The 72,089-nt window shown below is 44.0% G+C and overlaps 1 protein-coding gene across 2 annotated transcripts; it reads right to left on the reverse strand.

The window, feature by feature from the left end:
- Positions 1-1,281: 1,281 nt before the first annotated feature.
- On the reverse strand, positions 1,282-44,137 carry BAK1 (BCL2 antagonist/killer 1). Of its 2 annotated transcripts, none has more exons than XM_048498502.1 (6): positions 43,996-44,137; positions 25,831-25,941; positions 11,126-11,261; positions 10,878-11,021; positions 7,949-8,129; positions 1,282-7,406 (listed from the first exon to the last, which is right to left on the reverse strand). In XM_048498502.1, the coding sequence occupies exons 2-6, from the start codon at positions 25,901-25,903 to the stop codon at positions 7,302-7,304; spliced, it is 639 nt and encodes a 212-aa protein (XP_048354459.1). In that variant the 5' UTR covers positions 25,904-25,941; positions 43,996-44,137; the 3' UTR covers positions 1,282-7,301. The 2 variants fall into 2 exon arrangements, with proteins under 2 accessions (XP_048354459.1, XP_048354460.1); XM_048498503.1 differs by lacking the exon at positions 43,996-44,137 and adding an exon at positions 26,686-26,822.
- Between the last annotated feature and the right edge of the window lie 27,952 nt (positions 44,138-72,089).

The raw sequence follows: 72,089 nt of genomic DNA on the forward strand, positions 1-72,089 counted from the left end.
TCACCTGCCACATTGGCTACAAAGCAAAAGACCACACAGCCCTTCATAAAGCTTGCTGCGTATGAAGGACAAAGAGGTCTTCCAAAAGAACAGCTCAGCATTTCCAATAACATCCAGATGTATCTGTTGATGGGCAGCTGACCAGATGCCACCCTGGATTTATTGGCCAGTGATGAAATAGCTGAAACAGAATTGGATGGAGTTAAATCCATTGAAGACAGAGGCTGGGCAGACTTAGGAAAGGAATGCTGGCTCCTAGCTCTAGACGGTGTGCAATTAATACATATGCCGACTGTCAGGAATCCAGGTGTGATCCTGGATGCCTCCCTCTCCATGGAGGCACAAGTCACAAACATTGTCAAGCTGGCTTTCCCCCATCTTCACCAGGCTAGGCAACTGGCACCCTCCCTGTCTCGCCCCAACATAGCCACAGTGATGCATGCAACTGTCATGTCCAGATTAGACTACTGTAACTTTCTTTACACAGGTCTATCCTTGAGACTACTCTGGAAGCTTCGGCTGGTCCAGAATGCAACTGCTCAGATCCTTACCAGGATATCGTAGAGAGCACATATCCAACCAGTGCTGTCAACTGCACTAGCTCCAGGTGGAATACCGAATCAGGTTCAAGGTTTTGGAATTAATCTTTAAAACCCTAAACAGTCTGGGACCTTCATATCTGTGAGACTGCCTCTCTCAGAACAATCCACAAAGAACGTTATGCTCAGGAAGTAATAACTTCCTGTTGGTCCCTGACTTGAAAAGTGTCTGGCAGTCCTCAACCAGAGCCAGAGCCTTTTTGTCTCTGCCCCCAGCCTGGTGGGAACAATCTCCCAAGGGAGACCCAGGCCCTGCGAGACATGCTTCAATTCCGCAGAACCTGTAAGATAGCAGTTCCGGCAGGACTGTGGTGGAGGGCAACATGTCAGCTGGCTTCCCTACTCCTCCCTTTTCTCTGTCCCTTTTCCTGCACTTTTCTTTCTGTTCCTTTTTTGTTATTATTTTCATGGCCTTTCTCTTTTCCTCTAATGATTTGTTCCCGCCCTCTGATGGCTTCTACTACTTATTGGTTTTGGGGTGACAAGAATGGTAATTTGTGGCACGGTGTGATTTTATTATAGTTTTAAATTGACTGTTGTGAGCTGCTCTGAGCCTGTTTTGAAGGAGGAGGACAGGATATTAAACTAATAAAAATAAAGGATCTTTTACATTAGAAAACGTCATTTCCTCTCACATATTTTTAGAGCAAAACCTTGGAAAAATCTGCTCATTCAGAACCAGTGTTGCATATATTTTTTTTATTTGGAAATATATATTACAACTGCTACTATTCAACATTTATTTATTGCCACGTGTGCTAGGCACCATACCATTTAAGTACACAAAAGATGCCACTCTCCAGTAAGACAACCCAGTGCATTCCCCAGGGATATACTGTGCAACAAATACTTAAAGACTCCTCCTTTGTCAATATAAAAAGGCTAATTTCACATCCCCAAGGGCAGTAGCACCACGATGCCCCCCTCAGTGGAGGGGTCATTTCCTTTCTTCTCTGATGGAGGTAGAACAGCAAGTGACTGGATTTTCCCCTGATGCGTAATTAAGGCTTGTTCTTGTACATCAAACTATCCACGTTTACTTGAAGGGCTCCCCCCTCGTTTTGAGATCAGAAAGAAAAAATAATTGTTAGACGTGCATAGTCTGTTAAATATTGTAGACAAGTCACATTTTAAATACAAAATCAGTGTTCAACAAAAAGCTCCCTTCTTCCAATCAGTGTCTTTCAAGAACCAATTGTCTGGCATTCCATCCATTATTTAGCCGTCATTCCTGTGACTGGGGCTGCTGCTCAGTGGCAGAGCATCTGCTTTCCATGCAGATGGTCCTAGGTTCAATTGCTGGCATCTCCAATTAAAAAGGTCAGTTCATAGGAAACATGAAAAACCTTGGAATGCCAGTCAGAAGGTACAACCTTGATATATCATGGAGCTGGCTTAGTACAAGGCAGTTTCATGCATAGTTACTCCTGTGACACAGCCCCATCCAAAGGGAGGTAGTGGGCTACCACACCGATGCAGCACCATCACGCTGCTTCCATAGAGGCTTCTCAGTGGCACGGGGAGGCTTGCAATTTGCAAAGATCTCCCTGCTGCCAAAACACCTCAATGGGCCACAGTGGACATACGCCACCCAAAAGGGTGGCTTAAGTCCAAACTGTGGCCTACCAGTATAACACTAGTAAAGACCAGGAGGAAGCTGACTAAAGTTGGCTGATCCCCTGGCCATACCCCAGCTACATGCGCAGCAGCAGGGTCCTGTGGGGCTGGTGCAGCATTCAGTGCCATGTTCCAGCATGGGAGGGTGGGAGTGCCAGCGATGTCTGCATGCCAGCAGGATCACCCCGATGCCGGGGCAAGTGCCCCGGGAGGGTGAATCTGCCAGTGTGGTGGCAAGCCTCTCCTTTTGAATGGGGCTCTCTGCCAAAAATTAATTATTATTAATGAAAATATTTATAACCCAACCAAAGAAAGCAACTTAAGGAGTGCAGCCCAGAAGTGTCTCCAGGAGATGTTTATTCTGGGTGGAGATTCACATGATTGACAGCAGTTCTGGAATTAGGCTAATAAGATAATATAAAGTCCCTGCCTAGTTTGGAGCTATACTGGGGATATCTAGGTTAGGGCTATACTGTGTATTTAAATATTTCTATGCTGAAATTATACCTAAAATCTGTTGTTTTTTGGCTCTGGGATATCTAGCAAAAGGAATTCCAAAAATTCTGAATAATTGGAATTGCACGGTGGGGCGGGTGGCTTTCAACCTGGGTATAACTGGCACTTGGACTACAAAGAGTCCTGCCAACAGTGGCAGTAGACCTGGTCTCTGGCTATATGGATATAAGTAGTTTATACAAATATAATACAAAGTAAGAGAAAGTGACTTGTAGCTACATTATGGTTTCAAGTACACATGTAAAAACCAAACAGAGGCTTCCTTCCAAAAGACTTTTCTGTACCTCAAGGAGATCTGATTTCTGGGCTCTCTCAGTGGCTCATTCGTCTGGGATAAGATCTGCCCCGGAAGTGTCTCCAGGAAAATTTGCAAAGCTGAAGAGAAGCAACATCTCTCGTGGTTCAGAGGGCAGGGATTCAAGGCTCCCTCACAGGAGTGGTGGAATCTGGGTCACCTTGACTAGTGTGCTGATTAATGCCCGTAAAGTAGAAGATGGAGGAATTAAATTCAAAGCTAGACAGGGACAATTCAAATGACTAGTCCTCAGCATTTGTTTCCTTCCTTTGGTGATGTTTACATGGTAACAGGATAAATAGAATCCCTCAAACCATCATCTTATGAGCCAACATGGAGGCCTGTGGCCCATGACTTGGTACCCTCCAAGCATTAAAATATTATTGTTAGGTACTTGGGCAATCCAAATTCTATACCCTCCCTAGAAGCTGAATGCTGTAATATGCATATATTACATACAAAATAAGCAGATCTGCATGACTTATTTTGCCTAATTCATTCATAAGGAAGGGCTCAGAACTATACAGGGTATTTAATCCCCCTCTGGAGGTCTTAGTTCCTTTTGTGGCATCTTTCAAATAGGCATTGCTCACAAAAATATTTGCAGTCATAAGGACTAGACAGAATCTTGTTATTTTAAAATATGAAAGTTAGGATTCTCAGGAAGTTGCCTTCTATGTCCAGTATTAGTAAGTTGTTTCTGCAGAATCACTGCCCACCCTGCCCACCTGTATTTACTGCAGTGTTGGAGACACTTCTGGAACAGTAAATGCTGCTGTGGTGCCAAAAGATCTAAAACATAAAGTATGTTAAGATTTTAAAATACTGTATTTAAAGTCCATTCTAATCCATGGATCTGTAGACAGAATCCATTTCCTCCTGCAATAGGACTCAAAGCAGCAACCCTGGAAGGAACATGCAAGCTTGCAAGCTGCAATAATTCTCTATCAGGTCAAAACAAAAATGTCTAAGGGTCTACAAAAACTTTTTTGGAGCAATTCCAATTTCCAACTTTTTCTATCATGATTACTATTAGTGATTTCCCCTGAAAAAGAGCCATTTGCTGACAATGCACTACATCAATAAATCTTTGTGTGCCTTCAGGAATTTTGTTATTTCTTGTTCCAGTGCAGAACTGTTATCTGGTTAGAAACAGACTTTCTATTAACTAGCATCCACAGTGGCTGTCAGTCTTGGCAAACTGAGTGGGTCAGCTGGTGTTACAACAGACCTGCCTGTCAGACTTGCTTCTTCTGTTAAGCTACTGGGGAACAGCAAAATTCTTCCCAGCTAAGCAAAGAAATACAAACGTACTTTCTCAGCCGCCCCTTGAAACCTGCTGCAGACTCCTCCCAGGGAACAAACACCCCCCTCAAGCATTCAGTAGCAGTTCCACCTCTCTTTCAGACAATACCACAGTAGCTAGTACCCAATAGCAGACATTTTCAAACTGTGTTTATAGAACCCTGACCAAACAAGATTGGTTGTTCACACCAGAGTGCCACAGAAAATCTTTAAATGGCACAAAGTTTTAAACAGAGTTTAGAAAATTAGAGGTGGGTAATGGCAAACGACACTCCTGCAATTTTCCTGTTTTGCACTCTCCTCTACACAATAGGACGGGAAGCTTCTGCTTCCCTCTGAAGCAAATCTGAGAATGCTGAGGTAGAAGGCAATTTGGGAATAGGAAAAGTCAAGGATCTGGAGTCCCAAGTGTCTTTAATCCCAAGGATCTGGAGAGGAATCCTTGCAGGAATTTTTTGAGAGAAAGAAGCCAAAAGAGCAGTTCCAAGTCCCACTACAACAAGAAGTGGGTCTTGAAGAAAGCGCTCCTGATCAGAACCTGCTACTTTGGGATTTCCTTTGAATTCTTGCTACAGACTGCAATATATTACTTGTGAAATAATATATACTTGTGAAAATATTACTGTAGATAACTGTTTTTAATGATTATTAGTGGATAGTCACAGATGTGCCTACAGATGTATTTTCTGGTGTCCATCTGGTTCTTCCTCAAAGTAAAGAGTCAATCATGGCTTTCCTCCATGTCAGTGAAGTAGAAGGCATTTTAGAAGATCCCAAGAGGCAACCTTTTTGTATCAGCAGGGAGCACCCATGCGGACAAAATCTGTCTTTGTCACAGAACAATGCTTTGCATGGAACCTCCTAACATACTGTGGAACCTCCCTAGTAATTGGACTCAGTTCCTATGGCAACCATTTTATGGTTCTCTACCTGTTTTCAAAATTTCAAAAGTAGTTCATTTTATCAAGGTTGGAAATCCCTGGGGTAATCTCTCAATGAGGGATGTGAACTAAGTGAGACACACAGTCCATTCTAATCCATGGATCTGTAGACAGAATTCATTTGAAAGGCTTTTCTTAAAAAGCTTTTCTCTCTGCAGTAATAGTTGGAACTTGATTGGGTTTATCTCTTGAGTAAATTTCCACAGGACTGGGCTAAAAGTCTGGGAATGAAAAGACCTTAATATAGGATTTGTACCTCCAAATATTGATAGCTAAATTTAAAATTTGAGCAAAACAAAAATATTGCTGGAGGCAGAAGAAAATCCAGTTAGAGGAACATTTAAAATGTAAACTTTGAGAATGGAGAGAAGAAACCTGTGCTACTTCCAAATCTCCAACTTAAGAGCTTTTGGTAAATAAGAGAGCCATGAAAAAGCTTCTAATGAGCTCTCAGTACTAACATGTTTATGGCTATGTAAAGCAAAGAAAAAGAATCCACTAAACGTGCATGCGTCCCCTGCTTGCAACTGCACGCACAGATGTTCGTTGGAAATCTTGGTTTCACTGAAGTGAACTAATGTTTTACCTAAGATTTCAACACAGCAATATCTAGTAACAGAAAAAGCAGAATGAGAAAAGATGTGGAATAAAGCTAGCTTTTAAAAAACAAAATGACTCCAAACACAAAACTGTTTGGAGTTAGACTCTGCACATGACTGCCTCCTGTTGCTCAGGATGCTGCATTTCAACAAAAATGGTTGATGAAACAACAAAGAAGAGTTCCAATTAAGCGTGGTACAGTTAACTGAGCAACTCTAAACCCCTGTTTTCAGTGGAAGTGGTAAGAGCCTGCCCATTCTTAGACTTGTTTACTCAGAAATTACTCTTACTGATAGACTATGAGTGCATAGAAATGCCATCTTAAATGTGTGTGTTGGCTGAATCATGTACATCTTGTCTGGGGAAACAGTGACATCCTAATTAAGGAATTCATAGGGAACAGTTTTTCCACATCATCTGTATAAAGCAAATCTAAGACAATCAATAGCTGATTGTCAAAAGGGCATGGAACTACAACTGCATATTTAGAAAACAGCAGCCAACCTCCCATTCTTTGCCATGCTGCTGATTATCTTGAAAAGGCACAGACAATGCTGCTGTTGTGTAGGAAACAGAGTGGCATCCTCCAGATTAAAATGGAACAGAAATAAGGCTCTATTCAAATCCTTTCAAAACAGCTGGCCCTATCCATTAGTTGACAGACAAGGACTGATGCAGAGTAATAATGAGTAAGACAATACGAAAAGCCACTAGAAAGCACCAAGTGGCATGCCTGGGTGGAGAGGCACCTCTGAATTAATAATGAGGAGAAATCCTGAAACCCACATCTGATGCTGAATTGCTGACAAGATGTCTGCCGCCCTGGATATATGATGTCTAAAAATCTACTCCATAAATGTTGCATACACTCGTCATAAAAGGTGACCTGCCAATAAATTAAGGGACTGATAGGCACATTCTACCAATCAGCTGAACGCCACATGATTATTACAGCACCAGAAAGGTTCATGGAGTTGGGAAGAAGAGATCCAAATGCACACATGTGGAGTACACAATGATGCTGTACATGGCCTAGCATGTTTCTGCTTTCCATCAGGATGGGACTGCAAAAAGTTATATTAGAACTGGCCCTGAGATTGTTCTGGAAAAGGATTTGTTGTTCTTAGAGACTTCACAGAGGAGATACTCCCTTCTCTCTTCTTTGACACAGCATTGTGAATCTGTTTTGAGCAACCTTTGGTCCCTGTGGCCTCCAGATATAATAAATCCTCTTCCATGTTTCCCTTTAATACTACACTGTGGATTCCCTGCTTTGAATATACTGCTGCCACGCTGGAATTAACGCTGCCAGTTGCAACAGGGTTTTCCTTTGGTTGTTTCCTGAATCCTTCTTTCTTTGAAAGCATCGCCACAGAGCAGCACATCAGCAGCTGGCATGTGCATGGCCACTAGCATGTTTCCCCTCAGTCACGGCCTGAAGAAACGATGTACCACAAATTGACCCAGCAAGATCAACGCTGCCAAAGCGATCACGTACTTCAAGTAAACATTGCTTAAGTCCATTGCTGCCACCTAGTGGGAGAGAAAAATGTTGTTACTTTTAAAAGCCTGGTGACCATACCATGCAATGGCAGCTGCTTGTTGCAACATTTTGGAAAGAAAGATGCCCAAAGACCTGCAAAATGAATTTCTGTGTCTGTCTGATAAAGGGAGGGGGGGGGGGGTTGGTTGGGATATTTTATGCATCTGTCCTCAGAAACAGACATGTGTATTAAAGGGGGGAAAGTTTAATGTTTAAAGTGGTCCTAAAAGTCCCCAGTAGCTGATCTTGCTTCTGCTGAGGAATGGGGAAAGTGGAACAGAGAAGATCTGTGTGAAGAGGCTAAGTGAGAAGAGAAACTGCAAGGATGAGAGGTAATCACCTGGTACCAAAAGGCCACAGGGAATGGGGTGAGATGCCAGTGGGCCTAGCAGAGAAAACAGCAAGGGAACCTAGCAGATGATCAGAGGAGCCACACAGCTTTCCTGTCAACAGTGAAGGGAGGAGGTCAGATTTATACCACTGTCACATTAAGAGAAATAATTCTGTTCTTAAAAATGTGTTGGGGACTTACCCATCCTCCCTGCTGGGCAATCCACCGGGCAATGCGATTGTGAAGCACGAAGTCTACTATGAAGTGGGTGATTCTCCCCAGGAAGCCAGTCATCCCTTGCTGGAAAACATGGATTGCCATCCTGTAGCCAAAGCCCAGTAGTGCTATCACACGGCCCCAGTTTACACCACTTTCAAATAAACTGTGGAAAAGAGCAGAGGGTTCTGTTTTGTTTTCAGTCTGGGCTACCTTTCATGGCTGGCTACTTGCTGTCTCCTACCGGGACTTTGCTTGTTCATATTCCGCTGGCATCAATAAAGCATTGTTTGGACACCCAGCTGGGTAACAGTGTGCTGCTTTGTTCATCTGCACACAGCCAAGGCACTTCTGCAGCAAAGGTGCAAATAAATCAGACTGCCCCGTTGCCTTTATGCTGCCACGGAAGACAAACCACCCACATGAGCATAGCCCTGAACCACATCATGTTGTCCAGGATATTCCTTGTTGGAGGGAGCAGCAAATAAATCTTCCCGTGGAATTCAGACACTTCTCTGTGAGTGTTAAGTGCCCTCAAGTCGCTTCTGACTCTTGGGGACCCCATGAATCAAAGCCCCCCAAACCATCCTATCGTTAACAGCCTTGCTCAGGTCTTGCAAACTGAGGGCTGTGGCTTCCTTCATAGAGCCAATCCATCTCATGTTGGATCTTTTTACCCCCTTCTGCCTTCAACTTTTTTCTAGCATTATTGCCTTTTTCAGTGAGTCTTATCTTCTCATATGGTGACCAAACTACAATAGGCCCAGTTTAGTCATTTTAGAATCTAGGTACTTCCTGCAACATGTCTAAAGGAAGCATGAACTTCTTGAGAGAGGAAGCTACTGCTTTTCTCAAGGGCTGATCTTGCTCTGGAACATGCAAACTCTAGATCAGGCTCCAAAATGTCCCATTCAAATAGGGCTCAGCCACGTTATAATGAAAAACAAGTAAATAACACCTGCCATTTAGTCACAAGACTAAATCATGTTCTTGTGTACTGTTAATTGTCAGTGCTTGTGTATCAAACATTACCAGCAGTGGATCCTTGCAGATCTTGCAATTCCACTGATAGAGGAACCCCCAATTTATATTAGAATGATCCAGTAAACAACCTGACTTGGTCCTTTCCCGTACATACTGGGGAAGTAGCATGGGGAAAGGGGAAGGCAGAATGCAATGCAGAAGCAAAGCTCACTCTCTACTTATCAGCTTGCTGGAATATTTCCAAGATTTTCCATTTTCATCTTGTTGAAAGCAGAGGATTTGTACACAAATGAACAGCTTTCCCAATAAAACACACAGGCTCTGAAGTTTTCAAACGTGGGGCTACATTGGATATATCTTTTGAAGGTATGTAGCAGGGCCTTTTTTGTGGTGAGGCCCTATTTCTATGGAATGTTATTTTCAGAGGCTTGTTACAGACAGCTCATCCAAGTTTATTTAGGAAGGTATTTTGTTGACTGGCTGATGCTGCCCCATGGACTGTTCTTATCTGTGATTCTATGGTTGTTAGTTGCTTTAAGATCTTAATTGGCTGACTAAGCATTTTAAAACAATTACATAAAAATGAAATAGGTTAGCAGCACTATAACATAGATGCACAATTCAGTGCCTTATATGAACTTGGAAATCCACACAAACTGGGATATTTAGATGGCCTAGCATGGAATACAGAGCGTTAAACAGAGGAAAAGAAAGCACCATACGTTAATTTACCTGGCTGCAGAACATTTACCACCTCAAGGTGGTAAAACGATGAGAACAACGCTGCTTGGCTTCCCAAGGAGGGGAGAGCAGGAAGAGAGGACAGAAGAGACAGTTAAACAATAATCACAGAGGACTGGGAGCGGACGTACATCTGCACACAGGTGGGTCAGTGAGAACAACACTCTTGCTGCAACAACAGAAACCATGAAGGCTGCATCACAGGCCTTGCATTTGGCAGATCACTAGTGTGGACGAGTTTGGGGCTCCACAAAGCCACTCAACACTTTCTGTGAAATGTCCTTGACTTGCAGAATGCAGAAATGGGTCAGCCCCTCATTTTGCAGAAGGCAAAAGTCAGGACTCATGGGGGACTTGGATGGGACCCTAGGGAGTGGGGAAGGGTGACCACAAGTAATGGCTGGCTAATGAGCAAAGCCTAAATGTTTGTGGACTCCTAGACAAGCTACTCCTAGGAGAAGGCTTCTCAAAAGTAGCTTTCAAAGGAAAGAAAGGCAAACACTCAAATGCATTTTATTATTATCATGAAAACTAAATGGAACTTCAATGTCCAGCAACACTAAACCTAATAACCAAAGGTGCAGGGCAAATGACAAGGGTAGGCTGATCTTCATGGTCTGCTGAAGGCATCTTCCTGGCCGATGATACGGAATGATCTAGAGTTGATTCACCTCTGGTATGATCCAGCAGGGCATTTTGTAGTGGTGGTTTTAAATTTAAGTCCCATGTTTGCCTATCAACTGAGACTTGAAACAGAGTAGCTGTCAGATTTCTCCTGTGAGAAATCTGGGTCAGTCCCCAGTTAAGTTTCAAATGATCAAGGCCAAAATCAATCTCAAACATAATGCAGATAGGAACAGTAAAGTCCCATTAAAATCGGGGATGGGCTGTGTATGTGTGGAGGAATATCAGCAAGTCTAGGAAATATCTAAGAAGAACTGTGGTGGTGTGATGGCTTACAGCTCCAGGGAACAAGAAACTGGAATTCAATTCAGAGTTTCAAAACAATGGATGATGTAGTTGAAGCTTTAGTAGATCACTCGCATCTTTAGCCTTCATTTGCCCCTGCATAAGAACACTCAAACAGGGCTACATCTGGCCACTTTGGAAGCTGGAAACTGAACCCAATTCAACTATGATATTCTTGAGAAGGACCATAAGAATCTAGGTGGCTACCTGCTTGACTTACCTGGAGGCTATTCTGGTGAAGTATTCATAGGCATTGTCCCTTGTCAGATGCAGGGACTCCAGCATCTCACAGAATTCTTTATCATACCGTGCATTGATGTCATCACCAATGGTGGCCAGGCGCCTGCCTACCAAGTTGCTGGTGCTGCCGAGAAACAAATGGGTTAGCCAGGAACATGGATAGAGGCAGGCATTGGCCTTGCCTTCGATTCAGGGAAGGGACCAGGGTAAAATTCTGTGGCACTCTACCTGCCTGGCTCCTGCTGGATTGCAGCAATTTCTGGATCTATTGGCACATCAGCCTCATTCTGCTCCAACTCCTGCTGGTATCGGTGGAAAGCATAGCTCTGGAACACTTCTTCTGTCTGCTGGGCCACCTGGTCTTCTGCAGAAGAGACAGAAATAGAGGGAATGTCAAAGACAAGCAGGCAGCTCCAGTTTGAGAACACATTCAGCTCTTGTATAATGAATGAGTGCCATTTTGGGAGTGGAGGTGGGGATACAGGTATGGCTTCAATTTAACATTCTCTCAGCCACTTGACAAATGTGAAGCACAGCTTGCTGGCAACTCTGAACTCCCTGTCTAAAAGTTCATTGGACTGAAGCACCATATTGACCACTGTCACAGTGACCACAGTGCTGAAGTTAAGAAATCTAAGGGTTCTAGATGCTGCTTGCTTACCTCAGAACTAAGACTAGGTCAGCTTGCCAGTCATAGTCCCTCAGTCACAGCATTCTCTCCCTACTGCTTCTCATACTGGGAAAATTACAGAGTTGGCTGAGGTATTCAACAGGACAGACCTATCAGAATCCATAACAACTAATAACGTAACCTGTATTTTCAAAGACAAGATGGAGCTTAAACCCCTGCCCCTACTCCAGGTTGCTAGAGATTAGCCACAAGGGATGAATATTCCCAGCCCCCATTCTTCTGATTTGAAGCAGGTGTTGGCTGAAAAAATATGGTATGATCATTCTTTCAGGTAAGCACCTTATTGAAAGGTCCAATTTAGAGAGCAGGCAATTACTTTTTGATCCTTAAAGGGCTTAGAGTAGCTGGTTTAATTGGTTGATGATTTGAAAGTTGCCCATTATTAGCAATGGCTAATTGTGAATAATTATTTTAATGTGCTTATTCTCGGACTGTTGGTTTTAAACTCCTTTTATATGCTTCCTTGGGTCTCAATGGAAGAAAAGCAGGACAGAAGATTTTAAATTAAACATAGATAGCTTGGGGCCAGGGCATTTGGAAAAGCCGGCCCAACAGCTAAGACTGGCAGGAGACCTTGCTTTCTGTGTGTTTCACCACTGGAGAGACAGAGCCCTGCAGTCATGGTACCTTGGTTACAGAATTCCCTTCCCAAAGCAGCTCACCCATGCCCAGGTTATTTCGTTTTAAATACCTGGTGAAGATTTTGTTTAGTTAGATCTTTGTTCAGAGTTTGTGCGCATTTGTGTACCTGGGTTATTTTAGCCAGCTGGCTAAATAGCTTATCTTTTGTTCCTTGCTCTAATCCTAGATTTTAATGGTGGTTTAATACTGTATTGTTAGACTGTCTTTGTTTTGGAATGTATATTTTTATGTATTACTGCTGCTGTTCTACACCACCTTGACAACAATTTGAAGAGCGGGACGACTTATAAATCTTTTCAATACATTTCACAAACTTTTTTCCTGCATGGGGAACAAAGCTTTTGGTAATGACCACAAGAGGGCAGTACAAAACAAAACTAAGTAGACTAGGAGGAAGATCTGAATGGAGAACATTCAAAAGATATTTATGCAGAGGTTCATCATACCTGTTAATCCTCTTACCACCTATTAAGTATGCAACATCATAGCCAAATCACCCCAAGCCATTTGTGTCCTAACAATTAAGACATAAAAACAACACTCTTGGCAAGGCAACTACTTTTATAGGCATATTTGTAGTCTATATCTATAATATCTACTACAGATTTAAGGAGACCATTGTGTGACTGATGGACAGGGTTGCCAGGCCTATACTGGGAGACCTCCCAACAACCCATTTTGTTGCCTGCTGGTGCCTGACGTGCTGGCCGGAGGAAATGGGCAAGGGCCCACTAGTACACTGTTACTATCAGTGAAAACCACAGTGTAAATCCTAGAGCGCCCAATGATGGCACTACTGTTTTTAATTTGAACTGATGCCTGTGTGCCTGTCTCCATTCCACTCTTGGGGAATGCAGCTGCCAGTGACAGCCATCAGATAACTGCTTAACATTAGGTTTGATTGCTGTATGTCACGAAGTACCTGTGGAAGATACTGAGGATTTAGGATTTTATCCTCTGGCCAAGGTGAACAGTATGAAACAACTCTCCTCCACTGGCTATCAGAAGCCATTGCATGCGGGGAGAAAGGCTACCTAAAATCTTAACACTGGGTCGGCTCCAGCCAGCAGTGGCCATGTGTCCCATCTGCTGATGCGGAACTGCATCACTGTTGACCAGTGGTACTTTCTTCTGGCCAGGCTGATCAAAGAGCACAGTAACATCCCAGAACTTCAGAAGGCAGCACTGAGTGAAGTATTCCTGCACACAAACTTGCAAGGAGGAACAAATCAAGTCCCTGCTCAGTCCAAGTCTGGTAAGAGTCAGCAGTTTCTCTCTGGAGTGTGTGCCTCAGACATTTTTCTGTTGAAGCACTGCAAGCACCAACTCTTTATGTCTGAAAGCCACTGGTTTCTTTCCATTTTTAATGTCTGATTTGTATCCATTTAGTCCAGTGGTTCTCAACCTTTCTAATGCTGCGACCCTTTAATACAGTTCCTCATGTTGTGGTGACCCTCAACCATAAAATTGGTATATATAAAATATTAAAAGACCATTTTCCAATGGTCTTAGGCGACCCCTATGAAAGGGTCATTCGACCCCCAAAGGGGTCGTGACCCACAGGTTGAGAACCACTATTTATTTATTTATTTATTTATTTATTTATTTATTTATTTATTTATTTATTTATTTATTTATTTATTTATGGGATTTCTATACCCAGAGGCAGTGGCGTAGCGCCAAGGGGATGGGGGGCATGCCCCTGCGGGGGCATTCCAGGGGTGTTCCTGGTGCATTCTGGGGTGGACGGGTGTGGCAGAGGCACAATCCCCCTCGCTCTGCCCCTGGGCAGAAGTATTGGTCACTGGCCATCCGTCAGCTCCAAGGCAGCGAATCCCAGAAGTCCAGGCTTCCACTTAGCTGCACTGGTTTTCCAATCTGATGCCACGGAGGGGGCAGGCCAGGGTAACTCCGGGGTGGGGCCGACATTAGTCAACTTCCACCAATTTTATGGTTGAGGGTCACCACAACATGAGGAACTGTATTAAAGGGTCGCAGCATTAGAAAGGTTGAGAACCACTGGACTAAATGGATACAAATCAGACATACACAGACTGTCCAGTTAGGTCAACATAAATGGTAGAAAGATGTTGCTGGCTCATGATGGCATAAGAGAATTTGCTGGTGTGGGTTATTCTATTCCTGTCCCCCATCGAAAAATGCAATAATGTTCTGTAGAGATTAAAAAAAAAGATTGGCCATGTGTCACCTCCCTCATTTTATTTTCAAACCCTTACAAAGAAGGCTAGGTTGAGATAGAATGAATAGCCAAACATCACATGGTAAGCTACAGGATAGAGTGGACACTTGAGCCTAGATTTACCCATCCAAAACCAACACATCAGGTTGAACACCCCCCCACCCCGGGGGAAGGGTAGGGAGGGGGCCCATCATCTGGTCTTGGCCCAGGGAAGGGAGAGGGGAGGAGTGCACAATGTTCTGCACAATGCTGTCACATAATTGGGGGGGGGGAGGTGGCTATGGCTCAATGGTACAGCATCTGTTTGGCATGCAGAAGATCCCAGGTTCAATCCCTGGTATCTCCAGTTAAATGGATCAGGTGCCAGGTGATGTGAACTACTTGAGACACTGGAAAGTTGCTGCCAGTCTGTGTAGAGGGGTCTGCAACCTGTGACTCTCCAGATGTTCATGGACTACAAATCTCATCAGCCAATTGGCCATGCTGGCAGGGGCTGATGGGAATTGAAGCCCTTGAACATCTCGAGAGCCACAGGTCGCAGATCCCTAGTGTAGACAGTAATGACCTTGACAGACTAGTGGTCCAATTCAGTGCAAGGAAGCTACTTATGTATCATTAATTCTGGCCTAAAGAGAGGTAACAACAATTTATAGCAGGGAAAACTTGTGCACATGGCAAGGGCTTCACAAAAGGGCCATCAAGTGCAGAGACTGTCCAATGAGAATTCCATGTTGTCTTTTCAGTTTTTCTCTCCCTTCCAAGAACCATTTGGGATGTGGACTGACAGACATGCATAGCTCTATTTATTTTACACTTATAATTTCACTTCAAATAGGAGGTTAAATGGGGAAATGAATGGCATTCATCCAGTTCCACAAGGGAGGAACAAGAGATTTCCCACACTGCCCCAAAATGAGGATCAATTCTGTTAAGAGAGCTGGAAGGTGGCTCAGTTTCCCCAAGCCAGTCATCTGCACTATCTAGCTAGTTAGTAAGCAAATGTCTATCAGTGTTTTACAGTAGTTAGAGTGTCTGACTAGGATCTGGGAGATTCAGGATCAAACCCCCACTCTGTCATGGGAGCGTGATGAGTGACCTTGGGCCGGTCACTTTCTTTCAGCCTAACCTACTTCACAGGGTTGTTGTCAGGATAAAATGGAAGAGAGGAGAGTGACTTCAGCTACAAATTGGGGAGAAAGGTGTGGTACAAATGGAGTAAATAAATTATACATCTAATTGCAAACTGGGCAGTAGAATGTAGATTAAAAGATCAGGAAACTAAAGCTAGGGACGGACAGAGGGATTTTTCTACACCCCTGAAGGAAGTCCCAAGTTAGCTGAAAAATCGCAAAAGGGGTATTAATAGAAAAACACTTGTAGCTTTAAGAAAAGCTACTGAACTCTCTGTAGCCTTTTCAGAAGTTGTAGGCAACTACAGCAATATTGTTGAGCCTCCCAAGCCTTGGTTTCTCTAAAACAAATCCACGGAAGGAGGAGCAGGAGGGCCTGGAGAACAAATAGCCCTGAAAAGGATCCTGTCTGCCTCCCCTGACAGATCCCTTGATGGAAGACTCACTGTGCAACTGAGCCAGACTCAGCAGCCACCACACAACTGGACCAGACTTTTCCCAGAAGAGGCTCCCATGAGAAGGAAGACAGGAGGCAGATAAAGGTAGGTTGGCTGGTGGATGGGAAGGAGAGAAGGAAGCAGGAAAAGGAGAGCAGATATGAATCTTTTCAAGGAAGGGAAAGAGGAAGTTGCGGGGGAGAGGATACAGGGGGAAATGAGATACCCTCTTCAAGTCCTTGTGGGTTCACCACTTGCAAATAAATAATTTGTAAGTGCTCAGGAATCCAAAAAAGCAACAACTGCATCTTCATGGGGCTGGAGACAGAAAGTCCGCTTCTTTAACTGTATCTGGATTTCCAAGTGTCAAATGAAAACGTTGAGTTACTCTGCAGGTGCTACAGAAGTGGTAAGCATTTTTTTTAACTTGAAAGAACACATCAATTCCCGTCCCAATGCCTACCCTTTCACTCTTCCACTTGGCAGGCTGGAGGTATTCAACCAATTAGCATATTCAGTTCAAATGAACACTTGCATAACCGATCAGTATGAGCCAGTATATTCTAATCTATGCTCCTCTATGCACCAAGTCACACAGATTCCATCAAGATATCATAAGCAAACAAATAGCTCATAGATGGCAAACCATAACAGTCACCTGTATTTGAACATTAGCAATTCTGTATTTGAACATTAGCAATTCTCAAGCATTTCTGAGAAATCAAAAGCCAAAGGTTGCCTTCCAATAAACCCAGGGGGAAAACAGAAAACGGAACAGACTGAGTCATAATTTCAGTGTGTAACATAGAAAAGCAAGCAAAATATGAGTGTAGCAGGAAAGGGTTGCAAAAATTCTAACCACCCTATGTTGTAAGTAGTCAAGAAAAAAAAATCAAAACACCCATATCGTTCACTTTTGAAAAGCATCCAATGCTACCATCATGTTCTGGAAGAAGCAGCTCCAGGGCATTTTGGGAAGGAAGCTTCAGAGATTTATCAAGCCTCTACAGGTCAAAATTCAACAATGCCAGATCTCTTAAACATCACAAAATGCTTCGTCGAAAGCTTTCACGGGTGGAATCAAATGGCTGTTGTGGGTTTTCCAGGATGTGTGGCTGCAGTCTGGCTTTGGCAAAAACCACCAGACCACAGCTACACAGCCAGGAAAACCCACAACAGCTGATCACAGCATTTTTAAAAAGTCAATTCAAGCCACAGCCCCTTTTCTCCTATTACGCGAAGAAAAGACCACAATAGGTTCTCCTTTGGAAGGTGATCTTGGGGAAAACCGATCATATGTAGGTCTGCTTCCAGAACAATTGCACAGCCAAGCTGCTGCCAGCCACTGTGTTATCCCACCTACTTTGCAAAGCTGGCCTGTTCAAGAATTCCTTTTGAAAAAACATGGACACAGTCATAGCAATCTTTGTTCAATGATCTGAACAGAAAGAGTTGACCACAGACCTACACTCTGTGCCTGCAAGGTTATGTAACTATGATGGCAGATACAATTAAAATCAGCAATAATAACGGTTAATAAAATACCTACAAAACGTTCAAGAATTTCCTGCTCAAAAAACAATTTTTCTTTTAAAAAAATCCCCTGCCCTTTGCAGGGGATTTTCCTATTTTATTCCAGGGCTTGATTACCCTCAGAGGCTGTATTGAGGCATCGTAAACAGTAGAGGTTTGTCTGCAATAGGCAAGAACACAACTTGGTGTTGCGCTAATGTGGTGTCCTTGCACACGGTGCACAACTGAAAGCTTCTGGGTTTGAGAAGCCTTGAACTAAGCTCCAGTTTGCTGTGATGTCCAAATAGCAGGTACCTTGTTGAATCAGGGAGTGTCTCCTCTCCTCTATGTGCCAGGATTCCAAACTTTGGTTTAATCCCAGTTTAGAATCCAGGTGTAGGGGTGGTAATGGAGAAAAGGAGACAAACTTCAGTTCATCCAGGCACCTGCCTTCAGATGTCTCAATAAACTGGAGATTCAGTAGTGCTCTATCCAGAAGGGGAGGAGCAAGAGGATGATGAACGTACTCCAGGTGCAATTTGAGCCTGTCTCCTACACGCTTAGATGTCTGTGTGCAGCAGGAGCATTTCTTTATTTGAATGGCTAAATTCACCCATTCTCAGCAAGTTATAACTTACAACCACATAAAAATGGTCAGCTATAGCAGGCCACTCTGGAGTGATCACAAAACTGAACATGCACTAGAGCTATACAGGTAAACGGTAGGAACATGATCAGTTTGTAATGCCCTCAGACAAAATGAAAACGCTGCAGTCAACAAGACTGGGGCAAGGGGCAAAGCCCAGTTATGCAGCATATGGTTGCATACATGCTGTCCTATTCAAACTTCCAAATGGAGGACACAATGCTGGTTTTTAAAATTACAAGAGGGGTGACTGTGAAGGGAGTCTATGGGGGGTGTTGTAATCAGTGGTGGAAGCCAAAAATTTTAATAACAGCTTCTGATGGTGGTGGGATTCAAAAAGTGGCGCCGCTGCACACATGCACCTCCAGTCCCTATTGGGCAGGGAGGTTGCTTTAGTAACCCCTTCTCGGCACTCAGAAAAAATTAGTAACCATTTCTAGAGAAGTGGTGAGAACTTGTTGGATCCCACCTCTGGTTGTAATGTTTTGCTTCCAAGAAATTGTCATAGGCTGTTACTCAGGGCCAAACTACATACTCGTGTTTCTAAACAGTTGAGTTTGGATTGTCTGATGCCACACCGCAGCCATGGGAAATGGCTGTTAAATAATAAAAGCAAGCTCACTGGGGCTCAGAACACCACTGCTGGGGAAGAAGGGCTTCTGCCTTCCATACCCCCCTCCCCAAGCCATTTTCTGTGCCAAAATGTTGCTGTGATTGAATTATTTCCCTGTTTTTGCTGCTCCACAAGCATAGACTACTCCAGGTAGAGCAACAAATCAGGGAAAAAACTCCCCTGATCCCAGGCTGCCTTGGGTCAGGAAAGTGGCTTGGGAGGGAGTGCAGGAGCCTTTCTTCCCCTGCTGTGGTGTTCCAAGTACTGATGCCAGTCTCCAGGTGGGATCTAGGATCCCTGAGAATTACAGTTTATCTCCATGGCTGCTTTGGAGGGTGGACTCTATGGCCTTGTACCCCACTCGAGGTCCCTGTGCTCCCCAGGCCCAACCTCAACTCTCTAGGAGTTTCTCAACCCAGATCTGGCAACCTACTCCTCCATCTCCAGCCAGTGGCCAGAGGAGATCAGGCAACTTTAGTTCCAAGCCTGTTCTGGCAGGTTTTTTTTTTAAAAAAACACCATTCCCTGCAGCTGCTGTGTGTCTGGGAAACTTGAATCCTGCTAATTAATAACATGAATGTGTACTTTGGCCTTCAGTGGCCTTTATTCACACACAGAACACCAGAATGACTTTTAAAAAGGTGCAACTATATGCCTGACAGATGAAGAATGTACTCTGAGGCACACTTGGGGGGTGGGGGGACAACAGATGCAGTATACTGAAGCACACTTCTCCCACATCTTTTTTTGGGGGGGGGGGATGGAGGATGAACACCATATAAAGTCGTTCCTCAGCTTTTTAAAATATGAGCTTCAGCTTCTTCCTCAGTTTCATGTATTCCACTGCTGCAGTTTCATCTTAATTCATCAGTATATCTCTGACTCAGCCAATGCTGGGCCATTTCTCCTCAGGATGACCCAGTTGGATGATAACTGTTTATTCATTGGTGTCTGTCAGTGAGTTGGAGCACAATGTATTTGAAAAAAACTTGGAAAGAGAGGATTTGAAGGAGGAAATGATAGTCTTAAGGAAACTAGGCAACAAAAGTACCTTCGCCTTGGTTAAGTAGAGAGAATTACTCATGGTTTATAATAAACAACAACAACAAAGTCAGAATCAACTCATTGACCTTTAAACTAAACTAGCCAACATCAGATGTATCTTAAAAATTGAAAATATTTCCATTATGTGAACCTTTCCAGTTTCATTTCTCCACTTTAACACTGCTTAGAAACAATGGACAAAATCCACATGGAACTTTTCCTGTACAAGCACCACAGAAATTAATGGGAACAATAGAAGATCAGAGCTATAATGCACAGCATTGAACCACTCCCCCATTAGGTCAGAAGAGCTGTTTTCTAAAGTTAAAAAAAGTTATTGTTGACTTTTGGAACCTATACAGTTATCCTTTCCACATCACTTGGGTTAGATTTCCAGATTGCCCCCTGCAATCTGGAAATCCGCATAACATTTTTTGGCCTTTTCTTCATATCAGAGAATAAGTCTGATTTTTTTATTTTCTTGTAACTTTTAAAAAGAAATTATGTATATTTATGGCATTAAAAGAAAATATATATATGCTAGTATTATACAATACTATATATGTATTTTATGCATTTCTGAGTTTCTAAACTTTTTCTGTATTGTCTGCTGGCCTTAATGTGTCATCTTCCACAAAACTTTCCCAAAATTCCCATGAAATTTCTTAAGCCAATCCGTGATATATCAAAACTGCAATGGGGAAAGTCACAGTATGGAAAGCTTTGAGAAAACTGCATTTTAATAACACCTAAAAATGATGCAGGCTTCACTCCTTTGTCTTGTTCCTAAAAAAGGAGCACATGGGAAGAGGACACCACAATTTCTGTCCCGGGTAAAGAGAAGTATTTCCTCACTGCTGATGTGGATGAATATCTACCAATCTAGGATGGATTCCACTAGATACACTGAAATTACAGTATTTCTGCATTTGATTGGTGAATGTGGTCAAATACTGCTAAATCTAAAATTCCAAAATTAGATCAGGCACGAACTGCCAACTCCTATGTCCGCAGGCTGTATTAACCACATCAACTAATAATCATATCCTGTAACTTTGTGGATGTGTTATATTTTCAGAATGCTCTTTCATCAATACAAAGTAAGCATTCATCATTTATGATAATTTATAATATTCACTGTTGTTCTATAGTCTGGCTCTAAATTTGTTAGTAATACTTTTAATGAGGCACTTATGACTGTATGGTATGTCCTAAATGAAGGTGATTAAAGACTCTAAAACTTTTCATATTATGGTCTGTTCTTTTTTCTTCATGCCTACATGACTATACTCAGCGACGTAAGCCAAACATGCCCTCCATATTGCACCACTGCTTAGTAGAGTTCAGTTCCTTTGAAACTACCAGGTCCAAGCTCTTTTAAGGAACGTTGGACTCCAAGTGTTGAGACAACAAAAGGAGTGCTAAAAATGTATTTAATTGTGGGGGAGCAACAGTATGTCACCAATGTAAAGCCTCCAAGCTTCATCCATCCATGAGATACTGTCACTGATGATACAGACAAGCTGACCGTGAGAAAGCTCTTCAGCATTCTCAGTGACAGAGAGGAACCTTAGCTTAACTTAGTATTGCTCCTTAGCACAATAAGCTCTAGAGACTCTGATATGGATCTGTTGTCAAAGATCAGATGCTTCTATAACAAGCTGCCTGATAAGAGAAAAGCGATATTGCCATTCCTTTAGGAAACTCAACCCCATTAAAGATGTACTTTAATTCCCCTCCTTACTATAGCCCCTGTCCTACATGGCTTTTGGAGGCCCCATGATCCCCAGCATAATTTTTCTTGATGGTCAATGTGGACTCTTCCTTTCTCACCAGCAAAAAAGCTGGTTGGATCTGACCTATTGCTGCTTCCACATGGCTGGAAGTAGCATTAAAAGTCCATACTTGTTAACATCACCACAAGAATTAAAATAGGCTACATGCAAATCTTCTGGCAATACTCTGGAACATCCTGTGGTTGTTCCCATGGAAAATCCATGATAAGACTAGCAAGCATGCTGCCCAAGCAGAAAGACTGTAAGCTACACACAGTTCAGCTTATGCATATAGCCTTAAACATCTGCTCATACAAACCTCATGCCCTTTGCCTTGCCACAACTGAGTCAGTTTGGAGGCAAATGCAGGCCACAGTGAGATTAACCAAGTTCTGTTTGGCTCACCATGCACAAAGCAAGATCACCTACTTGACTCTGCTGTTTACAATTTTTCTGCTTCAAAATCTGAGTGACTGCTAGGTGAGAATTTGCTTCATATATCTGGGAATGTGGACTGTTGGCCATAAAAGTTTATGCTGAAATAAAAATGTTGTTGATCTTTCAAGGTACCACAAGCTTGTGGTTTATTTTAGCTGCAGCAGGCCACCACTTTGGGAACTGCTGTGGAGTTTGTGTAAACACTTCCAATGGCTGCTTATGCCGGTCCCCTCCTGTGTGTTTGTGTGTGTGTGTGTGTGTGGGGGGGAGGATTAAGAGTTCTCAGGCACCACCTAAATTTGGGTTTTATGATGTAGATTCTGGAATTTTAATGTCTTTAATTTGAATTTTGTGTTATATTGTGTATTGGTTTTATCTGTATTGATTATTGGCTTTATCTGTAGACTGCCCAGAGACCTTCAGGGGTGGGTGGTATACCAAATGTAAATGATGATGATGACGACGACGTCTGGCTGTTGTGGGTTTTCCTGGCTGTGGTATGATAGTTTTTGCTGCTTACGCACAACAGCCAGCTGATTCTGGCTGAGAAAGCCTTTGACAAATACCTTCCTGTGTCACTTCCTATCAACTTTTATATTACTATTTTTAAAAGGTATTCATGCAAGATCAGGATAAATAAATGGTGAGCAGGCAAAGGCTTAAAATCTAAGATTTTTCATTAGTGGGTTAAGTATAGCCTTAGAAGATTTGCCAACATATCATAATTTTAGAATTACCAGGGTTATCAATGGTAGATTCCCCACAATAGAAACACAACATCATGCAGACGGTTTTAAAAGATCAGCGCGTGGGATCGCTAGGCAAAACAAACTTCATTTATCTACTTTGTACAGCAAAATCGTGTGTGGATGAGTTGCAAGCAGAGGAAACCTCCCTGGGGAATCTCCACAGAGAATCTGCTGCAGCACACAAAATGGTGGACGCAAGTGGTGAAAATGAAAGTAAGAGGTTTGGGCAGGTGAAATAAAGCATTTCCTGCCTGTTTAGTCCACCCAGCAGGCAGAAAACTTCTTCAATCTGGGTTAGGGGGGAAAGATAGCTAGTTTAGCGATTTTTGAAAAATCTGGGTTGAGAGAAGTAAAAATGGGCTGAAGTCATTTTGGGGAAGAGAGCTGTGTGAAATTCTTCCCCAATTTTTTAAATAAACCCTCCCAGAGGTTATATTTTTGTTGTGTGTAATTCACCATAGTTTCATTCACACCAGCAGAAACAGGTATTAGCACAACCTTCTTAGACTGCATGGATCATATTTTAATATATCCTATTCAGAGTTAATATATAGATCATTACAGGAATTCACATAAATTCCACATTTCTGTATCACACATCACACACACACAAAATGTATTCTTAATCAAAATTAGATTTAATGGGTATCTCTGCAATCATTATTTGGCCATTATCAGATAGCTGAGGGAAGAATTAATCTAGGTATTTCTATGCATCTTCCGTTGCAGAGTTAATTTATAATTATGCAACACCCCCCTCACAGTTATAACTTCATTTTAACTGCTAGGCACCACTGTGTGCACCCTGCAGACCTGCAAGGGAAGGGGAGGGAGGGGAGGGAGTGAGGAGTGGCATGCAAGGGAGAAGAGGGTGGGGGCACAGATACATAAAATAACCCTGACTAAAAAGCAAAGCAAACAGTAAATAAAATATTATCGACAGAGCTGCAATGACTTCCAAACATCCTCATTTACAGGTCCAACAGTAAAGCAGCTTATAAAGGCATTTGTGCAAAAAAAGTTTATGGCATAGTAGAGTTTTAGCCATCAGGTTGAGGTATGAAACATGAACAGAGCATTGCCTTCTTCCTTCCAGAGGTCTGGGAAGTTCCTACGCAAAGTCCCAAAGGCTAATCTTCTGTACAGTTTTTTGCACCCATGGGCTATTTGTACCAAAGTGAAATTTAGGAACTCGCTGCGGTTTGACTGGGCTAGATAACAGATGCTGTCAGAGAAACCCGAAGTGTAAACACGATGTTATTATACAGTTTTAACAGATTAAGAGACTGAGAGACAAATCAGAAAGTCCCCAATTCGCACTTCGGCCACAAACTTACCCAGTGGTCTTACTACTCTCAGTCTCCATTTGCAATGTGTGATAATAGAAGGTTTGTTGTAAGGAAAGCAAGAATGTAATGAATGTGAATCACTTCACAATGCAATCTTAAATTTCTGAGAATAGGCCCTGTCACAAAGAATGGGAGTTATTTCTGAGCAGACCTGCTTAGGATGGGATAAATGGACACTAGATAAATGGACAGTTTGTTGTACTGTGTTTGCTGAAAGGAAGAGATGACTGTGACACCACCTCCAGTTCTAATTAGAACTCTTTAACACTCTACCATTCCACCCATACTCTGCCACCTTCTGATCTTCATGCTACCAAGCCTGCAAAGGAATTTAAACCTTTCCTGTGGCACAGTCTATTGTGCTAACGTTGACTCAAGAGAGATCACATGACATTACACAGGAAATATTAAGAACCAAACATACAGTTTCTGTAGGAGGACATCACGTTTGTCTGACAATCTACATAGGGATGATTGATTTCTTTAAAGATGTGGTATCAACATTCTAAACTTGAGAGAAAAAATGCCACAGCAACTCTGAAATCCCACAACTTTTCCCTCTCTTTAGATTTTATGCGTGCTTTAATGAGTACTGTCAAAGGACTACAACTTGGAGTCTAACCACTTTTTCTGTCAGTGGATAGATTACGTACAATTATCAGCACTTCCTTCTTCCCACTGCTGATGCCCACTTCACACCCCACTTCACACCATTTTAGGATTCTACTAAGTCCACCCCCACCCCCCCAATGATTTAAGGCTGCAGTGGAAGGAAGGTGGCAGGAATATTACCTTTCATCTGGCACCTACATATTTGGCATAATAATGCTACCCTAATTTTCAGTGTTGCTGCATGAAACATGGACTCCCTTGAGGAATAAGGTAAAAAATTGTACATATGGCAAGCAACTGTTATTGAACTCACTCATCTCTGCTAATGTTCAGCTTGCCAGTGGACAGCGAAGAGACACCCTTAGCCTTCACTTCAACCCGCAGCATGAAAACATTAAAAGCCATGGCTGGAATGAATGAATGATTATAAAGCAGTCTGCATGCTAAACAATCCTTTAAAATACTTACGGTAATAATGAATTCTAATCCAATCCACCTAACTGCACAAAAGGAATTGCAAAGAATGGTCTATTGTCAAAAAAGAAGCCAGGCAGAGGTGACCCAGTCCAGAGTAACTAAAGACAGAATTATAGGCTTCCTTATTAATTTATCTTAAGAGTGGAACAGGGAGAGAGATGGGAACATGGAGATCAAGGAGCTGGATTTGCTTAGTGTGTATTATATATTATCTATGTGTAAGCAGCCCTGAGTGGGGTAGGGTGGGATATAAATTTAAATAAAGTAAAATAAGCTCATGCAAGAGTACAAATGAATGCATCCTACATACCTCAACCTGACCCCTCCATAGCAGAAAAGGAGGATTTTATTAAATCAGAGGAATTATCCAGCAGGAAGACATGTAGTTGTGACCTAAAAATGTCATTAGCAAATCTAACTGTCATAACAAAATATTAAAACCACCCAATTTGCAAGTTAAGCTTGCCACGTGGTGAAACTCTGGCAGACATTTTCCACCCCTCCTCTTCTAAATAAACAAACAAAACCCAAAATCAAGCAAGCAAAGACAGGAAAAAGATACAAATTCCATTCACCAAATATCAAAATGAATGCAAAAAGACCCAGAGGGTTTTTTACCTGATTCAAATTGCAGTGATGATCTGCGCCTCTCTAACCTGTCTGGTGGATCACTGCCATTCCCTGAGGCCATGCTGGAGTGGAGTTTTGAGAGATCAGATCAGCTTTTGTCTGCAAGAGATGAGGAGACAGGAAGGGACCAATGAAGCTTTGAAGTTTGAATCTGGATGATAGAAATGATCTTTTCAATTACAAGGTACTTCCCCTCTGACTGATATTAACGGCTTCCTCTTCCCTTAGTGGTGACTCCACCTCTAAGAAATCAGACTCTTCTTTTCTCCCCCCCTGCCCCTCCCACCCTGCATAGCCTTATAGTGCAGAAAAATTTCCAATACAAAACTGTTGTGACTCTCCTTCCTCCCTTATTACTCTTCAAACCAAGTTAGCTGAACAAATTTAAAGCAAAGAGAGGACTTAAATATATTGCCAGAAATGAAATACAGTGAGAGTCTCTCTCTCTTTCTCTCTCTCATATCCAATCCAGCTAGGCTTGCTGTTTGTATGTAAACAAGTTACTGAAGTCACTGTTTATGACCTGATCTATTGATTAGCTATTCGTCAGTCAGATAGCCATTGCTTACATGTTCATGAGCATGTACATCTGAAGTTATAAAGTTAACTCTGTTGCTTTGTTTGAGCAGACACGACACCAGAGAGGAGACACGAGGAAGACGACATTACGAGAGACAGCAGATAGGCAGCAAGATATAACCAAACATACAGTAAGGTAGATGTGTAACAGGAAAGAAAGGATTTCTTTTTTATCTCTATGTAACTCTCACTTATGGTTAGTAAACCCATTATAAAAAGCAACTGAGAATCTGTCTCTTCTATTCTGCAAATATATGTATTTACCCGACATCGCTCTCTCACTCTCATATCCAATCCAGCCAGGTTTCCATATGCCGCAAAAAAAATGTTTCTGCTGTTGTGGGTTTTTGGGTGGTGTGGCCATGACCTGGTAGTTTTAGCTCCTAACGTTTCGTCTGCATCTGTAACTGGCACAGGGGTCTGCAACCTGTGGCTCTCCAGATGTTCATGGACTACAATTCCCATCAGCCACTGCCAGCATAGCCAAGTTACTGGCATCTTCAGACGCTGTCATGGTTACATGTTTCTCTCTGTGGCACAGTGTGGACAATACAAAAAAAAATCTTTATTTGTTTCCACAGTTGCTAAATAATTTTCTAGCCTGCATAATTTTAAAAACTGTTAGACAAACCAAATCCTCAAGCAGAAGCCCTCAGTCTTAAACAAGCACCTGGAACTTTTGAAAAGCTGATCAGCAACCAGGCTTTGCACATCATACAGATGAAGCTAGTACCGCCGACCAGCAGCACTGGTAGAACGCACGCTAACGTGATCACGTGTTTGTTGGTTGCAATCGACTCTCACTTCTACCCCCCCCATGAGTTAATGGTCATGAGCGTTTTCGGGTCACCACAGGCTTAGGATGCAATGTCTGCCCCCTGTGAGATTAGGCTCAACGGCCCTCGCATTAGCCAGATGAGAGATCACAGATGATCTCCACTTCGCCTCGAACTCCCCGGTCCCTCCTACACTACGATGCACAATAAAAGGTGGTCCTGCAGACGGCGACTCGCTAGAATTGCTCATCCCGCTGCTGGGGTTACTCCGCCCGCCAGATGTTATCTCCTCGCTCGCTCTTACGTTTTGACCGCGTGCCTCGACTCGCTGCTGGTGCCGAAAACCCGGAATCCTCGAACTCACCCCCGTTTCCGCTCACCGTCGCTTTGGGAAGGGTTATCGCTGATACCCAAGTCCGTGGGTTGGATAGGCGCATCCAGGGACCACCGCTTATCGCCTGGTCCTCTTGGATCGGCAAGACTATACGATTCCTAGGACACTCTCTCGTCCGGACGGAACACCGGTGAGTATGGGGAGCTTGCAAAGCAGGGCTTATGCGACAAGCACGCTGGATCTAACTGGAAAGCCGCTAAGCTTAAAATGCGAGGGTCCTCAGAAGAGAAGGGAGCGCGAATTGGTTGAGGAGATTGAAGCTCAGTGTCCATGGTACACCAGAGGGGGACATGACTGGGGAAAAACATCGGGCGCACTCTTCGCACAGAGCCTCACTACCGATGTCGCTGCTACTGACGGGAGACAATGTTTTGTCGCCATCAGCTCTGCAGACCTATGGCTCCCCTTGCTGCAGGGCCACCCTTTCGGACATCTTTCACCTTCAATTTCGCTAACCCCGGAATTTTCTCTATCCGACTAAATTGACGCTTCGTCCTCCTTCTTGCCCCTCGCCTCCTTCACCCAATTCCAAACCCTCCCGCTGCTTCAGCCGCCTCCCCTTGTTCCATTTCTCATTTTCTCCTCGGGCCACTGCATTCTCCGGCCAGCCATTATAATGGCTGCTGGTTTTCAAAACTCTCGCGAGAACGTATTAGCCACGCATCTGCAGAAGAAAGAAACCCTGATGGAAGATCGATGCCGAGATTCTGTACATTGTGACAGCTCCCGGCCCACTTCACCGATATCAATGAGGGGGAAGCGTGGCGCCATTCGGGCGGGTTGTCGAAAGTGACCGCCTCTTTAAGCTATAACATCCTCACTGAGTTCTCTAGCACGCGGGACGTAGGAGTCACTAGCCCCCACGCGGAGAGGTAATGCTGGAGGTTACCATCGCGAAGGAACCACCTAATGGTTCCAGACGACTGGAAGACCACCTTTCGTGATGCTCCTGAGTCTCCCTGCACATCACTTGTGGTCTGGGAAAGTGGAAGTTCCGGCCAGCAGTGCTTCTCAACAGAGCAGCCACCTTCTGGCGGGCGCCTCTACACCGCCGCCAAGCAGCTTTACGGCTTCGATGTTTCTCGCCAACCCCAATCATCATCAGATTACGTCCTGCCTGAGGCCACCCCTATACGGTCGCCTTCTGAGTGCCTCTTATAAGGCATTTGTTAAGCAGTCCCTCAACGCCGCTGTAGCCAACCCAGAGTTTCTCCTCCATCCCGCAAAACCCCAAGAGCCCCATATGCCGAAGCTTGTGAACAGGCTCCAGGAAGCCAAGAGGCAGGTGAGATAGCGAGGGGAGGCTCAAAACGAAGCTCCTCATGCGCCACGAAAAGAGAACGCCTTCCACGGAGTGCCGCAGGGCGATCATCGGGCCTGGGCAAAAATCCTGAACTGGCCGACATGCTTAAGGCTTGCCAGGACATCGGGTCCTCACCACTTCACTGCTAGCTCTCCTCGGGCCAGCACTTCCACCGGCGGGAGGCAAGCTCTCAGGATAACTGCTTTAACTGCGGCAGACCCGACACTTCCGGGAAGGGGAGTGTAGGGTGCAGCCCGGTGGGGGCCTACAACCTCCGAGCGATGGAGGGAGGGTCCTCCCCCAGGAGGAGAAGGCCACCCAAGACCCGGTGCCCACGCTGCACAGAAAGCGTTTCCACTGGAGAAAACGACTGCCTGCCGGGAAACTCCCCGGCCTCGGGCTGCCTCCCCAGCCCAGGACCAAGGAGGAGAGTACTAGAGCAGGACCCAAACGCCAAGCGCCCCCCTGCCAAAACCACCCCCCCTTCTGCGTGGCATCTCGCCGCATGCACCTGTAGCCCATCTCCCTTTGTTCCTTACCACTAGGTTCTTGTCAGCCTCAACTCCAGTATGACGGAGCCCATCCCTACCGGGACAATTGGGCTAGTGCTGCCAAAGGCTCTCTGGCCCGCTGAACAGGGACTGTTCCTATCGCCCCCTCGAGTGATCGACCTTCCACGCGACCAAGCGACCCATCCATCTCCAGGTCTGGACAAACATCCCACAGTGGAAAGGTTGCCTGCCGGAGCCAGCTGGGCTCAGCTGATTCTGTTGCCCCATGCGCTGCTCCGGGCTGCTTCGATTCAATAAAGGCTACGAGCCCCAGCAGCCAACATGGCGCAGCCGCGAATTACACCACCGCCGCAGCAGTGGAAACGCTTATCGGGAGCTCCCGCCCATACCTGGAGCTCTTCCGCCATAGAAGGATGTAAGTTCAAGGGCCTGGTGGCACACCGGCGCTGATCGTGCCACCGCTATCAGAGCAGCCGAAAGGGCTCCACCAGTGGCTTCTAATCGAGGCTTGCCCGCATTATCTGGGGTAGACAAACCGCGAGACGGAGTTTATCCCTCCCCTCGGCCCACGGTCAACAGCCTCCAGGGCTCGAGCGGTAGCTCACAGTCCGCTCCATCGCCTTTAGACATCCACCGCCAATCTCTGGGTAAGTGGACCTCATGAGTCAGGTCAAAACGACTTTGGTCTGGGATGGGTGGTAAAGGCCATCACGGATCATTGATCGCAACTGTGACTTCAGAAGTTCACTCTCTATCTCCTCGTAGAAGGAAACTGTTTCCCTCCTCCCTCCCTTTTTTTCTTTTTCTGTTCTTGTTTTCGTATTCAGTAGAGAGGGGCGGAGGGCCAATTGGCTGGACTAGCCCTCCCTGGATTGGTGGTGGTCACCCGGCCCTGGTACCGCGAAAGAAGCACTGCCAGGACAGGCCCCAATCTTAAGGGGTTGCTGCAAACACAGATCCACTCATGATTTGCATGGGTTGTGTTTGCCAAAGGGCAGCGGCAGTTGTATGAATTCAGCTTGCAGGCCTCTGGCGCTGGGCCTAAGCCGCCTCCCAGGAGCCGGTCTTCGGCGGACGGGCAATTCCCCGTAAAGATAATTGGATCACAAAATTTTTTAGCACCATCCAGCTTCCCTGCATTAGCCACCAAGGTCACGGTAAGTGCAAATCCCTTTGCAAAGAACCCCCCCTCTTTTCTCTTCCTTTGTGTAAAGTTGTAAATCTCAAGCCTCTAACCAGCCTTTGGTTGCTTTCTCTATTCCCCGGATGCTACCATCCCCCCAAAAGGCAGCCTCCAAAGCCCCCCCCCCTTTGTGTTGCTGGATTAAACATGCATACCCACAATCCCCCAAGGACCCGCCAGCTGGCTCTCCCCTCGAGGGCTCGACCCTCGGGCCTCTTCGACGCACTCCTGATGACTTTTGAAGCCATTTCCCACCAGGGTCGCCTACCTCCTGCCCTCCTTCTGTCAAAACAACAACATCCAAAGAAAGAGGAGTAGGCTGCCCCTTGTGAGGATTGCATTAAAAGCAACCTTCACAGGCTGCAAAACAAGCCTTCTTCCTTCTTATATTAAATTCTAAACACTGAACTCGATCCCGATCTCCCGCCATCCGCTCTAAAACTGAGCCTGGCGGGACTCCGCCCCCCCGTAACCTGGGAAAAGGGGGTGTGTTTCAGTCCCTCTTCCTACAGGTGGTCCCTGTGGACTCCGGGACTTCGCCATGACACAGGGCCAACCCATGGAATGGCGCCAGGAAGGGAAACCAACCCCATCCCGGAGATGGAACACCTCTCTCTAGAGGATCCCGCCCCAGCTGTGATCTCTTTAACAGGATAAACGCCGCCCGCTAACGCCTGTAAAGACCCCAATGACCTTGGGAGACGCCTGGCTACCACCAACCAAGCTCCTCTCTAGAGTTGCCAAGGCGCCAGGCAAGCATCTCACCCCGAGACACCCGAGAACCTCTGTGCCGCCTCTCTCCTTGCGATCATTACCGGGCCAACTCGGCGACTCACCATCCTTTGCCTTGCCTCTCTACTGTCTCTCCTGCCATGCATACGCATCGGCCACCCCTGACGCAAGCCACCAGACCAACATCTGGGAGCAAAGTTTGCTGCCGCTGCCAACGCTCCTTTCATCCTTCTGCCTGGGCCAGGGGTACCTAGAGTCTGGGAGCCTGCTAAGCTCCTTGCCTGCTCCCCGCTCTGCACCGGAGACTTCCTAGCGGAGTCTGGGCTAAGCCCCTTCATGGAATGCCTTCATCCATCAGGGTACCTTCTATGAGCCGACTGGGACCTGTCGCCCAAACCGGCGCCCCCCTTGTCAACAACCAAGACTGTCGCTAACCACGTAATCTAACACCTGGGCCCGCAAGAGATCACCGGGCGCATAGCCAAGCGGGGAACTCTAATTCGGCCCATTCATCGTGTTTCCGCCAATTGGAACTGCATCAATAATAATCGGAGGTGAACATTCCCTCATGTTCGAAACATCCTGCTCCCCAGGGGCTGGTTCTGGACCCGCGGGAGAGAACGCGAATTATATTCCCGCCTCGCGACTCTCTGCCGGAACTCTGTGTGCTGCCTCTGAAGTCGCCTCACCATCGTCCTGGGTACCCCAGGCCTCCACCTCGGAGCTCGGACGCCGCCGTGTTCGGCTCTGCCTTTTCGACCCTTCCTGTCGGAGCTGACGCTGTCGCCCTCTCCTAAGCAGAGTTTCGCCTCCCCTCGTGAACTTCCCTAGTGTGGAGTCCTCCTGACCTCGCTTCTACAATGTTAAGACTATTGGCCGGGCTGGGCTCCTGTGCCTTTGGGCGGGTCCATCAACTCCACTTCCACCGCTCTGGACGCCTCTGGCCTCCGGGAAAAAGCAGCAGGCAGGAGGCCTCGCCAAGCTTTCACCCTAGACAATGTCCGTGCCGCTATTGGATTACTTGTTGTTGTTACACCACCAAGGTTGTGAGAATGTACATAATATGTTGTTTTAATCTTTTCTGATAATCTCCCTAGTTGATTCACATGAAAGCGTGAGCTGCAAGAAGTTGCTTGTATCTAATCTGAAGTATGATGTTTCTGCTCCTGATTGGTGGTCAGCCCTCTGGAGCTGGCTGCCGGGAGGGATGGCGTTGGAGTGCTATTGTACAGCTCTGCATTGGTTTAATTGTGTGCCTCATTATCGGATCTTGTTTCGTCTCAATGCGTGTCTAATAATAGCAAGGTCGTAACGTGGTGTAAGGAAGCCTCCCTCGAATTTCCCCTTACCCTCAAGCAGCCAAGTTCTAATGTTACACAAGCAGCTTGGTCAGGCTTGACCAGACGGGCGGAGGAGAGCAAGCGCCCCTTTTTAAATCGCCTCTTAGCGTTTCGGCCCCCCTTTTTCTAAAATGCGGAGGAGATGTAGTAATGCACTGCTGATCCAGCAGCACCGCGGGTAGAACGCGACGCCAACGACCTACTGCCTTGTTGGTCGCACCTATTCCACTCCCCACTACCTCATCCCCCCCATGCGAGTCAATACGGGTCATGAACTGTCTGGCTCAATCACCGGGCGCAGGGACAATGGTCTCGCCCCCAGGTGAGGATTAGGCTCAGACGCGTACGCTCCTCTCCTCAAGACGTGAGAGCCAGATGGGAGATCATGCATCACTATGATGACTTCCTCCCCACTCTCCTCGCTCTCCGAACTCCCGTCCTCCTCCCTCTCTCCTACACTCAATAGGATAACAATAAAAGGTGCCAGGAACCGGCAGACGGGAGACTCGCTAGGAACACGGACCTCCGGTCTCCCGCTGCTGGCGATCTCCACCAGATGTTATCTCCGCGTCTCGTCTCGTTCTTACGCTGACCGCGTGGGTCGACTACACTTAAACAAGCACCTGGAACTTTTGAAAAGCTGATCAGCAACCAGGCTTTTAATATTCATACAGATTTGCTTTTTTTAAAAAAAAATAGATTTATCCTAGCCTTTCCCTAAGGCGCTCAGGACAGTGTCTCAGCAGTTTCTACACAGAATTGTGGTAACATTTCTGACAGCTGTTTAAGACTGAGGCTGAGCTTTTGTTTCCCTCCTGTTGCACGTACTTCATCCTTGGGTGTGGCCTCACAGGCCCAGTGGCTCTAAGGTTGGTCAGGCTGTTTCCAGTGAATTTTTGATTTTTTGTGATGTAGAAGCAACTATAAATTTAACAAATAGAACTGAGCATGGTATAGTGGTTAAGAGTGACGGACTCTGATCTGGTGAACTGGATTTGTTTCCCCACTTACCTGATCTTGGGCTAGTTACAATTCTCTCAGAACTCTTTCATCCCCACCTGCCCCACAAGGTGTCTGTTGTGGGGAGGGGCAAGGAAGGTGATTAATTGTAAGTCACTTTGAGACTCCTTGAAAGTAAAAGAAAAGCAGGCTCTAAAAACCAACTCTTCTTCATCTTGAAGCAAATTATTAATGTGACATATTAAAGACTTGGAGTAGACATAATGGACTTTAGTTTCTCTAAGATTCCATTAATTCCCATGTTCCATCTTGAGCCAATTCACACAGCCACCTATTTCAGTACAGCTTCCAGCCTGACCATGGCATGGAAATGGCACTGGTCACCCTCATGGACAATCTCCGTAGACAGCTTGATCAAGGAAGATCAGCGCTGCTGTCACTACTCGATTTGACAGCAATGTTTGACACAGTCGATCATGATCTATCAGCCCACTGTCTAGTCAGTGTTGGTATATGTGGGACAGCCCTGTGTGTGATGGCTGATCTCATGCCTCTAAGGTCAGGGACAGAGGGCAGCCCAAGGAGAGAAGTTATCATCATGGAACCCTTTGGTGTATGGATTCCCCCAGGGGCAATCCTCTCTTCAATGATATTTAGTATCTATACCCCTTCAACCTGCCAGTCTGGCTGGACTGTCATTAGTAAGCAGATGACACCCAGCTATATCTGCTGATGTACAGCTGGCCAGATACCACCCCAGTGATACTGGCCAGTTGTCTGGAAGCTGTGGTGAAATGAATTCAACTATAGTTGAATCCACTGAAGGCAGAGGTCCTGTGGCTGGGCTGAGGAATTTCAGAATGTCAATTTTCAACTCTTGATGGTGTGCAATTGACACCAGTGCAGACTGTTATGAGTTTAGGAATGACTCTGGATGCTTTCTTATCAATGGAGGCACAGATCACAAATGAAGCTAGAATAGAATTTCTCCACCTGCACCACATCCAGCAACCAGTCCCTTTCCTGTCCTGCCACTGTGATCCATGCAATGTTTACCTCCAGATTAGACTACTGTACCTCACTCTAAGCAGGGCTGCCCTTGAAACTGACCCGGAAACTCCAGCTGGTTCAAAACAAGGCAGGACAGGTTTTTATAGGAACCCATGGAAGGTACATATCCAACTGGTCCCCTGCCACCTGAACTGGGTCTGAGTGAAGTACTAGATCAGATTCAAGGTTTTGGTATAGACCAGGGGTAGGGAACCTGCGGCTCTCCAGATGTTCAGGAACTACAATTCCCATCAGCCCCTACCAGCATGGCCAATTGGCCATGCTGACAGAGGCTGATGGGAATTGTAGTTCCTGAACATCTGGAGAGCCGCAGGTTCCCTACCCCTGGTATAGACCTTTAAAGCCCTAAATGGTCTGGGACCACCTGAGAGATTGCTTCTCCAAGAGTAATACACACATCAGGAAACAATTGACTGGTGATTCCTAGCCCAAAAGTCATCTAGCTGTCCTCAACCACAGCCAGGGCTTTTTTGGCTCTGGCCTCAGTCTGGTGGAATGGTCTTAGTAAGACCTGGGCCCTGTGGGATTTGCCAAAATTCTGTAGCGCCTGCAAGACTAAGCTGTTCTATGGTTGGGGACAGCAACAGGTTTTATCTGTGGTCCATGTTACCTCCCCACCCCAAACTTCCTCCTTTTTCCATTTCCCTATTTTAAAAATTATAAATTTACTGTTATTCTCTTTTATACTTAGCTGTTTTTCCTTCAGCTCCCTCTGTTATATTCCCAATAGCGGTTCTGAATATGATTTTTTGGCACCATTTGGACCTTTTAATGTTGGCAAATTTGATCATTTTAACTGCAACTATGTATTTTGTATTACCGGCATGTTGTAAACCGCCCTGAGCCAAATGTGGTCAGGAAAGGACGGGCTAGAAATCTAATGAATGAATGAATGAATATATAAATTCTCTTCAAATTGTGACCTTGTTCTGATAGTCAAAGATATCCATGCTTAAAATTCATTTGTTAGTATTTTAATTATGAATAACTGGAGATTAGGATCTGTTGTTAGACAGTTTTCTATAAACCAAATAAAATTTCCTATACACCAACTCCTTAGGATGGGTAAATAAGACTCTAATTTTCTTAAAACGTATGATAACTTCACACAGATTGGACCTTGGACCCCTACGTTGGTGCCTCCTGGTGTGTTTCCTGGTACCTATCTGCTTCCTTCCCCGAACAAACACCCCATCCAGGTTTTCCTCCAGCTCTTTAGATCAAGAGAACCAAAAACAAATGATGTCATAGCAGGAAGATGCTTGGGTTGGAACTTCCCAGCATTTTGTGACTGGCTCCAATACCCTGTGATAGCCATTTTCTGAGTGATCCCAGCCCCTTATAATAGCCATTATATGGTGGCACCCATTCCCAATTCTCACCATTCCAGAAGTGCCGGTGGGCATAACAACTCTGGGGATTCCTGGATTAGACAAAGTTGCAAGGAACCAAGCTGGTCCAAAATAACATCCAAAAACAAAAGCCACTTAATCTGTCTATTAGCACTAACCAAAAGAACACAAGCTTTTCAGTTGGAGTTCTGGAGAATTTTAAAATTTGCATGTTTTATATTGCTTCAGTTTCTAACAAAATGTGGTTTTTGTTTTTTTTAGATGAATTAAATACCCATTTTTACATTTTGTCACACATACAATGGCTTGAAATTGATAAAGACTTTCCTGAACCTTTCAATGTATGTTTCTGGATGAAGAGGACGAGAGTTTCTGAATATAGTAGCATGGAAAGTTACATATTTATACATAATTAAATGTTTCACAAGAATGTGACTACATGCAAGGTATGGCACCCAGTGAATGAAAAAGCCAGAAGACTGAGCCTATTCAAGTCTATGGTTAATCTCAACTAGCAAGGAAAAGGCTAATCCACTAGACACCATGATAAGCAGAAACAAAATAATAAATTCTGAGGGACCAGAAACTGGCGCATGGATGAAGCAGTGGTGCCACACAGACTGCAGACCTGCTTATCTTTATAGAGTGTGCGTGTCATACAGTAATTCTGACTTCTCCGTTTCACTTGTAAAATCGACCTTTGCCTCCATTATGTTTTCAGCTCCCACAGTATGCAATATAGATATCCAGGAACATGCTTTTTGAGGTACCCTTACTTCCTTTCCACACTGAAACTCTTTGGCAACATTTTCTTTGACAAAATCCTGTTTAAGGCTCTCTCATGAACATGGTCCACAGGAAAATTAGGACCAAATCTAGGATTGCCAGTCCCCCAGCAGGGGTGGGGGATACCCCCCTTCTTCTGTGTCTGACAAGTCCTATGGAGGCATGATGTCACCTCCAGGTTTTTTTCTGGCAGTGACATGACACAGTTGCTGATCCCCCATCCCCACCCCCAGTCTGAGCCTGACAGATTTGGAATCTTGTAACCTCCAAAGAACCATAAAGACACAGATGAAGGGAAGGATAACTACAATAATTCAATACAAAATAATGGATGAGTTTCACTATCAGTTTATGGGTGAAGAAAGGTTCTAGCCTCCTCACACTGGCATGTGTGTGGGGCCCCCTCTCAGCCTATCCCATTTTATCCTCCCAATAACCCTTGTATGTAGTTTAGGCTGAAAGTGACCAGCCCAAGGTTATCCAGTCAGTATGACCAAGCAGGCTTTGAAACTCGGATATCTCCAGTTTTAGTCTAACACTAACCATTACACATCACTGCCTGGAGTATAATACATAGACCTGTGTATTTGGTTAAATCACAGGTCCCCAACATTGGTGATCCTGCAGGTACTTTTGGAATGTTGAGAAAGGATTGTGGGTGCCAACACAAAATGGCTGCTTTGGGGAGGCAGGGCCAGTCATAGAAAGTTGGAAGGTTCCAAGGCAAGCATCCTCCTGCCACAGAAGCAGCAGCCTCTCAATGGCCCCTTCCGCACACGCAAAATAATGCATTTTCAAACCACTTTCACAACTGTTTGCAAGTGGATTTTGCTATTCCGCACAGCTTCAAAAAGCACTGAAAGCAGTTTGAAAGTGCATTATTCTGCAAGTGCGGAATGAGCCAATGGATGTTTTCTGGAGACACGATTGTGATAGATATGCATCTCCTGGGTTCTTCCACAGTATCAAAGGAACAACCTACCTTTATGGAAGAGAAGCTGTTTGGATTCAGTTTCTAAAGAAAGCAAAGGGTGACCAGGAGAAGTTGTCAAGCCCAGAGATGCAAGAAAACTTGTGTCTGTACCCAAGCTAGTTCACACAGCTGTTAAGCAACTGTCTGGGGTGAGTTCAACAATCTGGAAGTAATTGGAAACGCCTTCATTTTTTTTCTGTTGCATTCAGGATCTTTTGGATTTTATTCCCAAGACTCATGGGAACCACAGTAGGGATCGCCTCCCAGTGATAAACCATAGGGAAGGAAGGTCCAAGACCTATATAAGTGAAGGTGCTAAGCAGTTCTTACGCTAAGAGCAGGCACACAGTGCCATCATTCTGGACTGATTTCATTCCCAGAAACCAAAAGGACATTTCTGTCAGTTTGTTTGAATAACTAGTTATTCTACTGATAAAAAAGATTGCAGGGGGGCAGCTGTTCCAGTGCAATTTGCATCAAGTCTTGTGGCACCTTAAAGATGAACAAGGCTTAAGCTTCCATGGACTAGACCAGTGGTTCTCAACCTTCCTAATGCGGCGACCCTTTAATACAGTTCCTCATGTTGTGGTGACCCCCAACCCTAACATTTATCCATTTTACAGATGGAGAACACTGATGTCTGCAGAGAGTCTTAGGCAACCTCTGTGAAAGGGTCGTTCGACCCCCAAAGGGGTCGCGAGCCACAGGTTGAGAATTGTTGGACTAGAGAGTCCACTTCATCAGTTGCAACTAGTTAGTCCTCACTGAGCAGAAATTCATTATGGGAAAAACATAAATGGCAGGATCATAGGGCCATGAAATACATAAAGTAGTTTTAAATATCATTATGTAAAACTTAAATGTAATCAAGAAAAATAAATATTTCACAATAACACTAATTAGCCATTTCTCTAGTTTTGCTTAGCTAGTTAGTACCTGCAATGGCTGAAGAATACCTGGTTTTATTTTCCCAGAGTATTGCTGAGCCACATCAGGGATAACTCAAATTAGCTACCTTCAAAGCCCTCAGTTAAGTAATAGCTCTAGCTATATTTATAGCTCTCTTTGTTGGGAGTGACACTTCGCCTGTGAGACACTAGTGCACTATCCTTTTCTAGAAATGTATATACTTCCTTACAGAAACCAGTGGATGATGTTATTATATTTTTATCTGCACCTGTCCAAATAGACTTTAGTCAACAAAAGTGTATGCCAAATCGGAAAACATGCTAGTCTTTAAGATGCTACAAGACTCCTGTTTAGATTTCCTTTACGGAAACAACCCATCAAGCCTGCCTCACGTAGCAGAATTTAGAGACTCCAACTTTATGAATTATCCTACTACCCTCTACCCCTGATCCCATTATATCAGGATTCCAGTAATTGTTTAGCAAAAATATCCTCAAGTTCTGTCTTCTCCAAGATAATCTATTTGTACAGTCAGATTAGCTGGATGGATTCTTCTCTGTGTCCTTTCACTATCAGAGGATCAAGATTCTCCTTGGTGGTGGCCCCAGTTTACTCCCCTGTCATGTACACTTGGCTTCATTCCTTTTGACAGGCATTTGTGTTGGATTAATGGTGATGGTGGTTGATATATTCTGTTTATTTTGGTTATTTTAGAAACTGGATTTTGGCCCATTATAGCTTCTGTTTTTGCCTTCAATTTTGTATGCTGGTTGTTTTATGTGCTTGGTATGTTTGGTATGTGTAGGGGTGAGCCCGCGAACCCAGCAGAACCGTAGAAAGGGCGCTTGGAATGCCGGTGCTGGCTACGGCCTGCTGGGCGCACACGCTCCCCCAACCCCCATTCCCCCGTGAGTCACGGGTCATGAACTACCCGACTCACGGTCACCAGGTGTCCCAGACAAAGGGACAAAAGGGCTCTTGCCCTCAGGTGAGGATTAGACCCAGACGCGGATGCTTCCTCCTGCACGTAGCAGCCCGATGAGATCATGCATCACATGATGATCTCCCGTTCTCCCGACCTCCCACTCTCCCGCCTGCCCGACCCCCTTACATGCCCCCAGTGAAACCCTAATAAAAGGTGCGAGGGGCGAGCACACGGCAGAGTTGCCAGGATCACGGGATCCCGCGCTTCCTGCTACTGGCGCTCTCCACCAGATGATATCTCCGCGTCTCGTCTCTTTCTTGGGGCCTCGCGGGCAAGACTACAGGTATGATCTTTTAAAAAATTATTGTTGTCAATTGGTAGTTTTGGTTGCCTCTTATAAAAACTTGAGACGTATATCCTAGGAAAGGTGTGCCACAAATCACAAGGCAAAAAAAGTATTCAGGGAAAATAAGCAAAGTTAGATGCCAAATTTCCAAAAGAGTTGAAGATCCTAACTTGACTTAAATTTTTCTTCTTCTTTCAGACTTTCAGAAATGTTATGAAGAGTCTGGGGAAAAACAGTATAAGTCATTTCTGTGGAAGAGAAACCAAACAAAAGATAACCAAACATTTCTTCCTCTGCAAAGCAACTGCATACAAACTTTTGGTGCACGGTGGCAGCTTTAACAGTGAACGAACAAGTGATCCCACACTGCAGCGAGCAGCTAGTGCAAAATGATTACCTCATACAGAATGATTATCTCATACAGAATGAGTCTATCTGCATGGTTTTGTACATGGCAGCCTCTTTTCAAAATAATGTGTCTTAAGCTGGAAAATGATACAATGAACTATAAAGGCACCATCACCCATAGGTACAGGATGAGTCTCTCGCAGCAATTTATTTCTTGCTGTGAGTTTGTTTACAGAAGGAAACTATTCTTGGCTGTTTTCCCCCAGTCTGTCCAACTGAATTACCTTCAGCACAACACAGCACTAACATTCCACAACAGTCCTTTGCATATATTCACTCCATAACAGGGTTATGCATGGGGGATATTGAACAGCTACTGCTCTTTAATTTACTTCATTTAAACCTCACTTTTCTCCTTAAACAGCTTACAACGTTCTCCCCTCCTGCATTTTGTGATGGTGGAAAGTGCCCAGCTGTCACAGCTAACTTATGGTGATCCCATAGGGTTTTCAAGGCAAGAGATGTTAGGAGGTGGTTTGCCACTGCATGCCTCCAGGTGGGCAGAAAGAGTTCTGACACAGTCTGGCCCAAGGTCACCCAACAGGCTTCTTGTACAGAAGAGAGGAACTGAACCCTGTTCTCCAGATTAGAATCTGCCACTCTTAACTACGACACTATGCTGGCTCTCTCCTCCATTTTATTATCATAATAGTCCTGTGGGTTTCATAGCAGAGTAGAAATTTGAACCTGAGTGTTCCACTTCCTTGATACTCTACCACACTGGCTGTGTGAATAATCACAGAAATTAACACTTGACAAACAGTGCCGGATTTAGATGAAGAGAGGCCCTGGGCTATTCCACTTGTGAGGCCCTTCCCAATCCCAAGACTAGAGGAAGATATGGTCCACAAAATGGGGTCACAAATTGGGGTCCACTTCAGTGAAGTCTTAAGACAGTATGATGCTGAAATGGGGTGCAAGGAAAATTACTGAAGGTGTGTTTAGAGACTACAGTCCATTATAACAGCATGTGTAAGAGAGGTCTATGACAGTGTGAAAAATATTATATACTTGGCCAGAAGGCCCCTAGATTTGAGGTTCTAGGCTTCAGCCTGCCAAGTCTATAGGTAAATCTGGCGCTGATGACAAATGATTACATGTTAATTTGCAGTGAAACCAGAGAAAGAGAAATTAAATGTGCATTTTGTAGTTAGTATGGTTAAATATTTTCTGCCATTCTGTTTTTACCGTGAGTCACACATTATATTTGAAAAGTCTGCTTATGTTCTGACCAACAAACTTTGCTTCAATAAAATATCTTAATTTACTTTTCGGATGACTGCCTTAACATATAAATATGGAATCTTCATCATACTGTGAAACTTTGATTTTATATAGTATTTACTTTTCTAGTACTACTATGATACTGAGCTTTTGTCTCTTTATCTTCTTTCCTTCTTCCTAACATTTATTCTCCACTTGCACCCTGCATCCATTCAAAACACCATAGAAGCTATTATGACATCTTTGCAAAACTCTAAATGGTATGTTACTAAATGGTATGTTACTTATGAACTTAAGCTGCAATCCTAAATATATTTACAGGACTCATGCTACTAGATATGTGACGTTGAATTCAGGGTGTACACACACACACGCACGCACACACAGAATACCACCAGGCTCCATACCCTCAAGCAGCAACTCCTAATTCTTAAGCTAAAAGATTTTCTGCAAAAGAGACAAAGAACTAGAATTTTTAGAGCATTAACTGACCGTATAACGTCCATTTCTGTAACCGAAAATTATTTCAGAAATACATGTATAATATAATGATAGTTAGCTGTATTTGCAGTCACAAACGATCAGTTGCAAATCAGAGCTTTACTCCTCAATGGTTTTTACTTCAACACAAATCTTTTCCCCTTAACTTCCCAGAAACCAAATTTGGCAATAACCCAAACATTCCGTACACAACCTCTGCAAACTTCTTGTGCAGACCTAGTTAAAACAATAAAGTATACATGAAATTAAAATATTAAAGCATCACTTTGAATTCAGACTATAAATCTCTGCTTTACTGACAAAGAAACTGAAGCACAAGGAATCAAATGTAGCTCACTTTTGACAAATTGTGCCCCACCCACCACTCCCCAGATTAGTGCATTTATTTCTAGAGAACACCCCACTTAGAGAGATTCAGTTCCACCCAGGGGAATGATTTATTTTTCTTCTGGTTTTTCCAACAAGCATAATCTCCTATTTCAGTCACAGAATGGTGGATGTGGGGGAAGTAGCCCCCTATCTTTCTTGATAGTGCCCCTTTTCGGGAGGCTGTGGTAGGTGGCAGAGATGTATAATTTGGTCATTTCCTAGCCCCTACCTTTTTTAGTACTGATTCAGCATTTCAGTCCAATGCAAATCAACAACTTAATTCTTGACTAATTTAAAGAGGGCATGAGCTTCACAAACTGTGAAAATCTAAGTTAGATGCCACTGGTAAATCCAGTAGTTGTGCTAGTAATGCATGTCCCAAAGAAACCAGTATTAATGTTGCAATCCTATGCACATGTACTAGGAAACAATATTGCCATTTTGAGGATGAAATATACCAGTAGTAGGGGAGAAACTGAATGAATGGGAAGTCCTCACTGCATTGGTTCAAAACCAACAAAACTGCAAGCAGCCCATATTGAGCGTGAGTTAATGCAGACTGAAAATGCTGATTCATGACTTGTTTGGGACAAGTCCCCCACCTCTCAGCTGCACCCCCATCTAATCCTTTGAGATAAACAGTCATGATTCACTAGTTACATGCAGAGAGTTTACTTATCGTTCTTAGCAACTGATTATTTATTTAAGCAAAGATGGATAAGTACCAATGCTCCGGCCTTATACCAGGTCATATCTGACAATCCGAGTCAATGAATTAAGAACAGCTTCCACCCTGCAGTTCCCAATGATAAGCGGACAACCCTCATTTTGCCTAAAGACTGCAGAAAAACTGGGGAGAAAATCCCTACGTGAATTTCACTTTCACTCTTCCTGTATGGGAACACAAAACTTAATGGGTTTTCAGGTGTGACTCGAGGGCTCTTTAAGAACTTCAGAGTGCTCGTTCAAACAAGCAGAACTGAAAACCCAGCCAGCCCCATTCAGCCAACTTACTGCTGCTCCTCGGGGCATTACCTGCCCAGTTCCTCAGAATGGCACACCACATTAACAAAACAAAAAAAAAAGCGCGTAACCTGGGGTAATCCAACACCTTCATTGACGTGTATGAAATTCCGTGGAGACTAAGGAGCTGAGAACCAGAAATCGACTGCAAGTCAGGTCTACGGTGCACGTGCAAGCGCCAGCATCTCTTCGGGTCATCCCAAAGCGCGAATACAGACAGGGCGAAGTTTTCCAAGCGGGCGGCTTCCCCCACCCCTCCCTATTGCGCAGACTGGAGATTGGAGGCATCTCAATTCCCTTCCAAAAGGATTTTCAGTTCTTCAAATTTCCCTCCCCTACGCGAGAAGATGGAGAGGATCGGAAGCGGAAAATGCCTCACCCTCCCAGAAGATGTGCCCACAAAATCCCTCTTCTAGAGGATTCCTTGTGCATCCTCTTCTGCTTTGCTTTTAAAGTGTAATCCGATAGGTTGTTTTAGGTACTCTACGCGGTTTTCCCAGTGGCTTGTCGCGTCCCTCCCGGTATGCAAACCTTCTGCTAAAGTCAGCAAGGAATGGATGCGGTTGAACTCGGTTGTCCTTCCGAGCTCCCTCCACGGCGTCTATCCCCCCACCCCTCCTTCCTGCTTCTTTTTCTGCTTCCTTCTGAACTAGGAGGGAGCAAAGCAAAGCTAGAATGTGAAAGGAAGGGGTGAAGTCAGCCAGCAAACCATAGATGCAAACCAGGAGAAAGTTACGACTATTGAGCTCCCTCTAGAGGTTTTTCTCAGAGCAGTTGGGCAGAAACGAAGGACCAGACAGCATCCTCAAAGCGTCCGGTAATACTTGGCCTCAAATATTCACCAAACACTTTATGCTATTTGTTTTTATTACATTTGTCTCACACCTCTTTTCCAAGGGAAAGGGGCATACATCATTCTCCGCCTCTTCCATTTTACCAGTCACATAGGGTTGTCAATAGGTTGGGATGCCTCTGGAGATTTAGGGGGTGGAACTTGGGAAGAACAGGCTTTGGAGAGAGGACGAACCTCAGCCGGGTACAATGCCATAGAGTCCAACCTCCAAAGCAGCCATTTTCTGCGCGTAGTTTCAGAGGGTAGCCGTGTTGGTCTGCAGTAGAACAGCTAGATTCAAGTCTAGTGGCACCTTAGTGGCCAACAAGATTTTTATGATATAAAGTAAGCTTTCAAGAGGAAAAGCTCCCTTAAGAAAGTTTATCCCTCCCTCCCTACTGGACTCAAATCTAGTTTGGAATCTAGTTTGGAATTACTGGAGACCCCTAGACCTGGAGGCTGGCAATCCAATCCCTGACCCAACAAAAGTGTGAGCCAGGGGCTGCTTCCACATGGAGATTTTCCTCCATATTCTTCCAAGTCCAAAGGACATTCCCCTTCCGGGTATTACCTGACTCCTCTGCAGGTTTTTCAAACCTTCTTTAGTATAGTCTTTCTTTCCTGATTGTACCCAAAGTGGATTGGGACAAGTGTGTTATGAAGGAGCAGATTTCCATATTTCTCTGTCAACACCCTGTTCTGTTTTCTCTTGTACCTGCCATTTCTTCCATTACCACTGGTGATGTTTTCATTTTCTGTACTAAATATAGCCTGGGAAAAGGAGACAACCTCATGTGGATGCTCTGTTGCTATTCCAGATACCCTTTTCACAGCAGCAATGATGGCAGAATGGGGAATTGTCCCCATGCAGAAGCAACCTCTCTGAGGCTGCAAGGGAAAATTCCTGGACCACTGCCATCTTGTGAGTTTCATCATAGCCCAGTGTCCCACAGTGTGTACCAGACTTCCCTCTGTGATACACCTCTGAAGATGCCAGCCACAGATGCAGGTGAGACGTTAGGAACAAGATCCACCAGACCACGGCTACACAGCCCGGAAAACCCACCAGAATCAGTTGAATCCAGCCGTGAAAGCCTTCAACAATACATTAAAGCAGAGAGGCGTGGAGAGGGAGAGACACTGAAGTGTCCCTGAAGGAGGCCAGCAGAAGATGGAATGGGAAACCTCTCCTGGGGCAGGTGGCCCTTGGCGAAGCACCTGAGGCCCCAGTCAGTGCAGATGGACACAGGGGGTCAACAGCAACTCTGCCACCCCAAGGATAGCCATGATGGTGAAAATGATCCTCTGGACAGGTCCAGGGAGTGCCACCAGTGGGAAGGCAGGGACAAGGGCCGGGCCACAGAGGATGGGACAGGGCATTCAAGACTCCCTCTACCTGAACCTGTTCCTCGGCTACAAGCAAAGCCTCAAGCTGGCCAGAGGCTCTTGAAAAAGTGTCAGATAGACCACCCCCATCCAGTGATCCAGTGATCTGCCTGGGAGATGGACTAACCCGTCTGACTGAGGACAGGGTGACGCTCACATTGTCTACAACCAGATTGAACAAGAGCATCTTCTCAGTGTAAGTCCATTTGGGCTGGAATTGGCCCAAAGTCCATTTGGGTTGGAATTGGCCTTCAATACTTGACTGGGAAACCGTCACCATAGCCCAGTGATGGTGAACCTTTTCGAGACCAAGTGCCCAAACTGCAACCCAAAACCCACTTATTTCTCGCAAAGTGCCAACATGGCAATTTAACCTGAATACTGAGATTTTAGTTTAGAACAAATGGTTGGCTCTGAGGCGCGCATTACCCGGGCATAAGCTTGGTGGTAGTTGGTGGCTTTGCTTTGAAGCAACCGTGCAACACTTTGAATGGGTGAATTACGACCCAGAAGCACTGGTACTGCAACCAGGACAATGCTCTAGCACTTTCTCAGAAACTCCATAGAGTTTGGGAGCAAGCCCATTGCCCCATTGCCAGCAACTGAGCAAGCCCCATTGCCAGCAACTGAGCTTACTCCCAGGTAAAGCAGTAAACACAGCCACCAGCTCTTCCAGCCAAGTCCCATCTGCTCGCCGCGGTGTGCGCACGTCGTGCCCAGTGGCCCTGGCCAGCCTAGATGTGTGTGGGGGGTGATTTTCTGCCCCCCCGCATTACGAACTCTGTGCGTGCATGCCCACAGAGACGGCTCTGAGTGCCACCTCTGGCACACATGCCATAGGTTCGCCACCACTGCCATACCCAGAGAAGGAAAGAAATGTGGGGCTGTGGGGCTGCCCTGGGGAAGCTCAACTGCTCACACATCTCCCATACCACCTCCAAGGCCACCATGGTTGGTGCTGCTGAAGGGGAGGGTAAGCTGCTGGGGGTCTCACACATGCCAACAGGAGGTAGGACCACACTCCAATCCATCTCTGTGCTGTAGAAGGCCCTTCTGTCCTTGCACTTTATGGGAATGGGAACATTCTAGGGCTGAGGTCCTGGACCTAGAGGGCACAAGCTCAGAAGTCCTTTCCAAGACCAGAAATGTGGATGGCCATTCCAACAGGGTAACCACATCCCTTCTGGTCCCATTACTAGTTACAGTGGCCCCTGTACCTGACCACAATGTCTTTCCCCCAGGGTGGCCTGATGTGGGGTTGATCACCTGGTGCAGCCCTGAGTGGCACCAGTACCTCTCTGGCTGCTTGGGACCAATATGCAAATTAATGATGTCGGTTATGGGTGATCAGGGGTCAGGACCCCAACAGGGAGCAGGCACTGGAATGGGGCCGTGGGCAGGGCCCTTCCATCAGGGGAGTGCACACGGGCACTGAAAGGCACGTGCTCCTTGAGTGTTTGCACCCTCCCTTGGCCCTCGACAGTGGTTGACAGGTGAGCCACAGTCCTTCATAGGAGACTCAATTGTAGCATTTCCTGACATGTTAAAAATCATATAATCGTGTCATATTTAGAGCAGGTAAAGCCCTTAATAGCAAGTGCAGGATGGTCTTAAGCACAGAATTAAACTGTATTAATTTTATTTAAATACTTTGAAAACAGAACACTACATACCGGTTTTTGGTGGATAACTCATTCAAATATAATTTAATTTGTGTCTATGCTCAGTAGTCTGAAGAATAGGAGAAGGGTGAATTATATGTACAGTGGAAATTCACAGCTGCATTAGCAGCTAGGACAAAACCAGGAAAAATAATATTACAGAGCTTGATTTACATTGGCACTGCATCATTTACCATCACTTATACTACTACATAATGCCACTGTATCAGCATGTTTATGTTTCATGCCAATTTTGCAATGTGAATACAAGCTATTATAGTGGAAATTAAGGCTTAATGTACATGTTTATAATGTGCATTGTGGGACATCATAAGCATGTATTTCACTGGCACACAAAAAGAAAAAAACAGCAATACTGACACGGGAACTTCTGAATGGTCCTCTTATCCCATGTGATATCATTGTTCATATGTAACTGGAGTGGCATGGGATCTAGCTGTGAGGAAGCTGATGCCTTATCACACCAGTAATCTCAATCTGTCCCCAGTCCCTCTAACTCTAGAATTCTCAAAAGATTCTGAACAGTTAGGGGTTTGAGTTTGAAATCCTGATTCCAATCTGTTGAGATGCACATCCAGGCAGCTGCCTGACCTGACCAAACCAGATCCACAAGACTGCCCTCAAAGTGTGAAATACATGGATACTCTTATGGAGTTGCCTGTTTCCAGCAGGCCTTGGGTGGTTCAGTTCTTTAGAAACCTCTTTGGGAGTAGCAGGCATATGAGACAGGAGGGGCAAGGAGCCAAGACAGATACAAAAGAGAAAGAAGATGTCAAAAGTGAGCTTCTGGATTCTCCTCTGCCTGATACTGAAGCAAAATTATCTTTCAAAAACACAGAACCAGATAACACTTCTTGCAATGAGATCTGTGAGGGGGAAATGGATAGCCATACTGAAAAGCTATCAGGACACCTGAAAGAAATCAGTCTTGGAGACACTGTCTCTACAGCTGAGAAGGCATTATCCACTTTGTTAGAGTCAACTGGTTTGGAAATGGGAGATTCCGATGTCTTTGCTGACTCAACAATAAGTGAATTGGCCCCTGGCCCAGTTGAAAAAGATCCTCCCTCAGGAGAAAAGAAAAGTCACAGAGGAACCCTGGGAAAGTAAGTGTTGTGTTAGCAATGTTAAGACCACATTCTGGGATCATGGAAGTGTTTAAATTCGCAGTATTTGTTAGGATCAATATCCAGTGGGCTATGGAGAATATGAATTTGTGTTCTCCAGGCACCTCAAACCTCCTGGGTTATTATGAGCAAATGGCACCATCTAAGGTACAGTATAGCCCCAACTACAGTTACAGGAGAACAATAAAGTATTATAAAGCTGCATGTTAAAATAGCTATTGACTGTGGCCAGAAGACTAATCCGATATAGAATGATTTATGTGAATACTCTGGTTATTACTGGACAATAATGGCTGAATATTGCACAAGATATTACAATGCATTAATTTTTGCCCATGCTGAGATGTTACTCAGGAAAATCTGTGTGGGAGAAGGAATTGCCTATATTATCTACCAGCCAAAATTTAGTGGCATAATTTTAGTGGATTGCCAGAATTACAGAATGATGGTAATTTGTACTGGTTTTGATAGCATTTTAAATTATTTTTGTAAGCGGCTTCAAGAGCCAGCTGGCTGAATGCTTGTGTCAAAAATACTTTAAATAATCAAATGTCAGCTATCCCAGGAGGGCCCAACACTTTCCCTTCCTGACTGTCTATGGAATGCCGTCTCCTAGTACCCTTAGTCTACAAGCCAGTCATCATAGGATATAAGATTCCATAACATACTTGGTCCTTTTCTAAAAACAAAAGCACTTTGTATATGCTGAGAAGCACTTTACTCTGAGGTTGTCCTCCAGAAAATCTTAATTACCCTAAGGAAGTATGACTTCTGCACACGATTAAAGACATCTCTATGCTACAGTGATGCAGGCTGCTATTGCTGTCTTTAGTATACTGGGTAATGGACTAAGTAATTTTAAGAGCTGTTGAAACCTTTTCTAGGGTTCATCTGTATTGCTCGCTTCAAAATTGTGTGAACTTGCGTAGAACTTCACATCAATAAGCTTTACATATGCACCAGTATCCGCAGTTTATTATACAGGGAGTAGAACAGCATGGAAACTGACTCATTGGCCTAGTGATATTTTGGATACAGTCAATCAGAAGGCAACGTTTTAGAACTTTGTAGAATAGTTATTTCTACTGCTTGTAATAAGTGGAGCAACAATGTGTACATGTGTGTGGGTGTGTGGGGGCTTTCTTGTGGGGAATGCCCTGAGTAATTGTGGTTTGAGTTTAGGCATGAAATCTCCCAGCCCCTGTGTGCAGATGATGAAGAGGTTTCCATGGCTGCAAGATCCTTGGCTGTTACTGAGGATTTCTGCAGTGCTGAAGAGGAGAGAGAGTATCTGTTAAAAGGTAAATACTGGGTTTGGATGGAAGAAGATGCCAATTGCTCCATTTGCTTCTCACTATAAAACAGCATTTTCTAAATTGCATCTCATTTGGTACCTGAAGTCCAAGGATTCATAACTGTATTTAACAAAAATAGGAAACAAGCATTCAAGATGGGCAAAGTAGTTTGTTTATTCACTTTATTTATATCCTGGTTTCCCCCCCAAGCGACTTATATTTTTCTTTCCTTCTCCATTTTATCCTCACAAAAACCCTGTGAAGTAGGTTAGGTTGAAAGAATGAGACTGGCCCAAAGTGATCCAGCAACCTGCTATAGCAGAAAGGAGGTTTGAACATGGTTTATCCAGATTCAAGTCCAACACTTTAACCCAGTGGTGAACTGGGCCTAAATGACACCTGGGGGCATGACCAGGTCCCCGTGCCCCCCTGTCTGGCTCCCTGCTCTCAACTTACAGGAGCCAGCAGGGAGACCAGGGGAGGCTGGGGCTCAGAGAGGGGGGTGGCTAAGATGGGGCCATGGCGGCAGGCTGGCTCCTGGGCTGGCCTGAGGACGGCAGGAGCTGGCCTGCAGGGAAGGTGGGGGGGGGGGCCTGGCAGCGAGCGGCTTAGGCGGGCACCACGGCGGTAGGCTGGCTCCTGCCTTCCCCAGCCTCCCGGGGTGGGGGAGGAGCTGGCCTGCTGCTGCGGCAAACAACCTAACTAGTGAGCGGCACCTGGCATGGGGGCAGTGCTAGGCACTGGCCGGGTCGCCACACCATGGGAGAGGTCAGGCACAGGGACATAGCTGGCACCCCCCTCCAATGTAACCGAAAGGCATGTGCCTGGGGACATGGTTACCTCATGTTTCCATGGGCAGTACACCCAATCTTTAACCACTGTAGTCCTAAACACACTTGGAAGTAAGATTGCCAGCTCTGTGTTGGGGCGTTCCTGGAGATTTGGGGGTGTAGGCTGGGGTGGTTGAAATTTAGGGAGAAAAGTGAACTTGAGAGGGCACAGTACCAGAGAATCCATGCCCAATGCAACCATTTTCTCCAGCAGAACTGATCTCTGTAATTCTTGGAGATTTCCAGGGCCCATCTGGAGGTCAGCAGCTATACTTGGAAGTAAAATTCCTTTACAATCAATCAGACTTACTCAGATCCCACACAGGTTGTTTTGCTACTGTAGGCAATAATTAATTCTGGCCCTTCCTTTCTTCCTCCCTATATACTGAGGGTATTTTGTTCTCTCATTTCCCAGTCGGTCTTTCCCCAGTGCATGAATGGAATATAGGGAAGGGGCTGCAGTGCTTTTATTCCACATGCTCAGGCTAGAGAAGGAATTCTTTAATCTTATACAAATAAATGGAGCAAAGTTATCTTTTTCCTTGCACGGAGTGAGAGAAGGGACTTAAATTGGTGAAACTGTGTGTACAGAAAGTGGGACACATCTAGGATTGCCAGCCAGTGGCAACAGGCAGGAGTCAGCTGTGGGGACATGGTGGGGACTGTCAAGTGATGTCACATCTCTCTAGGAACCACCAGAAACTCTACTGTAAAACCATAGAGTTTCTAGCAATTCCTAGAATATAATGATGTTTTAACATTATTTTTCTTCCCCTAACCCCAGGAATAGCAGTGGGAAACAGCAGCTAGGGTAAGTCATTGCTGGCCATGCCAGGAAACTGGCAAGCCTGGACACATGATCAGCTCCTCCTCAGACACTGCTGTTTCAAAGGCCTGCCTGGAGTGTAGAATTGATCCTTCTAGGATTTACTTCCCCCAACCCCCTAAATTCTGGCTGCTTGAAGCAATCGCTCATGGTCTCAAGGCGATAGAGCTGTATCATTAGAATAAAGGCTGCTTGAAGCAGCTGCCTAATGAGTCAGATCAGTCTTGGATTTACTTCCAGAATAAACAGGATGATGTCTCTTGCACTCTTTGCATCAATCTCAGGAGATCTTTTGAGGAAAACCTCTTGCTTAGGGGGCCTATTCATAAACTTACAGAGTCTGTTCATTGCAGCATTTTTTCATTTCTTTGTCGGTGAATTTTGAGTATTCTGTTGACTACAATAAGAGGATATATTTTCATTTCAGATGAAGTGTCCCCAAAATAGCAATAATTCCTTACATTTTATTCCTTTCACAAATTCTGAATTTAGCTAAGAGACCCACAGAGACTTGAGGACTTAGTGATGTGGCTTTTCTTTTAAACAGAGGATGTAAGAGTTGAACCTCCGAAAGCAGAGCTCTCTCGCTGGAACAGACTCATCAACATGTACAAGCAGCGCCGGAGGCTTCCTGCTTCTAAAGTGGTAATTATGTGACAGGGAAAAACTGTTGGAAATGGTTTTTTTCTCTCTCTCTCTCTGCAGGGACATTTTCATATGGCAAAGATGTAGTTCTACTTAGGAGAATAAAGGTAACAAAACATGAGTAGTTTCAAGGGGCATATGCACTCCAGTGAGTTTTTGCTTTGTTTGCAAATAGAAGGTTGACAGTCTCCACCTCACTATGCAGGCTGTTCTCACCTTTGATCCCAAGCCAGCTGGTCACCTTAAGAGCAGAGACTTTGATTTGGCAAGGTGTGGAGCTGGACCTGGAGCACAAGTTTGGTGGTTTTGCATACCAATCAAACCAACAAAGCACTCTGCCTTGCCATAGCTTAAATAGAGGGGGAGGGGGGAGGGGGAAGCAGCCCCAGCTGTAGGCAGCTTCTGGAATTCACCTGGCTAGGTCCAAATGGGGCCAAAATCCTGCAGACCAAATCTGCTGAGTCAGTGGTCTAGCTCACTGGCTGGAGCATGGGCAGGCTGCTAGCATGGCATCTTCTTTCAGCTACATCTGTGCAAGCTCTCTGTCTCCACTGTTCCTGCTGAGTGAGGAAGAATTCTGGAAGGATAGTGATCCAGACTGTGATCCAGCATGGCTGACATGTAGCAATCCCAGGATCTGGGAAGGCAGCTGGAGGTTCTAGAAGTGGCAAGTCAACAGCCAATTCCTCATAACTGAGGCAGCTATTGCACTACATGAGTTTCCCTGACTTCCCTGCATTTCTTTGGGTGACTCTGCTGGTTGCTCAAGCACCTCTTCTATGGACCACCCAGTGAGGGTCATGGCACGAACTATTATTCCAAAACGGGGAACATAAAATCAATCTAGCTTATCCTTGTTTGTTGGCTATTAGTCATTGACTTTGCAAAGGCTGGAGTAAGTACTAGTCAATGGGGCACCAAATAGAATTCTAGAATTTCCAGCATCAGAACACTGTGGCGAATATAAGGGGGCATCTATAATGTTAATGTCTGATTGTAATTCTGATTTCAGAAGTCCCACTGTTGAGATTTCTTCTACATGCCCTGTAGACTGGCAAATTGCCATGCCAGTCTTATAACAGCATGATGGTTTGGTTGTGGAAATGCTCACAGTAAAAATATGGCTTTCAAAAATTGTTAGATCTTTTTTTTTGGCAAGTATCCATGCTGCATCTCTGAAAAGTCAGTCAGACTCCCACACAGCAGAATTAAAGGCCCTTTATGCATGCACCACCTGCCATGTGGCTGATTGCTTCGAAGTGGGGTTTCCCATGTCTTTTTGTTTACTTTTATCTGGGCTGATCTGCTATTCCCTCCCTTTTTTGTCACCCTGCAAAGCTACATATCTGTGTTTTTGTTTCCCACAGACTGGCTTGGAAAGAGCAACAACAGTCTTGCCTCAAGGGAGGGAGGGAGGAAAGAAGGCAGTGGCAGCAGAGGGGGAGATGAAGGGAAGACAGGCAAGAGGGAAAGAGTAACATAACTGTTCTGCTACATGCTCAGGAGGGAGGGTGTTACCCAAAGTGGTGGGAGTCTGTCCCTTTTAGAGTGGGGAAATTAGTGAGAGCAGATCTTTTAGCTTAAAAAAAGTCACGCAATCTTGAGATCTTTGTTGCCTATGTATGCCAAGGACGGCTTTTGCAAGAAATCTGCAGGACAGCAAAATAAAGTTTTGTTCCACTATTTAGGAACATTAAAAATATGAGTGACACACAGATCCTGTACATTTTCTACCATGGGAAATGCAGGAACTTGTTTGGATAGAAGAGAAACTTGTGTGGTATAATAAGAAGAGTTACTCTAGTCTAAGTCCACTGTAGTCAACTCTGCATAGGACTGCATTGCCAGAGACTGACAAAATGGTGGAATCAGTGACACTGCTATTAAATAGCCAACCAGGAGATCTTCCTCAGAGTAAAGGGTGTATGACAAGAGTATGTATTAAGGAAGAAGGTCAGTACCATCCACCCCTTGTTCCTTGAAGAAGTAGCGGCTGTTTTATATACCTGACTTGAGCAACCTCTGTTAGTCTGCCATAATTCTTAGTTTTGTGGACTGTTTAAGTGGCCTCTGGTTCAATCTTTGTTGAAACCATACAAATTATATAGCAATTATGAGAACTCAAAAATTGATTTCTTCAGGTTTCTCTGTAATAAAATTGGAAACTGTTGGTGTTCTACGCTGTATACCTACTTCACTAACAAAAAACTTACTTGACAAAATATTTTTGGTTGCAATGTGCTTGTTAAAATCAACAACAATTAACTTGTACAACACCTACCATATGTAGAAATCAATACTGATTTGTGGAAAATCTGAATTTACAGTATATCTCTAGTAATTCTATTACAAATAGTGGTTAGCATGTTGAATAGAACTGGATAGACCTGATTTGAAAATCCCATTTCACCACCAATGACCTTGGGCTACTCACACTCCTTCCATTATTGTTGTGAGATAATATGAAGAATATGTATATAGTCTTGAGCTCCATGGAAGTACTGTGGGGTTAAAAAGTGAGTGACACACTTCCCTGAGAGTAACATTGCTGAATGTAGGTTTTACTTCTGACTAAACCTGCATAGGATTGCACTTCTTCGGGATCATGGGCCAGTAGCTCTCTCAACTTCCCTTCCCCTGATGGTTGTGGGGATAAAATGGAGAATGGAGATGCATTTTTCCACCTTCAGTTCCTTGGACAAAAGGCAGAATAAACAGTTATAGTTTTATAGTAATGGTGGGCTAATGGAAATTGGGTATTTTTCTGTCACAAAGAAATTAACAGAACACCCGGGACATTATTAACTCTGGTAAGGTTGCCAACCTCTGGTGGTACCTGGAGATCTGATGGGATTGTAACTGATCTCCAGACAGGTTCCCTGGAGAAAATGACTGCTTCAGAAGGTGGACTCTATGGTATTATAACCTTCTAGGGTCCCTTCTTCAAACCCTGCCCTCCCCAGGCTCCCCCACCAAAAGCTCCAGGAATTTCCCATCCCAGAACTGGCAACCCCAGGTACAATACTCACTATATAACTGGACAAAGAAACGAATGCTTACCTTATCTTTTAGAGTACAAGCAAGTATTGGCAAATGTTAAGGTAAATTAGCAAGGCTGCCAATCAATGGCCATCTTTTGTGGAAGTGGAATATTATTAGTCAGCAAGAATTTCCACAAACAATCAGGAAAACATCTTTTATCCCATACCTTTATCACAAATCTGACTATGGCAGGATCCCCAAGGCTCTTAAAGTGTTTAATGGTAGGTGATTGTAACCCAACTATAAAATAAAAAACTGCATGAAACAACAGACATAGTGCAAATAAAAAAATGCAGAAACTACATTAGTAGATAATGTCACCATGATAGTTCACAGTGTGAGTCTGAAAAAACTTCATTCTAAATTTCACACTGCTATAGCAAACAAAGCTACCTGTGGCTGACATACTTATTTTGATCTTCCACTAAATTGCTAATTTTGTTAAGTTCGATCTCAGGGGCAATGGAATCTGTAAAAACCTGAGATTAAACTCCAGCTCTTGAGAGAATATAAATAGAACATGACAAAATGTAATGATAAATAACCTTTATTCCTGAGTTTCACATACTTCTTGTGAAAGCTGATTAACTGACACTTGGACTAATGTCCCTATAAATACATACTGGGTATCATTTGAAATCTTAGAGCTGTAAAAACTCATGCAGGGGAGACTAATAGGAAATCCTTTTTGGGAGTGCTCATCTTAACTGTGTGTGCACTAGATTACAGCCAGAGAAAATGCAATAATGAGAATAGTCTGTACTTTGCTGAATGCTGTAGTTCTCAGATCTGTTTTGAGAGAAACTTGGCGAAACTTGCATTTTTCTATGGTAAGTAATACATATGGATGTCTTCATTATTAATTTTGTCACTTTCTCAAAGATGTAAAGCCATGTGTCCTGTCTAAGGTGCTTACGGCCTATACTATTTCCTAGGTAGCGAAGCACTGACTAGAACCACCATCACAAAATATATAATCTCCCACAAGGTCACTTTTGACTGTGTAAGTGCACCACATATAATTCCTGTTTTAATAGATATATATTAAAGAAAATGTTGTTTGGAGCGCTGCTTTTGTTCTCTATGAGGAAAAGTAATTGAAACAGGCTATGTTTTACTATCAAATTCTTTGGGTACTTTCATTTTTGCTGCACCAGCATGTGACAAATAAAAACTGAATGTACTACTTGCAATCCCATACAGTAACAGATTTCAAAGGTTAAGAACTTACTGTATTGTTGAAGGCTTTCATGGCTGGAATAAACTGGCTGTTGTGGGTTTTCTCGGCTGCGTGGCCTGGTCTGATAGTTTTTGCTTCTAATGTTTCACCCACATCTGTGGCTGGCATCTTCAGCAGTTATGTCACTGTGCTATGGAGAGAAACACATCTTACTGTGACATGCCTCTGAAAATGCCAGCCTCTCCGAGATGCTTGAATTCAGAGCACGTTAAAATAAAAAACAATTCAAACCAGGCCACTAAGCCGAGAAAACTCCTAACTGTAGGTTAATAATTTTCAGTTGAACACCACAACCTTGGACCACTTGTGAATTGGTCAAAAATACTGTTCTAATACTGCACTTGTTTTATTTACCACTAGCGGGGCCCGGCCACGCGTTGCTGTGGCTTATTGTGGTGAAATGGGAAAGGAACAGTAGCAGCAAATCAATTGCAGTGGCCAGCAGTACGTGCTCATGCAAACACGCGGCTCCTGATGCATATTAATGATGTCATTTGATGTATTGTGCCCGCATTCCTGGTAAGGGGGGGGGAATGGAGAGAGGCACCCCTCCCACACATCTAGGCTTCAATAGTCAAGATCCGCTTTTACCTGGGAGTAAGTTTGGTCTTGGTGGCAATGGAATTATCGCATTCTGAGGAAACCCTCTGAGAGTAGCGATGCAATACATTCAAAATTATGTCCACGGTTGCTGTGCCGAACTTACTCACAGAGTAATGTGTGCCTGGTTTACTGCTGTAACTGCAGTATTCAGGGAATCTAGGGTGCCTGGCCCCTCCCTCCCATCCCTTGCATATCGCCCCTCCCTCTCTTTCCTCCCTCGCTTCTCTTCCCTTGCATGCCACCCCTCCCACCCCCCTCCTCCCTTCCCTTTTTTTCCCTCCGCTAAGGTGGGTGGAGTCATATCAAGATGCTTGGCCAGCTGCCTCCCCTCCCTTGCATGCCACCCCTGCCACTCTCTCACTTCTCTTCCCTTGCATGCCTCCCCCTCTGTCCCCTCCCTCTCTCTCCCTCTCTTGCCTTGCATGCCTTTCCACCACGCCCTCCTCCGCCCCTCACTCGGCCTCGTGTGTATGTGTGTGTATGTGTTTCACTTCCACTCGAGTTACTGCCTACGTACTGTTTCCACTGCTCATATCTGGCCATCTGAGCGAACATTCTAAGCAGCACGAATATTCTAAGGGTGACAGTTACACACAGGCAGCTGCATGTCCTTCACCAGGGAGCGCCAGGAAAAAGGCGTTTTACCTGGGCCAGATGTGAAATTTCAAGTATGTGAACATCTAAAAACACTCTCACCTGGCTGACTATAGTGGCTGGGAATTTTCAGAGGAATTGGCCCAGCAGTTACTGAGTTATACTATCATCAACAAAAACACTGTTAGCTTTATATATATATATAGATAACAAATGCAAGAAGATGCCAATTTTTGCTCAAAACAAAACTGAGAGTTGCAGTATTCAACAAAGTACAGACTATTTAAAGTACAGACTGTTTATTTTCTCTGCTGTATCTGGTGCATAGAATATAGGTTCAAAAATAATGTTCTAATGTTTCAGTCAATATCTGCAAATGAGCAAAATCAACTACTGCCCATACACGTGCTATCTCTATTTGGGCCCCACTGTATGGATTGGCCTGCTGGAGGAAGGTTTTTTTTGGCTCTGTTCTATTTCTAGTTGGTTCCAGTAAATGTCGTGATGTGACATTACCCCATGCTTGCACAGGGTGTGTGTGTGTGTATACCTTTACCTTTTACCAGATTTCTACAAACAGATTTGATTACATTGTTTATTGGATGCCCCATCCTGTTGAATATGTTATCTTTGTGTAATCTACTTTGAGTCCCATTGAGAAAGGTGGACTATGAATAATATAAGTTAAATGACTGGGTAAAGTTTGACATGTTTTCCTCTTCTCCCCACACCCTCTTGTAGTCTCATCCTCAGCCTATTCCTGCACAGCCAGAAAATGACAGTGAGGCAACAGTGGATCTGATGATCTATGGACTGGCCACACCTAGGTCCCATGCCACTTTATCAGATTCTCCTGGGACTGCCTGTGTCTGTGGGTGAGTTTTTTTGGTGCTCTGCACTCCTTCTGTGTCTCAGACTCTGCAATGTTTAGTAGTTGTCCCCAAATATGGAAGAATATAAAATGTGAACATGTTGAAATGTCAAACTGAAAGTCAGTGATGCAGAGGCATAGCTAGGGGAAATGGAGCCCAGGACAAAATATGAGGGTCCCCACCCATGGGCGGCCGCCCTCCCCAACCACGATCAAACAAAGTTTTTTTTGCACCAGGTCATCACATTATAGAACATGCCCCAACTCACAAATCTGGATAAAAGATGACTTTAAACAGATCCTCATGAATTTGTATGATTTTTGCATTGGAATGAAATTAAACCACCATGAAACTATATAGAACATGTCTTAGTCTACAGGCAGCACCAAAACAATCATGCATCCCACGCTCTGTGGTGCTGCAGTGGTGCAAAAACCTGCTTGAAAAACATGGATCCTTGTAGATCCTCATGATTTTTCCACGTGGACACCCCAAAATCACCTGCACATCACAGTTCATACCCCTAGACATATGTCTGAACATAACAATCCTGCATCCCATGCTCCATGGCATCACAGTGGCAAGAAAAAGTGGTTAAAACACACGGATCCTCATGGATCCTCCTGATTTTTGTACTTGGTTATCCCAAAATCACCTGCCACAGCTCATACCCCTACACATATGCCTGAACACAATAATCCTGCATTGCATGCTCCATGGGACCACAGTGGTGCAAAAACCTGCTTGGAAAACTCTGGTCCTCATGATTTTTGCAGTAAGTCCCCAAATCACTAAGCCCCCAATTCACCATCAAATCATAGCTCAAGCCCTTAGTCCTATGTTTGAACACAATAATCACGCATCCCATGCTCTGTGGCGCAAAAACCTGCTTGGAAAACATGGATACTCATTATTTTTGCATGAAATCACCCCCAAATCACCATCAAATCATAGCCTTAGCCACGTGTCTGAACACAACAATCATGTATCCCCCACTCTATGGTGCTGCAGTAGTGCAAAAACCTACTTGGAAAACATGGATTCTTGGAAAGGGTGGGTAGGGATAGGAGAAGGTGACAAGAGATTGCTAGGGGTGGGGGAGGGTGGGAAGGGGTGGGTAGGGGTTGGAGAGGATGTCAAGGGGTGGCTGAAGTGGGGGAAATGGGAAGGGGTGGCTAGGGGTGGGGGTGGGTGGGAAAGGATGAGTAGGGAGAAGGTAGCAAGGGATGGCTAGGGGTGGGGGAAAAGGGATGTTTTTAGCTAGTTGTTAGGTATTTTTCTGCTACAGGCTATATAGCTGTCCAGTGGGAATTATCTTTTTGTTGTTGTTAATTATAAGGCTATGAACTGGGCACTGTGTTGCTTATTGTTGTCAGAATCATTTTCCATGAAGACACAGATTACTAGCTGTGAGTACTGTAGGTGGGTGGGCTAGCCCACAAGTGGGCAGCCTGGTGGTTTAGTGAGCAAGGGGAGAAGAAGGATGGGGAGGGGACAATTTGCCTGCTCAAGCTCTTTGGAACTTATAGTATCCATAGAGGTACAGATCTTCATGTTCAGGCTAGTAAAGTGCCTTCCTGCTCATCTTGTCCCCAAAATCAGCACTATAGAGCAAATATACTACAGTGCTGGATTGGTGAGGTCCAGGACTAGGTGATCTGGAAGTTACTCCTTTAACACTTTAGCTTGATAGTCTCACATTGTTGGGTCGTCCCCCCTCCAAATTGTTTATTCCTCTCAATTCTTCATGAACTCCCATTCTATAGAGTTGAATTGTAATAGAAATGTGTAGGAATTTAACTGTACCTGAAAGTCCCAGTCCCTAACAATGAAAGTTCTCTTATCCTTTTTACTCAAATAATGAGTACTGGCCACAGTGACACAGGAAAACATACTGTGCATGATCAAATGCTGTCCTCTCTAATGCATTCTTGTGCTCGCTTCGGCAGCACATGTATTAACATTGGAATGATACTAATGCATTCTTGCTTCCAGATGAAGCGATCATAAAAAAAATCTGTACTATAAAAGATGTGGTTCTGAAAGGCCTCACCAGTCCTTGCAATTAGGAATCTGATCTCAAGGCAAACATCTGAAATGCATTAAAAATGGTTCAGTGCATCATTGTGATAATACTATGTGAGGCCAGAAGGTGGCAGTGTCTAATTTAAAATAAAGTTATTGACACATAGTAGGGTCCTACTTAGAGCAACAGGTGGTTATCTGCTGTACACAGTAGTATAGACCTAAACCTGTATCCCAGTAGCTTTCTCAACCAAAATGTTGATAGGATAGTGGTGCCTGGCAAGCAAGAATGGACTGGGAAGTAAAAATTGCCTCGAAAGAAGTGGGCCTCCTTGAGCCAGGGCTGAAGCAGCGGCTGCTCAGCCCAGCAGTTCCAGCAATGTTGCTAGATCCAGTTGCTGCATCTTTGAAACTCACAGCAGTGTGTGAGCTGACACTGGTTACCATCACCAGTGACCTGACTCAAGTGGCCCTTTACTGGAGTTTGGCTATGCTTACCCCTGGCCACCAGTGGCCCTCTAGGACAGTGGCTCACTGATAAATCTTCTCGGTAGATGACCAGTCCATTCCTGTTAACAAGGGAGCCTTGGGTAAGTCCAAAATATTAGAAGTGTCATCCTTGAGGGTACACAGTGCAATTCCAGCTGAGTCTTGGTGTGACTTTTACCTCTTTTCTACTGCCCTGGGCAGAAGGCAGCAGTGTAGTTCAAGAGGGGGAGACAGTAACACAGGCCTTAGTGTATGGATGCCTTAACCAGGCTCATGGGCATTCCCCCTCATGGCTTTTCATTCCATGGAGCTAAATAACATCACCAGATAATTACTGCAGATCAAAGTCCTATTAAAGGTACAGTTAGAAGCACCAGTTAGCAACCTTATAGGGGAAAATAGCACTTTCTCAGCAACTTGATAAGAAAAGCTCCCCCAAATAGTGCTTTCATTACTGTTTTGAATAGCCTGCCCAGTGTTGTGGGAGTATTGAAAGAATTTCAAAGTCTGATGATGATGAGTGACATTTGCCCCATTCTGAACATATTTAAAAATTTCATTTTCACTTTTTAAAATAAATCTTTAGAAATGTAGTATGCATTTATTCAGCCCTCATGATAAACAAGACCAAAAAATGACAGATACTATATAGACTGCTTCTCTCTTGTAGTAATAGTTTGCAATTAAATTTGAAGGATAAGTCCATTAGGTTTATCTAAGCTCAGTATGAAACAAGACAATACAGACAGACGCCTTAGACTAGCGACTAGGTTGGCTGAGCTATTTTATGTATGGCAGCAAAATTTTAGAGAAGGAATTGAGAACTCTGTGGCTTCAGTAGAATCTTCCTACTGTAAACCTATTCTGTAAAGGGAGAACAGACCAAAATTTGCATGGCTTCAGCAACATTAGAGTTCACTGTAATATGCATTTATCTCTTCTTTTTCAATCCAGGTTGCCTGAAAATGAGTCTGGGGATTTGGCTGGTCATTGTGAGATAACACAGGAGGGTCAAGATCCAATGATACAGAAAGCACCCTAAAGCACTCTAAGGTGTTGTGGAGACTAACATAGCTAAGTAGTTATTTGCAGGGAAACTGATAGTATTACCCCACATGTCTGATGGGTCGCTGCACCAAAAGGCGCAGGAACAACCCCCTCATTAGCCTCAGAAGCTACTAATGTGGGTTCCTCAAGACATTGTGATCTCACATAATTTCCTGCCAGTTGTATGGGCTATCAAGACACTTCTGTAAATGAAAGCATCTAGTATGGCTGGACTGCAGAGATTAAATGTACTGATTTAGCACCCCAAAACTTTGAATTAAGGCTGCTAAGATTTTTTGTATGGATATCTCCCATCAGTTCCCTGCTCAATATACTATCGTGAGATTTCAGGAATTGCAGGTATTTGAAGGCAGTCAGAATCCAGCCCTCACCCTCACACCCCACTGCAATGACAATACTTTTCCTCTCTAGATTTCATCAGCATTCACATCTGGGTTGAACTTGTACCCTCTGTAATACCTTTTTGCATCAGATGGACCAGCAAGTCCCAAATGTGGATACAGAGATTTCCCTGCAGTTTGGGTGCCTGGTTGCTGTGGGGTTTCCTCCAAGCTTCCTTACTTCCTTGTTTTCTATTCATTGCATTTCTTTGGTTTCTTTGTCATTTCTCCATGATTTTGAAACCATCTTAGATCTGCTTGGAGAAAGCATGGAGAAATCTGGTCTGACCACTTATTGCCAGCCTTGGTATAGCAACTAGCATGAACGCCACTTGACTTTGGTGAAGGAAACTCGAGTTAAAATCCCTGGTCAGCTATAAAGTTGCCTGGATGTCATATATGTAAGCTTCAACTATTCCACAGGTCAACTGTGAGGCTCAGACACCCGGTGAGCTTGCCATACACCAGTCTGAACTCTAAAGAGGAAGTATGGGACACAAATAGAGCAGAGACATGATAATGAAACTGCCTTGTGATGGCTAGTGTGCCTTTGTAAACCTCCTTTTTCCCCACCCTTTTTAGAACATGTTCTGAGAAGGTTTGGCTGGAGTTGCTTTGAATCTGCAAACCCTTCTTTGCTTTGCTCACTGGAAGACGGACTCCTGAGAATTCTTAGGCTGAACTTACCAGGACTGCTGCAGACTGACTACTTGTTTTGAGGCTTGCTCCTTTCTTTAAAAAGCATGTATAACTCTTTCTTTCTTTCTTTCTTTCTTTCTTTCTTTCTTTCTTTCTTTCTTTCTTTCTTTCTTTCTTTCTTTCTTTCTTTCTTTCTTTCTTTCTTTCTTTCTTTCTTTCTTTCTTTCTTTCCCCTGTTGCCCTGTGAAGTAATCTTGTGTTAATTCTTGGCTTTTAGTGTATATTTTCAGTTGATGAATTGCTCTGTTCCCCCAAAATGTGACTGACTCTTCTTTTTCTTCCTCATTAAATGGGAGTTCTATGGTCAGTTTATGTTCTCTGTTCCTTGATTTCTTTTTTAAAAAAAACTTCCCGTATTAAAAAGCAAGTCCTAGTTTGAACCTCTATAGATGGACACATGATAGAGGCACATCTCTTGATGGGGTGGTGGTGGTGGTGATGTAATCCTCCCTGCTAGTAATCTAAGGCTGATGACTGAGCCTTCTCATTGCACTAGAACAGGGGTAGGGAACCTGCGGCTCTCCAGATGCTCAGGAACTACAATTCCCATCAGCCTCTGTCAGCAGTGGCAATACAAACTGATGGCCATGCTAGGGGCTGATGGGAATTCTCAGAAGTCCTGAACATCTGAGAGCCGTGAGGTTCCTAGAAGCTGATAGAATTATATTCTGAACATCTCAGAGAGCCTGAATTCTACCCTGCAATTCAGAAAGATCCTTCAGTCTCCAAATGTAGTGTCCTTTCCATGCCCTTGAACAGATGTTCTTTTCAACCCACCACATTTCTCTGCATCCCCTTTGCACTAAGGACACTAGAATATCTGTTCTAGGTCAAAGAGAGCCATAGATTCCAAATATTCCAATATATCTTACTTCTAGAGCTGAAATTAATTTTTTCCTTTAAAAAGCAATTGAACCCCACATTTTAATATGTGGATTCTGTCCTCCACATTGGATAATGTCTGAGTTTTTTGTTTCTGGTTTAGTGCCCAGCAATTCCATCCTTCCTGCTGTTTTACCATGCTTGAATCAAGCTGTTATATAGGCAGAGGATTCTTTTTTTATTATTGAGCTGCACTCTAATATACCGGTAGGTGAAACAGCCTTAGAGTGAGTCAGATTATTGGTCTATCTGGCTCATTATTGCCTACTGTACTCCATCTAGCAATGGCTCATCAGTCTTACCAGCCATATTGTGATCCTTTAATTCTGTTTTGAGTAGCATTGTGGCTTTGGACCTGGAGTCTCAATAAAGTGCATACTTCTTCCTAGATCTTGAGCTGCTGCTAACTGAAAACTTAGACCCAGCCCCTTTGAACCACAAGCTGTATAAACTGAGCTGGAGCAGTTCTGGCTGCCTGAGCCTCTGCTAATCTGGGAATTCTATGAGAGGAAGCCCACACCCTGCCAAATTGCAGAAGACAAAAGTGTGGAACATACATTCTGTCTCCCAGGGGGTTCCTATATAGAGCAATGATTATTTGTGTACTGATTCTGCTGATCCTTTTCCAGAGCCTAAAGCTGTTTTGCTCATAATTTTGCAACATAAGAACACCTGGAATCCTGGATTTGGCTAACATACCTAATGTAATGTGATAGGTTCCTTGTTGTGAGTTCCTATCAAAATCCTCACTGATGCAATCTCTTCTTTGCTAGGTGTGTGCAAAAGCCTCTAAGCACAACTAAGACTGTTTGATAGTTGGCACAGACAAGAACCTTATACCGGTAGATATATACAAAGCAAACATGTATCTTGAAACCAGGCTTAAAGAGCGACAAACTGTTTAATGGAAGGGCTGTGCCACAAGTGACAGAGAATCTGCTTGGAAAGTACATGGTCCCAGGTTCAATCCCTAGCACCTTCAGTTAAGGAAGCAGGTCATAGATGATGTGAAAGGTTTTTGCCTGAGACCTGGGAGATCTACTGCAGTACTGACTTTGATGAGCTAATGCTCTTATTCAGTGTAAGGCAACTTCATTTGCATTCATCTATGTTTCTCACAACACTTATTTACACTGGAACAACCAATGGCAAATCAGGTCACAGTGACGAAGTATACGGTTTTGTATAAGTACTAGACTATTTGGAATGAAGAAATGGCAGGTAGAGAAAAGTTTAAATGCCTCCTCTCTCCTTGCACTTTAAATATACTACTTCTAAAGTGGTTTTTCATTTATTTTTTTTAAATGGAAGGGTACTCAGACTCAGTTCCCTGCTTTTGCAAATGTAGGAGTTAATCTCTTGGAAGTGTGTTTGAAACTCATGAAGAAGAAGAAGAGTTGGTTATTATACCCTGCTTTTTTCTACCATAAGGCGTTTCAGGCTCATTCCGCACATGCAGAATAATGCACTTTCAAACTGCTTTCAGTGCTCTTTAAAGCTGTGCGGAATAGCAAAATCCACTTGCAAACAGTTGTGAAAGTGGTTTGAACACGCATTATTTTGCGTGCGCGGAAGGGGCCTCAGAGTGGCTTACAATTATTTCTCCCCCACCACCACCACAAAAGACACCTTGTCAAGTAGGTGGGGTGACAGAATTCTGAGAGAACTGTGACTAGCTCAGGGTCTCCCAGCAGGCTTCATGTGTAGGAGCAGGGAAACAAATCCAGTTCACCAGATAAGGGTCTGCCACTCTTAGCTACTACACCAAGCTGTAGCCTCACAAAATTCTAGTCAATTTCTGCATTTCTCAGCCATTCATCTGCTATTTATTAGTAATTTGAATTCCTACCTCTCAAACCATTTTATACTTTGAGAAGTTTCTTCAGCTTTGCCATATTTGATGGAGATTCTGACCTTCAAACTATAAAGTTTCCTGAGCCCTTTCCCCTGCTACTGATCAACTCCCCCCTCACCCCCCACAACAATCCCCCAAATCCCAAAACAAAGAAACCTCACTCAAACAGAAGCATTCTAGGCATTACTACAATGCTACAATATTCTGCCAATGAATGAGAATTTTACTTTAGCTAATTAAACCTCTGACATTTATTTCCCACGTTACACACAATATCTGCACTTCAGTTAAGAATTATTAGCATTACTGAATGGAAACATGAATGGTTCCTTATTACTTCCACAGATGTTATAGTTTTGTTCATTTTTTTCTACCTATAGATCTTAAAAGATTTTAATATTTGGAAAGTGAGATGTGAATGCACCATATCCATCAACACTGACCTTTTCTGGGACGGAATCATGTTTGAAGTGTTCATAGTAATAACTCGGTCTGTGCTAAAGTCTTGTTTTTTTCACACCAAAAATGGACCGACCCCATGCTTAATCACCAGTTTGTCCCCATGCTATGACATCACCTCTTCACAAACCTTCCTAAAAGAAACGGAGAAAAGAAATGTAACAACATGATTTGTGATCATGCTTAAGCAAATATGTGAATGCTTCACCATAAATACGGAAATCATTATGAGCATAGCAGATTCATCCATAACATGTCAGAACAGTTGTAAGATGGAACACACTGAGCCAACCAAATATGTGCTGTTGGTATTCAAGTAAGCGTCAATATTTAGGTAGACTTTAGCTTTGTCCTGCTCAAAGCTGAGGCACAGATATCAAGGTGCTGGAGCCAACAGTACTGCATCACAAGTGTTGTTCCAATGAATGGAGAGGGTGAGCTGAGGCCTTAGATATGGCTGCAAGGAGGTGGGGATACAGGCCCCTACCCTCCAGGAGCAGACTATCAATATTTAATAATATGTTCATGCCTGGGTACAATTGTGAGTATTGAGATGGGGAGTGAGCTGATTTAGGGTTTTGAGGATTTGTTGGCGAAAGGCCTTTGGTGTGGCAGCAGTGTCTGAAGTGGAGGGTTCAGGGTTCAAATATGAGTCAGAAGACAGAGCTGTTTCCCAGGGTGAGCAGGCTGTTTCAGAATCTTGGGGCTCCTGTTCTACACTAAAGGGAGATCCTGTAGGTTTTCCTCCTCTTCCTGTGCTGTTGGGTACCCAACTGTCTTCTGAGTCTGGCCTCTTTATCTGATGAGGAGAAATCTGAACTCTGGTCCATGAACAGTGCAGAGAACACAACTCAAAAATATCTGTGAGCCTTAATGGATTTTGACTGTAGCTAAGTGGCCCGTGACACTACTAGGATGTGTGTATTAAATTGCCAGTTCTCAGCCCAGAGAATAGCTGAGAATCTGTTCTAACCCCCCCCCCCTGAAATTCCAGTCGTATCTCAGAGCAGGGACATAGCAATAAGTTGGGGAGGAGTTGGAAACACTGCAAGGGTGCCACCACCTCCTTCCCCAGTCTCGTGGAAGTTGGATGTATGTTGTGTATCCGAGCTTTAGCACATACTAACGATCACTTGACATAGTGAACATATGTGTTAGGCAAAGGCTGGGAATTTCATTTTGAACTTGAAGGAAACCACTACAAAGCCACTCATAATATTTACCTAGCTACTATTTGTTTGAATGCTGTGCTATATAATGCATCCAAATGGTCTTTTTCTCCATCAGCAGTTTTTTTTAGTAGAGTCAAATTTAAAAATCAAACATAGGAGGAAGTATTTAAAGGCTGGGCTGCACAATATGCTCAACACATGCTGGGTCATGAGTGCACAACTGAATTCACAGCCAGTTATACAGTGATACATTCATTTTTTTTAAAAAAAACCACTTTGTCAGCACTACAAGGCAGTGCTGTGAGGGAGGAGAGTTTCCAGTTTCCTTTCCATCTAGAAAAAACACCTGGAACCATCAAAAAGGGCTGAAAAGCCCCCTGCCTCCTTTTCCACTGGTAGAAATGTGGTGAAAGGGACAACGGAAGTTCCTTCTCCCTCACTGTACTCCTTCATAGAGCTGAGCAAACAAGTGCTTTTTAGGGTAAATTCCCCTAATGTACATTTGATTATGAGTTCAGTTGTGTACCCGTGATTCAGCACAGAGGCGTATGGGGTCCAAACAGTGCCTGAAGACAAAACCTCCTCCGGGCGCCCCCCACAGGGCACCTCACCCCCATGCAGAGCCCCTAACCCTATCCCCATGGGGCTCTGATTTTTTTGTGTTCAATGTACATTCCAGCACAGAGGGATATTCCAGGATTAGGTGTGTACAGGCAGAATCATAAACTACCATTTGTAACTGTGAGAAACAGTGTCAGAAATAGGATGCACACTTGGATATTTCTGGTCAGATATATTTGTGGATCCAGAGTGATATTAGGGTATTCTGGAATACTAGTAATTGGGTCCCCAAAATTCTAGGAATATTGGCAGATGTTACTTTAAGGTTCCCAACCCTGTTTTTCTTCAATTTTACAGGATTCTTGAACCCTTGAGAGGTGGGAGGGAGGCAGCTGGATCAAATGTTAGAGGGAATCACCAGAGCAGTCTATGCAGTCATGATAATCCTCTTGCAGCCCTCCAAGGCTCTCTGATAACAAAGGTAGCCTGCACGTTCTCCAATTCAGGGGTAGATTTTCTGGAGTCCTGGTGCTGCTTGCTGCTGCTGCCGCCGCCGCCGCCGCCACCACCGCCACTGCCACCGCTTTGGTCTGTGCCTTGGATTTTGGCTGCCTCCTGCTACCTGACTTCTTGTTCTGTGCCTGGAAATTTTCCGCACTGATTTCATTACAATGCATTTTGGTTTAAAATGTTATTTCAAGTTTTTCTGTATGAAAACAAGGTGTCACAAACTTGATTCCATCTCAAAGAACAATGTTTTTTCTGCACCATTCTGCTTTGACTGGTGTGGGCTCTCCCAGATCATATATAAAGATCTGAACTGATTTTGCTTATCACACATGAATCCCACCTCAGAATTTTCTGTTTAATTTCAAAAAGGTATGAATAGTTTAAACTTGCATATTTGAACAACTGAATACATAAAAAGTTGCTGTGTGTCCATGTCGTTATCTGGTCTGTGTCCAGGTAAAAGCTGTCCCAGTTTGCCTCAAATAGTTGGAGCTGCACAGCTCATATTGCCACCCCTCAAAGCCCTTCGGGGTAGAGCGGTATGCCAAATCAAGATGATGATGATGATGATGATGATGATGATGATGATGATGATGATGATGATGATGATGATGATGATGATGATGATGATGATGATGATGATGATGATAATAATAAACATCCCAAAAACCCTAGCTAAAGATCTGGCAGCTGTGAAATCTACAATAATAATCCGCACAAATACTACGCAGATACATTACAACTTCCTAGGCCTCTGGGTGAGGCTCAAATTGTAATGAAGGCCAACAACCAGCTAAAGATCTGGCAGCTGCGAAATCTACCATAATAATCTGCACAAGTACTACGCCGATACATTACAACTTCCTAGGCCTCTGGGTGAGGCTCGAATTGTAATGAAGGCCAACAACCAGCTAAAGATCTGGCAGCTGCGAAATCTACCATAATAACAGGTTTGATGTTTCCTCCACTTTGCTGAGCAGCTTTTTGCTTTCGTGTACATCCCACATTTTGGGTATGCACCCAGATCAACTCTCACTTGAGTAGTTAAAAGGAACATGGGATGGAAGTTCTAGAATAGAATTTCATCTAGGAGACTGGAGTATAAATAGGAAGCCCACATTATGTACACACGTATTGCATCAATGCAAGTACGAGGTGAGCACGAGTGCTGGCTCAATCCCCATCACTCATAGCCCAGCACACTGGTAGTTACTGGTCCATATAACTCACTGTACATAGTTATAACACATACATGCATAATAAATGAGCACACTCCATCCTGATCATGGGGACAGAAACTACACGCATAAAGCTTGTATGTGTGTGTATGCTATGTAGTGAATGTGTATAGGCAAGATTGGGCAAAGCATAATAGGTCATGTTCCCTCTCGATATCCCTTTCCCTGTACACATATTTTGTACTGCTCAGCTGGTTGGCTTGCAGTAGAAGTGGTATACAACCTAGTTGTAGCACTAAAAGATGTTGCCTCATTTGATACCACCCTTCCTCTCAGGAGCACTGCACAGTTAAGCTAATACAGGATTGATATTATCGTACATGGGAGTGTAAACACTCAAAAAATGTGGTGAGTTACCCTTGGGTATATCCTCAGCAGAACTTCCTGCCCCCTTTCTTGAATAATGCAGCTTCTGAACACAAACATGCATGATGAATACATTACTTGTGCTGGTTAAGCAAACAGCAATATTTTCTGCACCTGTGTCAGACAACTAGGATGTATGAAGCAGCCTTCCAAGTTCAGTGTGGGTAGGAGGAAATGGTTAATGTTTCCTTATCTGCTGGACAGCTGCAGTGCCTAGCCTGTCTGCTCTTTTTATTGAGTTCCGGTGCACCATGCAATAGGAGCAAAAACAAGTCTGACCGCGGAAGAGGAAATATTTAAGCACTTGGCAGATGCTTTTCCAGATAATTTTTGATTAACTATTTTTTGTTGGTTGGTTGGTTGGGAATTAAAATGAACTTTTTCCCTTTCAACTTCTGCACATGTTGATTACCAGAGACGAACGTAAGCTTGGGCTATAGTTGAGATCAACAACTCTGCCTTGTATCTTGTTCTCTCCCTTACATTTTCAACCACTGTTTTACTTTCTGTGCATTCAAGTCATGAAAAGCTTATATTTAGTCTCCATGAGACAAAGAAAGAGCTCAATTATCATAGTTGCATTCCTGAGCTTAGAAGTTACTGGTCTTTGTCTAGTATATGTGTTTATTGTCAAGATATAAAAGTGCATGGAACAATGGAAATTCCTGCTTCCAAATGTGAACATTTTTCTTGCATAGAAAGTGTGTTGAATTTAAAAATAATTATTAGAATAAAGAACACCAAAGCATACCTCTTTTTAAAAGCATCCACATGTGAAGCTAGTACAGAATGGAAAGCAATGTTGGATGTTTAACTGTTATTCAAACCATTCCCTCCCTTACATGTCTCCTTTGGTATGCAGAGTTCTCCTACTTTGAAGGTTGCTAATGGGAGTCTGGGCAGCAATCTTGGATTGGAATAGAAAGGAAGTATGTGACTAAAGACTGGATGGTCCACAATATTTGTAGCATTTATAAACAACATAAAATCACTTAGTACAGTATAGTATACACACATACATAACCTTATATTAAGGGGGGGGTTTAAATGAACTTTTTTTTTGCTGTCAAGTCATAACAGACTTTTAGCAACCCTGGAGGTGGTATGCCACTGCCTGCCTGTTGAGATTTTGCAAGTGTCTGTCACAACTCAGTCATAAAAGGGATAACTGTTTGTATGTAAACAAGTGCTAAAGTCACTGTTTATGACCTGATCTATTGATTAGCTATTGGTCAGACAGATCAGATAGTCATTGCTTACATGTTTGTGAGCATGTACATTCGAAGCTATAAAGTTAACTTTGTTTCTTTGTTTGAGCAGACATGACACCACCACCATGACCATGACCTTGAGACAGCAGATAGGTACCAAGATGTAACCAAGCGTACAGTAATGTAGATGTGTAAGAGGAAAGAAAGGATTTCTTATTTTATCTCCATGTAACCCTCCCTTTATAGTTAGTAAACTCATATATAAAAATCAACTGAGAATCTGCCTCTTCTGTTCTACTCTGCTAATACACACACACACAACAACAGTTATGGGCCCAGCACATTTCTATTGCATGACTCTTCTATGTGCCCAACACTGCCTCCAAATTAGGACTTTGGTATTCCTTGGAGGTCTCCTATCCAATTACTAGCCAGGGTCAGGTTGAGAATGTGTGACTGGCCCAAGGTTACCCAGCAAACTTCCATGGTGTGAGTGGGGTTTTGAAAATCTAACAACCATTATACCTTGCTGGCACTCAAAAATAAACATACGAGAACTCAAAGACCAACCATTCAAAAACTGTAGGAACCTAATATTCAAAGGAGGCAACAACTTAAAATCTTGCTGAAGTATATGTGTTTATGCTTCTCTTTCAAACAGCACCACAGTGAGGATGGGAGAGTGCTGCATA

Source organism: Sphaerodactylus townsendi, linkage group LG05, assembly GCF_021028975.2.
Source record: "Sphaerodactylus townsendi isolate TG3544 linkage group LG05, MPM_Stown_v2.3, whole genome shotgun sequence".
In the NCBI taxonomy this organism is placed as follows: domain Eukaryota; kingdom Metazoa; phylum Chordata; class Lepidosauria; order Squamata; family Sphaerodactylidae; genus Sphaerodactylus; species Sphaerodactylus townsendi.

Excerpts from the sequence above, each read along its gene's own strand:
- BAK1 (XM_048498502.1), bottom strand. The coding sequence starts at position 25,903 with ATGGCCTCAGGGAATGGCAGTGATCCACCAGACAGGTTAGAGAGGCGC. Across the intron at positions 11,022-11,125 it reads ATCCAGCAGGAGCCAGGCAG|CACCAGCAACTTGGTAGGCA; the intron begins GTAGAGTGCCAC and ends GTTTCTCGGCAG. Across the intron at positions 7,407-7,948 it reads TTGCCCAGCAGGGAGGATGG|GTGGCAGCAATGGACTTAAG; the intron begins GTAAGTCCCCAA and ends CTCTCCCACTAG.